The sequence below is a fragment of the Punica granatum genome, chromosome 7 (assembly GCF_007655135.1).
Source record: "Punica granatum isolate Tunisia-2019 chromosome 7, ASM765513v2, whole genome shotgun sequence".
Classification (NCBI taxonomy): Eukaryota; Viridiplantae; Streptophyta; class Magnoliopsida; order Myrtales; family Lythraceae; genus Punica; species Punica granatum.
In genome coordinates this window covers 26,806,818-26,868,516 of record NC_045133.1, presented here as the reverse complement: position 1 = coordinate 26,868,516, position 61,699 = coordinate 26,806,818, and the positions used below count along the sequence as shown (strand labels likewise).

Sequence of the window (61,699 nt, the reverse complement as noted above, 5' to 3'; positions counted from 1 at the left end):
GTATCAAATTTAACACAATTTTTTGTAGAGTTCCCAATCCTGACACGATCTTTCTGAAATAGTACAGAAATGCACGACCTTTCGTTTTAATATCAAATCTAACACGATAAGTGGACCTAAATAATTTTACTTAATTCCACATATTGCCACTTATGCCTAGTCAGTCGCTATCGTCAAAATTGACGAAAAATTTAATGCCGTAATGGACTTGAGACTAAAACGAAAGGTGATGATGCCTTTCTATACCATTTTCGAAAGATCATATTAGAATTGGAAATTCAAGTAAAGGTATAGCTTTTTTGCGTGATTAATCCCATTTTAATTTTTCAAAACATTTAGATATAGATTTAAGGGACATGTAATTAATTTTTAGATGTTTTGAATTTTTTTAAAAAATAATTTTATGAACTAAATAAAACGAATAATATGAGATCATATTTACTTTTTAAAAAACAAAGCAGATTATATCGTTCATAGATATGATATGTTATAATGTTATCTATATATACTATATGATACGTCAAAAATAGAGAAAGTATCACGCATAATTAAATTATGACTGTTTCGGTTTTGAAAAGATATTGCCACCTCTAAACGTGCGATTTTCAATTTTTTCATACTTATGTAAATTCTTCAAGTTTTTACTTTTATCACACATGACATTTTGTATTAATTATCCAATTATAAATAAGATCACCTTGTATCCCCTGCAATGCACGGACTCTGCGATTAATATATATATATATATATTAGATTATATTGATATTCAAAAGTCTAATATGTTTCGATTAATATAGTTTGAGTTGGATCAATCCATTAGAGTTAAAACTCTCTCTATTAAGATTTTTTTATTGACTATACTCGAATCGAGATATTATTAAGGAGAAATAAGTACCCAATCACTAAAACAACCATTAAAATATTTAGTCCGTCGTACTTGGACTTCAATATGTAGCCGTTTTGACGATTGACCCTTCGGAGCAACTCGATGAATTTCGTAGATCGAACTTTATCCAGGCCAATAATACGCCCGGCCCACTCGAGAGCAATGTGCGCATAATACACCGGCAGCGTATTTTAGCGTGGCGGGAATGATTCTGTCATCTGGAAATGGGTTTCTATGATTAGGGTTTCGTTTTAGCTTCGGCTTTCCCACCATTTACTCTTTCGGCCCTGCTCGGAGATAATTCGATCGTCTTCCTCCTTCCCTTGGTAAGATCTGGAAACCCTAATCTGAGTGATTTCACTTCAGCTGCTCGCTGGAATGCTTGCCGATTCGTGAGAACCGGCTGTGGAAGAAGAGAGTTAGTGAGTGCAACAAAACCCTAGGAGAGATAAAGATATGGATGACGGCGAGGGAGCGTACGGAGAGGTCGGTGATCAGGTGGATCACTTCCACCGGAACGAGGCCATCTCGGCCGTAGCTGACGAGGGGTTCTTGGGAGACGAGGACGACGACTACGAGGACCTCTATAATGATGTTAATGTCGGGGAGAATTTCCTGCAGTCGATGAGGAAGAATGAGGATGCGGGTCTCAGGATTGAGCCTGTGGAGGAGAGGAAGAATGAGCAGCCACTGCTGCCCCCTGCTGCGGATGCTCGGGCTCCTCCTCCCCGGAGCATCGCTGTGGGTGAGAGTAGTGTAGGTGGGGATTCTGGATATCCGATTGACGGGGTTAGAGGAGCTGCAGTGAAGGGACCGGGTGGATCAGGGCCAGTGATGGCAGGTGGTGGCGGAATGAGGGTCGAGTTAACTCAGCAGCGGCCGAATAAGGTTAATGAGATGGAGGAGCGGAGTGCAAATAATAGCATTCCCAGTGGCCTGCAGGGACTTGCACCTCAATCAAATGGCGTTGCTGGGGCGAACCCAGGAAATGTCGGGCCGGTTGGGGGCATGGGGAATGATGGTTTGCCCTCACAAAGTGGAATAAGGAACATGAATCCCGTAGGTGGAAATGGAGTGGTGAATGCCGGTGGCAGTAGTGGTGCTGTTGCTGTCTCCGGTTCTGGAGCTGGGGCTGGAGGAGGAGGTGGGACCATGTTGTTTGTTGGGGATTTACATTGGTGGACCACTGATGCCGAGCTGGAGGCTGAGCTCTGCAGGTATGGGCAGGTGAAGGAGGTGAAGTTTTTTGAAGAGAAAGCGAGTGGGAAATCAAAGGGTTACTGCCAGGTTGAGTTCTTCAATCCTGCAGCTGCAACCACCTGTAAAGAGGGAATGAATGGGCATGTGTTTAATGGAAAGCCATGTGTTGTGGCGTTCGCGTCCCCTTACAGCATCAAGAGGATGGGAGAAGCTCAAATGAATAGGAACCAGCAGATGTCTCAATCTGCGGTTGCTGGTCAGGGGAGGAGAGGGCCAAACGATGTGGGGCCCAAGACTGGTGGGAATAATATTACCACTGGTGGCAACTTTCAAGGGGGAGATAATAACCGAGGTTTTGGGAGAGGTAATTGGGGAAGAGGTAATGGACAAGGAATTGGGAATAGAGGTCCCATTGGTCCCATGAGGAACAGGGGCGCTGGCATGGGTGGAAGAGGTATAATGGGTAATGGTGGAAATGGATTTGGTCAAGGAATGGGCGGTGGCCCTCCTTTGATGCATCCCCAGATGATGGGTCAGGGATTCGACCCAGCTTTCGGTGGCCCTATGGGAAGGCTAGGTGGTTATGGGGGCTTCCCAGGTGCTCCCGGCCCTCCATTTTCTGGTTTATTGCCCTCGTTTCCACCTGTAGGGGGTGTTGGCTTGCCTGGGGTGGCTCCTCATGTGAATCCTGCGATCTTTGGGAGAGGGATGCCGATGAATGGAATGGGGATGATGCCCGGTTCTGGAGTTGAGGGCCCAAACATGGGGATGTGGTCTGATAATAGCATGGGTGGATGGGGAGGTGAGGATCACGCTCCTGGCAGAGCAGGGGAATCTAGTTATGGGGAGGAAGCGGTATCTGAGCATCCTTATGGTGAGGTCACTCATGATAGAGGAGGCTGGCCGAATTTGTCAAAAGAAAAGGAAAGAGGCTCAGAGAGAGACTGGTCGGGATCTTCTGATAGAAGGTACCACGATGACAGAGAAATGGCATATGACAGAAATGTCCCTAGAGAGAAAGAGATTAGTCATGATCGTGAGTGGTCTGAGAGGAGGCCTCGTGATGACAGGGATAGTGTTAGGGAAAGGGATAGGGATCATGATCGAGATAGGGAACGATCACGTGATCGGGATCGTGAGCGAGACAGGGACCGTGAACGGGACAGAGATAGGGACCGGGATCGACACAAGGAGGATAGGGACAGATACTCCGATCATTATCGATACAGGGACCATGACCAAGAGCCTGATGATGTCTATGAAAGGGGACGGTCATCGAGGACTCACAGCAAGTTGAAGTTGTCCCAAGAGGATGATCATCGCTCGAGATCGAGGGAGGCTGATTATGGGAAGAGGCGACGCCTTACTTCGGAGTGATCGAATCGTTACATCTTCATTTACTTTTGGGAACAAACTTGGGGAATGGGACTATCAAAGTTCAAACCAGATTCTCTAGCAGTGGTCTGATCGGATTTCTATCCATTGAACTGCACCTTTGTCTTCAGTTATTGAACATCTTGGCTGTCTTCTTTTGGCTCAGGAGCATAAGTTTTCTTCCTGAATCAGTAAGTGTCTGGAACCATGGCCTTGTTTTTTCACTTGCAATCTTGGTTTTCGCTTGTGTTATGAATAAGAGCTATAGGTTTGCTATTAAACAAAGGGATTGCTTCGACCTGCCGCTGTTTTATGACAGATTTTACATTTTAAGTTGGTTTTTCTTTTTTAGGTCCATCTCATGTGCATGTACATCTGCAAATCATTCTTGGAGTAGTATGTGGTTAATCAAATTATTAGATAATTTTTCGTGCACCATTTTATCATAAACTTGTAGCTAAAAGAAACCATGGACTGGAATATAAGGCCATGTGCAATCTCCGACATCTGAATTTGCTTGTTTTCTATTCTTAAACCTCGGCTGTAGATATTGCATTTCATTCGTCCGCCTATGTTAGCAACTGTCCTATTTTTCCATTATTTGGCTATATTATTTATTGCATTTAGTTAATAAGGACACATGTAGGACAATATTGGATGAGCAAAATAGGACAAATTCATTTTGGATTTTCAATTGAAATCGACCTTTGGTGCCCATTAGTTGCATTTCTGGTTTAATTTCAAGTAGATGTGTTTTGCAAATGCCAAGGAATTGTAGAGAAGAGAAGGTGCGCTTAAATAGTTGATGAATAGATGTGTTTTCCAAAGGCCAAGTAGATGTGTGTCCTGTGTGGAAGAACCTGTTAATCTTATTTCCTTATGTTGTTGTATGCCTGTGGATTGAGGTATACTATATGTCCTTCACTTGAAACTGCTTTCTTAGATAAAAACCCTATTTCCTATCATCCTCAATTTACCAACTATTTATGAAGTTTACGATTGCCCCAATCGGTCTCTCTTTCTGACTTCTTGTAGCTAGAGACAGCAGAGATGCGAACTGAAGCCATTATGTGATTCTTGGAGACAAAGACCACCGGCACTGCACTGGTGGAGAATGCGCGGCGTTCCCCCGACTAATCAGAACCATAACTTTTCCATTTCCGAGTTTTAAGACTTCCTTTTGAAACCGAACTGTTTCTAGATGATATAATGCTTGAGACTAGAGAAACGATGGTGGTGGTGATATTTGTAGTAGCTTGAAACTGCTAACTCATGGATGCGATTGTATTTGGGATTTTTCTCTTTTTTTCTTTTTCCATGTGTAACTCATCTTCCTGCCTGTGTAATAGGTCGTAGTGTGGGGAACGGGCAATAGCTTATGAGCCTTCCCTTTATTGCTATTCCTTGTATTCTATAACCGCTTTTGTTCATACCGCTGTTGTCGTCTCTGAGAATTCTTCCTAGGTCATATGTGCGGTGGGAAAGCCTACCCTTCTCGCATTAGTCGCTCGTGTTAATAGTTACTGTAAGTTTTGTATCTTCTTCTTGGGTTCTGTATATAATGTTATGGAGTCCGAGGAAATCTTGTATATGTATCTTCATTGTTGTTATCCGATTAATCCAATTACCAATTCTTTTTACTTACTGGTCCTGTGGCATTGAATTTTGGTGTTCCGACTTTGCTGTTCTGTTCTTCTTCCTGAAGGCCTTATTTAAAGCTTCTTGGATCAAATCGACGTTGGAACCTCTTTCTAATCTGTGCTCTCTTTGCTTGTTCCTAGTGTTTGTCGATCTTCCTGTGCTCTGTTCCTCCATCCTGGTAAGGTTTCAGCCTTAAAATCTGGCTTGTTTCTGGTGGAATGCGAACTGAGTCGATTAACTTGTACGTGGTATTAGTCTTGCTCTTGTTGCGAGTTATATTGCTGTGTTGGTTTTATGTACTCTACAATTTTGAGCTCTTTCGTCATTTTGATCTACCGTTTAGTGCTAAAGAGATGCATTGTACGATATTGGGTGTAGATCACTGAGTCACTACACAGGTGTACTCCACAAATATCGGATATAGGCCACTGAAACGTAGATCGTTGAATCGGGTCCGGATCAATGGGTGACCCTTGATAGCACCTTTGGCAGTGATCATAGAGGCCGAGACTGTGGGGGGGGGGTTGACCGGTGCACTGTTGATGGTGGTGGTAGCCAATCCTTTCAGCTACACTGTTGATTGATGGAGGAGTCAACAGCCAAAAACTCCTCATGGCCATATTCTTACATTCAATCATTCTACTGATTGAATCCATATACTAATGCATTCACACAAAAAGCTGCAGATCCAATGGCTTCTTCAGAGAAACGACATAGCCGGAAAATGCCTGCTCAAGCGGCATACGCTATAGTTCAACAAGTCATGTCGAAAATTGTTTGAATGAACTAATAATTTAGATATGACCGTTTGATTCTGTCCATCCACAACTTGTAATATTTTATCACGGCGTTAGAAAGTCGGAAACTCAAAAGGAGTTTGGGGTAATGAAGATTGCATCTCTAATAGTCCGTTTTCCGAATACATACATCAAGCTACACCGAAGAACCGAGAAAAGAAACTTAAAAGGCATTCTGATTAGATCTATGTACTGTCTTTTTACAACAACTAATAAAGCTTAAAGCATCCCACATGATCTAATTAATGAGCCGTAATGTCTCCATCTATTGGCCCAGTGGGGCCCAACATTCTGCTCCGTTACAGCTCAAGTGGGCCCGAAGAAAAGTCAGTTCTGGACCTACATGGAGGCCCATTAATTATCTGGGCCGGGTCAAGGCAGAGCCAGGCCCACCAAGACCCATCTGGTGATGGAAAACCCCCGAGCCGTACACGTGTCCCTGATGCTGCTGGGCCTGGCCCATCATCATCACCATCCCGTAACCCCCAGTGCCACTCCCGGCCACTCCGCCGACACTCTCCCCGTCCCCTCCGCCCCCGCCGCCGTCCCTGTCGCGGCCCGTCTTCTCCCCCTCGAGCTCCCTGAAGCGGTGGAGGTACACCTTCAGCGGCTCCACGTAGTCCTCGAACCCGAGCGTCGTCATGGCCCACAGCAGGTCGTCCCCGTTGATAGTCTTCCGCTTCTCCCGCTGGCACTTGTCGGAGGCCTCGCCGGTGACGAAGCTGATGAACTCCGACACGCACTCCTGGACCGTCTCCTTCGCGTCCTTGGAGATCTTCGCGTTCGCCGGCAGCGCCTTCTTCATGATCCTGCTCACGTTCGCTATCGGCAGGAACCGGTCCTGCTCCCTCGGCGACGACAGGTCCCCAGCCCCCCCAGAGTTCTCCCCGCCGCCTCGGCTTCCTTGCGGCGGCGACTCGGAGTCCGTGTCCACCATGCCAGTCACACCGTCGCACCGTACAGTTTATCAGGCTCGCAATGTCCGAATCCACGTCAACTCCTCTCCGCTCGGAGCTGTGAACGCCGGCGGAATATATGGACGTCTCCGGTACTATCGAAATCAAATTCCGATTGATTCGGAGTAAATATTGCTCGTACGTCAACGAGGTTCGGTCCGTTGACTCAAATGTCGAGGACGTATTGTTCCTGGCGGAAGTATCTATGAAGAGCGAGAGGGAAGTTTAGCTGAGGAGAGAGAATCGACAGAGACGGCGTCGAAGCTCGGCAGGCCGCCGCCGGCGGAGATGGCGGCGCCGGGAAGAGGAGGAGGGAGAAGGTGTACAGAGAGAGAGAGAGAGAGAGAGAGAGGGTGGAGTGGAGAGATTATGGGGGGAAGGAGAGTGAGTCGGGTCCGTCCGTCGGATCGTGAGAATAAATAACGACGAGAAAATGGACACGTGGCGAGATGTGGGTCGTTGCCTGTCGATAAGTTGTAATATTTGGCACAGGAAGAGTTTGAGCAAATCCGATTGGCTGGGAGGCGGAGTCATCCGTGCCGTTGATTCGGCATCTGCCACGTGGCCGGTTGGATTGAGCATTTTGTTCTTTGAATATGTGCGGCCCCCATTTTAGTATTTTCGAAGTATCCTATGCATCTTCACTGACCGGTTTGCCAATCAATGTAGACTGTTAAGGTGATGGCTCCCGAATCTCGCATCGAACCAAATCCACCTTCCTGGTCGGGTTACAGGCAAATTCATCACTTCTCGAGCCTCCGAGATCTTGATCGTCACGAGGTTCCAACCAATCGCCACGTGTCAGGCAAGCTCTTTTACAAACCAATAGAATGAGACTCGACGTTCTATCTCGGTTGAACGAGTTGATTCGTGATGAGCAACCAACTACGAATCGTATTGCGGGTCGAGAAAAGAAAAGGCCACCCAATGACTTGACGTGTCATTTCTAATTGGACATGGACGTAGTCAAAGCCAATTGGGGGTTCAATGAACATCACTTTCTAATGAGGAAAAGAAAATCACTCTTTAGTTCAATGATAGTGCGTTTGTTTATCTTTCGTGACTTTTTCTTTTAGTCCCAGTTGGAATCATGAAACATTGATCACGACAGGTTCATACGAGTAAACAATCACCGACACATTATTCTTCCCTGTCGTCAATCTATTAACTTAATCTCTGCATGATCCATTTACCAAATACTTAAATAGACTCAACCGGTTCAGATCAAATAGGCTGAAACAGTCGATCCAAAGGTATCGTGCTTCCTAGGGCACCCTTAATTCCCTGATATTCACGGATCTCGTTAACATAATAGGCTATATAGCAGATAGCAATCGTAGTCCATGGCCCGACCAAGCGTGAAGAGAGGAGCCCCACATCACCAACAACAATGGACTCGGTCGAGAAGCATTGATTTGAAATTGCGCCGGGGGCATTAATAAAAGGGATAATGTAAAAGCTCTGCACAGTTCATTCCACAAACTGCGACACTGTATATGCAGAGGAGTCCTGGCATACTAGTCCTAATTGAACATAACTAGCACGGTTATTAAATACATAATTCTCTCGCTATTCGACAATAAGAAGGAAAAAAGAAAAAAGAAAAAATAAGTTAGTTTTCCCAGCACATATAAGAGGCTTAACCGAGTATTAACAAGCGAGCGAGCTCTAGTAGAACAACAAGATGAAACAGGGAACAAGGAGCAGGACAGTGAAGAGGCGAAGAGGGGAGGAAGACGATGACCATTCACACGAGGTTCTTCCACAAGACTTATCTTCAAGCTTTCACCTCCGTGCCATCAACAGCCATCTCATCTTTCCCGGCACCGCCATCTGCCTCTTCCTCTTCATCATCGGCCTCGTCAGCAAGCTTTGTGAGCTCGTCCTGGATCATAAGCTTTATCGCCGACTTCCTCGGGGTGAGATCCGTGTCGAATTGTTTGGCTGCGAAGGGGAAATATAAATTGCATTAGGCACTCTTAAGGGAAACTTCTATTTTATATATCCAATCAGGACAAACAATTTCTCGCAGCATACATTCCATGAAGAATTAAAAACAAGCTGATGCATCGCATCCTAGATGGGAACAGAAGATGGGGACGGAGATGTGTTTTAACATGCAAGTCGCCGATGCAATAGAAGACTTCTTTCATCATACTAAATATACACATACCGAGTTGCTTCAGGATGTCAGTGAATGTAGCCTGCAAAATTGCACACCCCAGATCAAATTAGAACGGAAAATATGTGATCAACAAAAGAAACTTTAAATTTATAAAAAAAAAAATGAGAAAAGATAGGAACTGCACCGTATTAAAGTCGACCTCCTTAAGGATTTCACAGATTGCATCTCTTAGCTCATCATTGCTTGGGGCTTTCTTGTCCCTTCCTTTTGCAGCTTTCTTACCTGGGAAACACAAAGCAAAATTCAGCATCATGCATGCATTGAGGAGAGCTATACAAAAGCCAATTTACTTATGCTTGTAATTCATTGAGGGAAAGAACATAGTTTCTTATCATAACTCGTAAGAGTTGAACCTTAAAAGCTTTACATAGCTGCAGGAAAAGTCAGGATTTTAAAAGGAAAAGAAGTGTAGAAGCCACTCCAAACAATCACAATCACTTCAAAAAGTAGAGCTGAAGAAGTAATTTTACCAGTCTTCTCCTTGGAAGCAGATTTTGCTGGAGTTGGAAACTTGCTAACTGCTGAATCATTTTTCTTCCTTGGAGTTGGACTGGCATCACTATCATCATCAACCTTTGAACGTTTTGATGCTGACAATTTCTTTGTCATTTTACGTGGTGGACTAGACTTCTTCAATGCCTCGATATCCTTGCTTTTAGCCTTTCCAGCAGATTGCTTTTTGCCGGACAATTTCTGTTTCTTCTTTTTCCCTGCATCTTCATCTGATTCAGCTTCAGAACTACTTTTACTTTCTTCCTCGCTTTCAGATCGATCCTGCATCTCATGATCAGATTCTTCTGAAACACCATTTTCCGTTTTCTCATCATCGGTCTCATGCTCCTTTTCTTCTTTCTCATCTTCTGAATCATCATCAGAATCAGAACTAGCCTTCTTACTTCCTCTCTTGGAAGCATCCTCGCTCTTTGTTCGGCCCTGCATAGACTCGTGGCCATAAAGAAAATGAGAAGCAGAAAGCATTCAGTAGGAGGCCATTGACAGTAAGGAACCTCAAAATGGCCAAAATGGAGTTTATTGAAAGATTGTCTCCCAGCTTATTCCAATTTGAATCCATTTTATGGTTAGAATAGGCGACAACCTTCAGCGATGCCAATTCACAAGCCTCCGGCAAGACTAAATGACTTTTCAAACCTAAATAAATCCAATTAATACAAGAACCCTAAAAGCAATCAAGTTAAGTGAAGTTTCTGTTTTTAATTCTGTAAACCCAAAAGATGCCCTCCAAAAAATGTAAACAACCTAAAGAAGAAAGATAACGACAGATGGACCACCATAACTTCAAAATAAATAAATAAATAACACTACAGAACATATCAGTATCCCATAATTTATAGAGAGAAAAGATAGACAACAAGATCGAATTCTCTTTTTTTTGGGGGAAAAGTAAGATTAAATTCAGTTGTAAAAAGGATCCATTCACTGAATACACAGGCGTTTTGATTCTCTCTCACATTCTTGAAACACTTTTTTACATTTTGCTTATCCTTATGTATGCACGGAAGGTGTACCATTCCCTCAGTGCCCTTTTCGTTTTAAGGGTTTATCCAACAATCTTAAAAAAGATGTCGTCACAGACAGAGCTTCAAGAAATGCCATCAAACAACTGACCTTCCTTTCACCAGAAAAGTTTCAAAAGCTCAGATACTCTGTTTTCATCGACCAAATCCCATAAGAAACAAAACTAATGATACCTTTGCTGATCGACTTGAAGACCCACTCCTCGGTGTTGATGAACTCCGTTTAACACCCCTCTTTCGCTTCTGGCCCTTACCAGACTGATCCCCGAAACAAATCAGAACAGAAGGGGTGGAACGAATAAGTAAAGAACAAAATATTTCAGATACAGGAAAAATATACCTCTTTCTCAGCAAGCAGCACTGTAGTTGTAGCATGGGGAGCCACCAAAAAGTCTATAAGTTTCACGATAATATCTTCCTGAAAGCAGATCCAAAGATAACCCCATGAGCATTTACTAGAGAGAATTACATAAACGAGCTTTTTGCGACTCTGCAAAGAAGGCCATACTAGAATGTCACAGTAAACCCACCCCCCCTCCTCTCTTATCCTCTTCCCCTCTATTTAACTTAGAGTAAACCAAAAGTAGTTAAGAGATGCAAAAGGAGACTTCTGCTTAGGAATATAACACAGCACAACTAAATCAACAAGCCTTATTTGTCAAAATAAATACAAAGCAATGAGCCCTATGAGTCAACAAACCTTCCTAGTGGTAGCCTTGGCAATAGGTATGTCAAGTATATCACATACTTCCAGCAACTTTTCCTTGGTCCACTTGTCAAGCTTTTCCTTCACTTTATTCCTGTGCTTTTCCTACAAACGCCGAGCACATAGAGGTAATGACGCTGGCTCCTAGACTTTTATCGCAGTCCATTTTGCATCAGTGGGTTTCACAATTAATGATTATAAAAGTAGATGCACATGCATATATGATCAATCTTTCACAAACTGATCATAATGGAATGAGCAAGCTCATTTCATATGAAAACACACACTCTTCAAGGAACATCTAGTTACCTCATTATCATGCCACACAAAACCAGAAAACCTGGATAAGTTACCCTTGATCTGGAAGGCCTGCCAAAGCACAGAAGAATGTCAATTGAAATATAAGATCATATCATGGAATCCCTGGAAAGGACAATAAGCTTGAACCTTCACATTCTAACCTGAGCCAGACAGCAAGGAAGTTGGAAAAAATTCAATGTAATGAATTCACTCTCGAGATATGATGATTTTTACCTTTCCTCTCCTCCCAAACAGAACAGTATGGAGCAATTTGCAGGTGTCATCAGGCTTCCTCCTTGCCAGTTTATATGCCACTGGAGAAAAAAATACATGAAGTTCACTAACTGCAATTCATATCTTGCATGTAAAGAGGGGATGATTTATACAATTCAGTGGGCACTAGACAAAATCTGCAATAAAAAAGAGTATAACGCTGGGAGGCAAGACCACAGCATCAGATAAAATCACATCATTTTTTAACCAAGATTCACAGATCACAAAAAGTTGAAAACTACAGCATCTGCACTATGAAGAAAGAGTGGTAAACATTGGAATTTATGATATTTTGCGAAAAAGTACTTCAATACTTCAATCCCATATAAGCTGCAGTCCCCATACTAAGCATTGCAGATTGCTACTAACTTCAATTAGAAATGACTGCTAAGATTACAGAAGCAAAAGCAGAAAGAAAAGAAACATACTTCCTAATGTTGATCCCATGCTTTAAAAATGGCAATTAGCACAAAGATCAACACAAACAAAGGAATAGCAGGATGCAGTCTTTCTAATCGTCCCATAAATTCTCCACAAAATGATAGTTGATCCACTATCTCATTACTGATCAGTATGAAGTCGTCACGCAAGCTTCTATAAAGGCAAACCAGAATGCACTGCTGAACTTAGCAAATGAAGGTAAAGAGAACAACAATACCATTAGGTATATCCTTCAGTGGTGTGCCACGGCCCTACCATACAAAGAAAAGTAAATCGGAAGCCAGTTAGATCCACTTTCCTATTGCACTATTAACAGAATACAGCATGAGTTATATAGTGCACTCAAGGATGATAAGCACCTTTTCAATATGAATCTCCTTGTTGGCGTCCTTGTCAATGGTCGCCACTAGTCTTTCTACTGATTTTCGCTCGCGTACAGGACGGTCAGTGAGAGGAGTCCTCTGCTCCACCTCCTGCTTTGCTTGCTTCTTCACTTGAACTTTCTTTGATCTGCTTCTCTTTGGCCCTTTCTCCTCTTTATGTTCTTCAGACTTCTCTTCTTTAATCTCTTCTCCCTTCTCTACACCCCCCTTATCTTCTTCTTTCTCTTCGGCCTTCTGCTTTTCATCCTTTTTCTCATTACTCTCTTCAGCCATCTCCTCATCATCATTCCCTTTTTCCTGTTCAGCCTTCTCTTCTTCGTTATTCTCTTTGCTCGCTTCTGCCTTTTCTAATTCTGCATCCGTCTTGTCAACCTCCTCCGAAGTTTCGTTAGTTTGTTCAGCTTCATTGTTCTCTTCATTGTTATCCTCTTCCACTTCCAAAACAGGCTTCTCTTCAGCTGCTTCCCTTCTAGGTTCTTCCTGTCTTTTGACTTCCTTACTATCCTTGTCTAAATCCGTAGGTGCACATTTAGATGCATCCTCTTCTTTTTCTTCTTGGTCACCCTTATCATCTTCTTGTTCAGCTGCATCCATAGATTCCTCCTCCTCTTTTTCTTCCTTGTTATCCTTGTCTACCTTTGCCTCTGCATCAACGTTCTCAGGATCAGCCTTCTCTTCATCCTTACTATCTACTTCCATTTTATCGACTCCATTGATCCCATTGTCTTTCTTCTCAATCACAGGCTCGCTGCTTTTATGAGGAACATCCCCATTAGCAACCGGCGCCTCTTTCTCGGCAACTTCACTCGCCGAAGTCTCCTCGGGCATTTTTATTGAAATTTAGAAAATATTTATGGAAAAAGTTCTCTTTCTCACAGGAGAAAATTATCCTGAAAGGAAAGGACAAATATTATAAGCATCAAATTAAGTTTCAGCTGTATTCAAGTATGCGAGAAAACATGCAAGCAGCACTCTTCAGCTTATCAAATTCAGGGAAAAAAGCTCGAGAATTCAGACTCTACACAATTGCCACAGCATGAGCTTCTGCATACTAAAAAAAAAAAAAAAAAACAAGATCACATTGTAACGGCTCATCCGCCTGGGAAGACCACAAAAGAGTCCAGAATAGCTTCATACAGGAGAAAGAACGAAACTTTCCGACATGAGGCTTCTTGGTTGCAACGCAAGCAACAGCTACAACACTCGAGAAAAGGCTCGAGCGGCGCTGCAGCTCCATTCCGCAAAAAGAAGCTCATTTCTGGGTTCGCTCGAAAACTCCTGACAGCCCAATAGAAAGTAACAAATTTTTTGAAATGCAAAACTCGGGGTTTCCATATCCCAACAAGAATTCATCGTCAACCACACGCCAAGCAGCGGTTACCAGCAGGGCCCGAAATTCGAGTGCTCGAGCAAAATTCACAGCCTTTTTGCACAACCGAAACTAAAACCCTAGCCGAACGAAGCTAGCAGGAGAGCTGCAAATTGCCATGCGAGCCTGAAGCAGACAAATTGAGGGTAGAGATAAGGCGAGGAGACGAGGACTTACGCAGTGGTTATTCGAGGAATTAGGGCACGGGCGGGGGTGGGAGAAGTCCTCAGCTTCCACTCTCACACTCCATTTCTCAGCTTCCCTCTCTCTCTCTCTCTCTCTCTTCTGCGAATTTGGCATCCGAACGAACGACTGAGCGGAGCTATTGAATAAGTCGGATTTCAAATCCGGATTTTAAATGCAAGATTAAATCCGCGATGGGGACGGGCGGTCCAGATCTGTTGCCTGAGGGATACCTTTGGAATTCCGACGGCTGGGATTCGTTATTCCCGTCCTCGTGTTATTTACGTGGGGAGCGGTATTGGGCTGCGTGGGCTTCCCAACGGGTCGTGGGTGGGCCCACTCAGCAATTCTTTATTTCATTATTTGGGAATAGGTTCTCCCTCTCTCTTTTCTTTTTAATAATTAATAATTTATTTTTGTAAGAAAATTGTCATATAAATATAATATATTAATTCAATATTAGTAATTTATTTTTGGCAATCCAATCCTATAGCAATCATAGTAAAGTGATTATTTATATTCATAAAAAGAAAAAAAAAAAAAAAGTGATCTGCTTATCGTATATCGTGACAGCAATCCCGCAACCGTGAAACATATGGCTACAACAATAATAGCCACGACGACGACGACAATAATAATGATGAGCTCGCAAACATGAATAAAATCACTTGAATTGGCTCACCTAATACATCGGTTTGAATAGACTCACCTAATACATTTCCGATGTACATTGGAAGTTTACCGCTGCATGAGTTATTGATGCCTGTACTATCGGATTATATTTTTGCGCCCCGTCGAAGATATATTGAAAGTGGTCGGACCAGAGGAGACCGAAACAGCTTCTTTGCTAGGCTGCTTGGTAAAGAGATGCAGTTTCACGATATTATATCAATGCATACTTATTGTACTACTGCTATCATTTTATTGTGTGAACAGATCACCGAAACTGAGTAGATTCGTGTATTTAAGAGGAAATACACCAGTAAATGGGAAATTTCCAGCCCCAACGAACGGAGCTAACATAGCTTAGTATGTCGTTTATGAAGGTCTAAATCCCGAAAGGACCCCAAATAACCAAATACAGAGCTCAATGTATACGATGAGATTCGCCTGCACAGTCGACTCCCTCGATAAAAGATTTCATAAGATATCAAGGATCATAATGATATGAGCAATGCCTCACTGAGGATGCCACTTCTTCTCAAACTGAGATTCCTGACAATGCGAGTCGAGCCAGTCCCGGGAAGAGCCCTTCGACATGTTAGGATTCAATCTCGGTCCACTTCCCACAAGCTCTCTCAGACTCTCCACCTTGTTCTCTCGCCTCGACCCTTTGATCCTCCCATCTGCTTCCTTCAGTTTCTGCTTGAACCGCTGCTTTCGGTTATTTGATGAGTTCGCAACTTGCTGCTTTGACTGTGAAGGAGGCGCCCCATGGGGTCCCAGGTATATGTTCTCTTCTTTCTTTGCCTGCTGAAAATCCAATAAACGCCATAAACAAAAATTCAGAGTTTCCTTGGGATAGATATTCGCTAGCCTCTGCCTCCAAGAAAATTTTGTCTTCCCAGTTTTCGATTTTATAAAAACCATCCACAGACCTCAATAAGTCAGTATTAGTAAACAGGACATCCGTGTTAAAACGAACGACGTGAACCCATTAAAACTCTCTAAAATTCTATATGAGACTTCAGTTTCTCCTATCGGTTGGTAAATAGCACTCCCCATCTCTCACTGACATTTCCTTTATCGGCTAGAAATAAAACCTGCACACTGATATTATTCCTTGCAACCAACCCGAAGCATTTCCACTACGCAGTCAATGCTTAAAGGGGCTCTAGAAACTGACCTTTGGAGAAGTGGCTGTCGAGGTTTCTAAATGGGGATCATCGCGTTCCTCCGGAACCGTCTCGCCTATTTCCAAACTCGGAATCACGAACCCATCATTGTCTGTGAAGAATGCAGAAACCAATCAGCTCCTTGCAAACAAGGTAAATAATATAATCTACTGCTTCGAGTTTTGGAAAAGTCTCAATCTCCTAGTTGAAAGGATACATGGATAAGAAAAATCACAAACCCGAACATCAATTAGCCTGGAAATCTTCAACTACAAGAGAATTTCCGCTACATTAGACAAGAATCAACCTCAGTCCCGCAATGCAGGCAGATACAATTCAAACCTAAGTAATCTGAACAGTTAATCTCTCTACAAAAATCAGCCATGGATAAGAATTCCTACATTATCACATAAACACACAATCAAGATTTTCACCACCAACAATCCACGGGAAAGCAAGAGCGGCAAAAATAAAAATTTGGGTAATTTATACAATTTTGATGCCGGGTTTCCAGTAAAGACTTCATTGATACGTCCCAATGCCAGATTAACTAAGCACTGCAAACAAGAATTCAACAACCCAGCACACTCCCAATCATTCTAGGCCCGCCGCAACCTCCAAAATTTAAGCTTTTCGGTCGCAACCAATCAAATTCCCGATAATCAAACAAGCCACAAGAGTGAAGGAGCTGAATTACGGAGAGAAAGAACAGTACCCCACTCATCCTCTTCATGGTCTGGGGTAGTGTGAGCTGGAGAAGGGTCCATGGAGCAGCAGCGCAGACGATCATGGATTTGTACGGCCACAGGGCAATGAAGCCCAGATAGAGAGAGAGAGAGGGACGGAGAGAGAATCACGCGGCGACAGTGCGAGAAAATTTCTCGATCGTCGTGATCGAACGATACAATCCTTTCCCACTGTATTTATACTCCGAGCGGAGGAGAATCGATTCCCTTTGAGGAAAAAAATTATTACTTTGCCTTTTTGATTTGGAATCAGAAATCAGAAACCACCAGACCTCCCTAACCCTAATAAAACCCTAACAGCCGCGACGAACAGAGCGAGGAAGATGACGGAGACCGTCCGTTGATCCTTTTTCTGCCCAACATGTCCTCCATTTCCGTGATTGGGCGGGTACGAGGTAGGGGTGAAATTGTCATTTTAACTTTCCATGCCTTTAACAGATGTGCGGCTGAGGTTTAAAGTCGTACACGGGAAGTGTCATAGTCCGAAAGTTCAGCTCAGCTCACGGTCAGGCCCATTGATAAATGGCCTACCTCTGGCCCTAAAAAATTTTCAGAATTTTATTCGAGGAAGTCTTATGCCGTGATTGCGATTTAATTCGACCATCCAATGCTTAAATCGGATGCAGAGAACTAAGATAAGAGAGAGGAACCAATATCCGAAAATGATGAGGTGAATGTAGGTTGATCGGGGTCCTTGCATTCTTGCACGTGCGATTGAGCTCGCATCACCAGGTCTAGCGCGTTTGTTAAGGGAATTAACTTGGATTGTTGGTGCCTTCGATCGTGTGTCAGACAGTCCATAAAAGCGAGCACGTTGAAGTATGAATTAAAGCGAGCATGCTAAAGTATGATCGGAGAAAGACATTCATCTCGAATATTTATTAGACGATACTAGATGATACAAAATTCGAAAATTAGAGTTCAAAATTTGAAAGATTAGTAGATATCTAGTCATTTTTCATTAGAGATCTTGGTTGTCCTCATACGAAAACTAATTATGATTACTGTCTAACCACGATAACGCTAATCATGACTAGGCCACGGCCCATGCACGCACCTTTCCTCCCAGCATGCATTAGGCAAAAAGGTCTGGCAGACATTCATCATTGGAGACACCATGATGCCTTCCATGAAAAACTCGGATTTTCCGATATCCATAATCATCCGCATCCTCCATCACGTTTCCTTATCGATAATCCTCTCCGTCCTCGGTATCACGGGTCGAGACACTCGGACCCCGTATCAAACTACTTCTTCAACCGCTAGCCGCTAGGCTTCGACCATTCACGCATATCAAAACCGAAGCGCGAGCAGTGGAAATTACTTTTCCATTTCCGGAAAAAAAGAAAGAAATTTAAAAATTGTTCGGTTCCCATTTTGCCATACCCGTTTCAGACACTGGGACCTCTGATCATCATCATTATGCAGCCTGCCTGACATACAGAGCCGCTTTAATGTTGCCCACCGATCCATTCAAACCTCTCCACAAGATACATATATGTTTACATTAACATGTTTGTAGGTATATATATTGGTGGTAGTGATTATGTCTGTAAACGGTCTGCAAGTTTCAGCAATGGCGTTTGGTTTGGTTGATGAGGAGATGAAGAATGGTAACGGGAGAGAGAGAGGGAGCAAGCAGCTGTGAAATTAGAGGGGTGGTTTCCTGATGATGGTAGGGTGGGTGGGTTGAATTTCTGTCAGGGGAGGCAACCTCGTGCCACGTGGAGGCCGACAAGACATTTGATGCTCGGCACGTGGTCTTCAGCAACTCCAATAATCTCTGCTCTGAACGGCACCAGAGAGAGAGGGAAAGCCTTTCATCTTTAATCTAATTCTCTGTTTGGTTCTTTCAAGGAGTGGAGAATCCCAATCCATCGGCCCGCTCACCCGCCATTTCTGCAGAATAACGACAAGAACGTACTGTTCACTGTTAGAACACAACCAAGAGCTGCCATTTTTGGCAGTTTTTGATCGGTGTAGGCTGAAAGTTCAAAGCTTTCATGCTTTTGCTTCCATTTCTTCACGACCCTTTGAGCCTCCTCCTGTTCTTCCTCTTGCGAAGTCTTCTGTTCAAACTATCTCTCCGCCCAGAAAAGTGATAAAAAGACCACTTTGCTGCGACAAAGGTTCCTTTTTTGCTTTTGTTGCGTTCTTGATCTGTTCAGCTCTCTCGAGGATGAGGAAGCCATCACTCACGCTCCTCAGCTTCGCAGTCCTTGTCCCTCCACTGCTCTTGACATGTTTTTCGAGTTTCGGGTCGCCATCTCTCCTAGTTGCGGTTCTGGTTTTGGTTGCATCGACTGCATTCCTGGTTGTGTTCGCAAAGGAGGAGGAGACGGCGAAGGAAGGATTGGACCCGGATGCCGTCGAAGACGAAGGCCCAGCAAGTGAGGTTGAGCCCGAAGGTGCAGCGGCATGCGATTTCGAGTTCATGAGTTCAAGCAGTGCGAGTCAGAGTCAAGTGGGTTCTGATGGTTCGCTCACTGATGATGAAGATGATGGCCTAATCGAGATTGCCTTCCAAGAGGGTGAGCCCATTTCTCTGATCTGCGAGGAGAAGAGTCAGAAACCAGTGGAGGTATCGAAGCCTCCCGATGTTCTCTCCGACAATGGAGTTTTGACAGAAGATGAAATGGATGAAGAAGACAACCTCATCGAGCTGGACATCTCTATGGGGTCGATCAAGCTTCCGAAGTTCGGGAACCAAGCATGAGCAATTATAAGAGATCTGAGCAAAACTTCAGAAGCTCCAGTGTTTAACGATAACATAGATTTTGCTTTAGATTTTCCATGATGAACTGTGCTTGTTTTTGAAGGTTCATCTTCTTAAAATTCGGACATCCGTTCGTATGCAACATGCAGTTCATTAGAAGATTACAATCGAACTAATATGCTACAAGAAGAAAGATTATAAATCGAACTCCATGAACTACTTAGGACCAAACTCGGTCTGGTTTTTTAATGTTACTTTCTCTATGATCAAACAAACATCTGAGTTCAATGAACAGGGCGTCTATACATTAATCAGTGTAACTCCCAATCTAAATAATGGGATTCTCAAAAAATTCCCTCCCCCTATAACCTGCTGAAAGAATTTGAATGTCAAAAAAATGTAATAGCTGGCTCTGCTCCATATAGATCGGCAATCGTTCATTCTGAATCCAAATATACTTGGATGATATTCACTGGCATGAAGGACTTCACACTCATAATTATAAGCGGACCTGAAGATTGGTGCAGACCCTCTTCTTATTTGATGCCGAGAAACTCTAACCCAACTGCACTTGGTTTCAAATTGAACCTCGATAAGTATTCATCATTGTAGAACTTGCTCAGATGCCTCATTCCGTTGTCACACAGAATGGTAACAATCGTATGGCCTGGGCCCAGCAACTGTGCCATCCTCACAGCTCCAACACAGTTCATTGCTGAAGAACTCCCGAGGAAGAGTCCATCATTCTTCAACAGATACCTGCGACAAAATAGCAGCAGATGTCGGCATTAAACCTCCAAACAAGTTAACATACTGTGCATATCAAAGGATATTTTGGGAGTAGAAAGAAGGGATCAATTCTCCTTAAAAGCTTCGAGTAAATTCACCTCCTCAAAAGTCGCATAAAATGAATGACTCCTACGATTTCTTGCGTGACAGGCACATTGACTCCCATTTATCTTCATTAAGAGAACAAAAATTCTTCTACGCTTACATAGAAATCATATAATTTAAAGTGTCACTCAACACACGCTCCCATTACAAAACAAGACGGACTACCACTGACCTCGACATCTCAACAGCCTCCATGTCCGTCCCACGAAAAGCCCCATCAAGTGTCGCCATTGAGAAGTTCTCCGTGAGCCTGTTAATTCCTATTCCTTCAGTCACGGTATCAAAAGGGTTCTTGAGCCTTTTTCCCTCTGCCTCCTCTTTAGTGTACATCACTCCCCTTGTCACCTTGTTAAAGAGACTAGAACCTGGCGGATCTACAAGGTAGCACTTGATGTTTGGGTTTTTATCCTGTACAAAACAAGACGGAGAGATCATTTTTATAAAATTCTAGCTTTCCTCTAACAAGCTTAAGACTTCAATTAGTTGGCAAATTAAAAACTTATAGAGCTTTGACATTTTTATAGCTTGCACGAGGGGGAGCGCTAGATTATAAATATATAACCGCAACTTCTCCTAGACTCCTACAACATTTGGTACTACCTCACCAAAGTTGTAGGAGGGGAAGATATTAACCTGCAGAAATCTCGAAACACCTGCAACAGTCCCACCAGTGCCTGCAGCAGCCACAAATGCATCTAGACTACCATCTGTCTGTTCCCATATCTCAGGCCCGGTGCCTTCGTAGTGGGCCCTGAAGTTCGCTAGGTTTTCAAATTGATCGGCAAATAATCCACCTTTACAATCATTCAAGATGACAGCAGCCGGCCTTCCTTCATCAGGATGAAACCCATTGACCTCCTCTGACATTTCACCATTCCCCTGATTGATTTTTGGATGCTTTGCTGCCAGTTCATTAGCTTCCGCTGCCCATCTCCTTGCAATGTTGACATAGTGATCTCTATGTGTGATTGAGACCGGCCTTACCTTTTCGACTGTAGCTCCGAGGGCTTCGAGAATTTGAGACTGGAAAACAAAGAAGACCATTTAATCAGTGAAAACCGCATGCACCATCCTAAGGGAATAAGATTGCCAATAAAAATAACAATGCAAACCTTTTCAATGGCAGCATCATCTGGAATAACCACATGGCATTTGCACCCGTAGGCAGGAGCCACTGTTGCGAGGCTAATAGCTGTGCTTCCAGCACTTCCTTCAGTGACCACTCCCCCTCTAACTAGCTTCCCCGATTCCAAAGCCTGCACAACCAACTAGATAGGAAAGTCTACAACTTGAAAAAGAAACCGATGCACAAACCTGGATAGAGTTGAAGCAGAATTCAGAATCTACACCATTCAACATATGACATGTATAAACAAAGGCCGAAGCCATGAATTGCTGCCAAAAACAAAATTTTTGAAATTCATCTATAATGTCGGCTGACCCCAAGAATAATTGGAAGAATTTAGCATGAATACCGGGCATCACGCAATTAGCTTCTGCAGATTAAACATTGCAATTTCAACCCAATTAGCGGCTATTGACGAAGTTACAGCAACTTTACCTCTTCAATAATCTTCACAGCAACTCTATCTTTCACACTGCCCCCTGGGTTCAAGAACTCGCACTTCCCAAGAATCTAATGATAAGCATTGAGTATCCATCGTGATATCAATGTATTGCACGGAGAGAGCAGTCAAATGCACGGAATGGATCAACAAAGACATAAGCTCGCTGATGATTCCGAAGAAATCTATGAAAACTGAGCTATCCATGTAAAGACTGTCAGGAAAGAGAGAATTTGCAGAACAGAAATACCCCATAACCAAGAAGAGGTAACGCTGCCGGTGGCGTACCTCGCAGCCGGTGGCGTCGGAGAGGCTGTTGATGCGAATCAACGGAGTGTTCCCAATGGCGCCAATGACCCCACTTCTGGTGCCGAGCTGCCTCTTCTTCTTCTTCTTTGTCGATCGTGGCAGCTGGGTCTTCTGGGAGAGGAAGTCGCAGAGGAAGTACGAGAGAGCAGCCACGGAGACGGTGGCCACGACGGCGACCGTGGCTCTGGCCGCCGCCATCCGTGGCAGTTCCGACTTCCCACCTGGAAAAACCAGTTTCGCGAGAAATAGTATTCGGTCCGGGCGGCTTCCGTTTTGATTACGGCACCGTGTTTTATCTTATGTCATCATCAGTGGGCCAAAGGAAAAAAGCCCAAAAGATAAACATAAGGCCGAAATTGCAAGGCCAATTATAGATTCACATATGGGTGCACGAAGATTCGCACTTGTTACTAATCGTGATGAGTTAGCTAGAGTCTACTCGATAAAAGCTCGAATTCGATTTTGTCATTCTGTGATCGAAACGCGCCTGTATAAGTTTTCTAGTTTAATCGAGATTCTTCGTTCTCGCTAAAGCTATAATTACATACCAAAATAAAAATCATGGCATGGTAAATTTTTTTTTAAAAAAATTGATAAATAATAATTAATAATTAATGGGGGTATTCTTAAATTTGGACTATGGAGAAGGTTTATGGATATAGAAAGAGATAAAAAATAAAAAAGAGGTTAAATATAGGAATATGAAAATCTTTTAGTCCGTCTCACTATGCTAAATCTCTTTTTCTAATTTTATTTTATCGACTAAGACTAATCCTGACTCACACAACGTCGTTAAAAATGATCACGGAATACTTGTCGTGAATTTCAAATCTTGTATTACAATAAAGTCGATGCATATAAAACAAAATATGCCAATTCCACCGCAACTCGAGATTTAAAACTTTTTGTCATTGACAAATGACAAGATAAACCTACAATTATTATTCTTCAAAACGTTACAGTCCTCACTCCACCCCCAAAAGAAAGACCGGCCATTTCACAGAGAATCTCTGCACAGAAGCAGAGTGCGAGTGAGTGAGTGAGAGAGAGAAGATCAAAACGTTTCCATCTCTCTCTAGAAAACCTCGCCGGAGCTCTTTCACCGAGAACACCTCCCATGGCGATCCCGGCGGCCATCCTCAAGTACAGGCTCCACATCCTCGTCGCGGTCATCCTCTCCCTCTCGCTCCTCGGCCTCGTCCTCCTGGCCCCCAGATTCGTCACCCTCCTCGCCTACTTCTGGCCCCTCTTCCTCTCCACCGCCCTCTTCCTCGTCGCCGTCGTCTTCTTCGGCAAGACCTCGCCCCCGACTCCCGACAAGGCCGGCGAGGGCCTCCTCGACTACGTCGCCGGGGATCCCGACCCCGTAGTCGCCGAACCAATAGTACACAACCTCAAGCCCGACGACCTGGGCCAACACCAACAAGACGAAGCCGCCGCCGTCCCCGCCGAGGATAATTATTAGGTGTTCCCGAATATCCAAATCGGTATCCAAGTAATTGACAATTTTTTTTCCGAGGAATCCGAGGTTAGAAGTGAACTTGTGTACTCTGTAACCATGTCTCTCTCTCTCTTTTTTTTTTTTTTGCTGTTTCTTTAATTTTGTAGCTGACAGAAATTGAAATGTAATAAAAGTGGGCAAGGAATAAAAATCATTTGATGGCATGCTTAGGTCATCTCATGGTCAAGATCCGTCCCTTTTTCTTTTCCCCTTAATTTAGTTTTTTTAATGAATTTATAAATATTATTATGTTAATTTCTTGATTTTCTGTAGCTGTTGGAAATAATTTCTTTTATTCTTTTTTTTTGATGAATTAATGAGGTGATAATGATAATGTAAATTCATCAATTCAATGCTGATAGCAGGTGAAGTCGGATGGGACATTGACGGTTTGCCTAAAATACGCCTGATGCATAATGCGCACACCTTCATCTTTTGGAAGCTTACGGCACATCCAGAGAATCTATTGGGGGAAAAAAAGAAAAATCATTTTGTTTCTTTATCGATTAATCCACATATATATATATATATTTATATAAGTAAAATTATATTCTATTGTAATAAATACTCTCGTATTCATAGGAAAAAGTTATTAAAATAATATATTAAAAATTAAGAGAATTAATTTAATCAAGTCAAGTTCAATTATGAAAATTCAATACCTTCTCGACTTATTAGAAAAGATTCAATTTAAAAAACAAGTGACAATATTTTAGAAAACATATAAAAGAAAAAGATTATAACAAAACGCTATTAGCTTATAAAAATAAAAAGTAGAATTTAAAGATAAAAATGTTATAAACAATATTTAGAAAACAAGTTTATATTCTAATTACAAAACTCAATATATATGATAAGATTATATTAATAGTTAACTTAAAATATATATGATGCATATTAATTGAAATAGAAATTATTATTGTTATTATTATTTGAATATTAAATTTTTGAAATTAAAAATGGTTATAATTTTGTATAAGAAAATTTCAGTTTAAAAATTTAAATAATTACTATAAAAATAATATGGAGATGTATAAATATAAACCCGCGCAATTCACGGATCATTAATTACCTAGTCTACTGTATAATTTAAGTCTGAAATATTATATACACTAATTTGCCTTAACCCAACAAGGACTATCACCCAGGCACTGCACTAGCCGATCTACTAACAGCACGGCATGCCAAGACTTGGCCAAGATACTGTAATTCGGTGTCGAAACCCTGCCGTGCTATCTCTGTTTTTTTTTTTACCAACTCGGAGTGTCTGGATTTCGTCCGATTAATTCCCGGGACTCCGTGAATCCCCGGCGGCACATGAAACGGATAATTACACCAAAAGTGCTCCGATGATCCCAAAAAGATTCAAACTCGAATCTCGGTGCAAACTTGAATACACATTAATCATTAGGTCGAACCCATTTGAATTACCTGCCGTGTTAGGCCAAAAACTTTACTTGGGCTAGTAAATTGGAAATGGAATTCCACGTAAGCGTTGAAATGCTGTCTTCCCGCAAAATTTTTATCTTATCTTATCTTTTTATTATTTTTATCTTTATTAATTTTTTTTTAAATTGGCAGTTTCGTACAAAGATTCCTGACTGAGAATTCGCGACAAGGCCCACCCACCGACCAGTTTTTTAACCTTTCACAGTCCATCGCACTAATTTGGTGATTAGTAATGTTTTGACGAGAGAAAAGGCCAATTGATTGGAGCCGTTATAGGCTCGTAGCCTCTTATTCGAGGACACGAAATCGACAAATAATACACGAATGATAAATTCGTGGATTCAAGTGCTCTTCTCGTTTATTCTACTAAACACGGGATAACAGCGTCCATCTCGATGGCTCGAAATCGACCGAACTATCCCTGGGGTATTGAATGACCCGATACGTACGCATGTGGCATCGATTCGGGAAAAAGTTGGGCCGGGGGCCCACAGACTCGTGGAGTTTACGCGTAGTCAAGGGATTTTGCCGTTGAGCTTACGTTTGTGGAGCCCGCGAGCAAAGATTCCTCGATCATGATTTGATTGACAGAAACATTACTCTTGGGCCTCTAAGAGGCCCGTAATTTTGGGCTGGACCTAATTCTACTCGCTGGGCTTCTTTGGGCCCAGTTGAAGCCTTCAGCTTCAACTGATGGCTCCCGTTGTGGTGGGCTTGTTGCATGGGCTCTCCTCTGTGGTCTGAAACCGAGCCGAGACTTGGAATTATTTTGAGATCGTCCTAGGAAGCGGATTCTGTACGGTAATACTTGTCCTCAACAAGAACCATAGACCATGTGACCATCTAGCGGGTAATTGAAGTAACGTAAAGTCCGTAGGGATGAAGGAGGAAGAAATCAGGAGCCTTGATCGAGAATGACTCGGACTCGACACGTTTGAACGGATCCTGAATAGGATTACTGAATTTGAATCCTAATACTTGCTTGCTCCAATATCATATTAAGCTTCTGGCCGTATGTTTAAAGGAAAGGCTTATGCAAAACCGTCTAGCTAGCGAGATATGCTACCAATACACAGAAATTGACATAACTTGACATGCCGATTGTTCATGCCTATGCAAGATGAGGCCCGCGAATATTAACTGATGATGCCGATGTGTTAATATAACAACTCCATCTTACTAAACAGGGCAACGGTACTTAGAAATTTTTCTGTGGTTGTCTATATATATCTATATGTCTAATCTCACATCAGTTAATTCAGTCCCCAAGATTTTTTTTTTGGAAGATATTCAATCCACAATAAGGATATATATATATATATATACACGTACATATTCATATATATAAGATGTTTTCTGTTTTTGATAAATAATATACATACATACATATATATATATATAGTCAATTTTATGGATATGGCACCTTATCTCGTCTCATGATCATGCAGCATCATCAATTAAAATTAGAGGTCCATATGATACGAGGCCTTATTTAAATGGTAGATTATCGGGTTGTTTTCGGAATAACTGATGAACACGTACGCCCGACTGAATTATCAATTAAATACTCTGTACCAAACTCAAGTCCATTCATCGACTATCAAATCCGAGAAGTTGTGCATTGTTATTTATGGAAGTCTAGCCCCCCTAAACATAATGTTGTTTCGCACTTTGTCTAGACCTTTCACTCATGTGAACACACACATATCATAGTCCCCATATCAACTGCCACCTAATCGACGACAAATTAACCCATGTTTCCATATGTGTTATCCTAATCAAATTAAATAGCTAGTCAGTTATTTGAGAATTTTCTTTTCTATTTTGTTGTTCCTTTACAAAGCTCATGAATCTCTCATCTCACCGATAAATAAAATGATTTTCCTTTTTTTTTTTTGCCCCCTATGCTCCTAGGTACGACATGAAGATATTTTCTCAAGAACTTTCCATGTGGGAGGCGATCGACACATAAATTCCTTTGGCGTTTGGATTTTCACGGTAGTATGTGGTCCAATCCCACATATATTTGATTTTCTATATAAGACAAAAATTGGGAAAGCAAAGCATAAACGAAAGCTATGTAGATAAGCTACCAATAAAATATTGATTCAGTGATGAAAGGAAGAATTCAAATTTGAATCTCGAAAACGTATTAATTGAAAGAAAAAAGGATAATTTTTAATATTTAATCTCTTAATATTATGATAGCAATATCTTTTGTAAATTTTATTTATCACAAAAAAGGCATGCCGATGGCTTTCATTCCTTCCTTCCACCCCAAGGGAAAAATAACCCAATAAAGTTATTCTTCTTTTTGGAGTTCTACTGCACGACAGATTCATCCATTCACATGTAACATTTTCATCATGGATTGAAGCATAGAATAATTGGCGCTTTTTCTTTAGCTTTGGAGAAAAAGGAGAAACCACTCAACTCGACGAACTTGTTCTCTGTCTGGTACATCTGTTTGGAGGGATTCGAAGGAAAAAAATGGAGTCAGATTTCTGGAAATAAGGAGTATTATTTTCTCCAATTAAAGGGAGTTATTGTCTGCTTGAATCCTAATAAAAGGGATGGCGAAATTTCCGATATAAATGGATGCCGGATTTGAAGGAATAACGTTTTCTCCCGCGAGTCGTCTCGGTCCCCTTCTTCTTCTTAAAATCCCCTCATCTAGAAAAACAAGGAAAATGTATGTGTGTGACACGTTATAGCTGTCCATGAAATTTGGATATGATATATATGAAACTGAAATCTACTAGGTTATAAGCCATATGGGGTGTCAAGGGGAGTTTGACTTTTGGGTCACCGGTACGGGGGTATATATCAGTTCAGGTGGCCGATTCAGTCGCTTTCAATAACCAAAAACCACAGTTCCTCAATTTTTCTTCATGTGTGTATATCTATGTGCGTGTGCGCCCTTACTGATAGAGCTTTTTGATGTAGCGTACACGTAAGTAACCCGTCAAAGACCCGTTAATTCGCGCATGAATACTGGAACTACGACCTTCTAGTTTTACGAATACCAGGAAATATGCATCAAACTCGAATCGACTCCAAAATTGGACAAAGAGCACGAAAGCTCTGAACTTTATTCACTGATCGAAAGACAACTCCCTTAATCCTAGGGTTTTACAATGCTTAAATAGAATTAAAAACGCCTAAATTGCACGAAAGACGTAAACTTTTCCTAAAATTGTAAAAAAATGCTTAAATAACATAAAAATGCCCGTTTGAGGCCATAAATGATGGAATTCGGCCAAAATCTCGTATTTTTATAGTAATAGGCTGTGAGTTTTGCTCTGGAGGCCGTTTTCCTCAAAACAAGGTCATCATAACCTATTTTTCTCGAAATACCAATTTGCCACCTCTTTTGCCGCATCATTCTTCCCAGAGTAGAGAGAATTCATCCTCGAATTCGCCTTAGGAGTTCAGAGATAAAATTATCCACACAAACATACACATCTTCCATACTTGATCGAAAACCGATGTCAGCCCATGCTTCAGAACGGATGATTGGAAAAAATCCCGACTCAAAATACTCTGCCGCAGTGATTGGTTCGATAGAGACATCTGACATCCTCGTGCTCATCTGTTGATTCGGGGCATGGTACTTCTCAATTTCCTGCTCCAGCCTTGCCTCCCTCCTATCTTTTCTTCGCGAGTCCATCCTCTGGTCGATGGCCTCCCAGACTGCATCAGCCTCCTTGTCGTCCTCATCATACTCTGCAGAAGCAAAAAACCCCACATCATTCCCCTCAAATTCATCGAATTTTCAGTTCTCGTCATAACCCATGTCATCTCCCTCATCATCCTTGTCGAAATTGAGCTCTCCATTGCCTCCCGCTAAAAAAAATGCGTCATCAGACGAATTCTCTTTGATAAATATATTCGCGTCCCATTCAAAATAGATATCATACTTGACATCCTCCAAATCGACAGTCGGATTAGGGATTTGGTTACGCCTCTGGTTGACCTCATGCCAGGCCTCCAACAGCGTTCCCATCCTCTTATTTAGGCGATCCACTACCTCATCAAACCTACGATCCAACTCGACCCCCAATCGGGTATTCATGGCCTAATCGATCCTTCGATCCAACTCGTCCTCCTCTGCAGCATGACGTTGATTAACTGCTCTTCGGGGCGACATCGTTGATCCAAGAACGAACGCAGCTCTAATACCAACTGACGCAGCGTACACACAAGTAACCCGTCACCGACCCGTTGATTTGCGCATGAATACCGGAACTACGACCTTCTACTACATGTTGATTCTACGAATATCAGAAAATATGCATCAAACTAGAATCGACTCCGAGATTGAACAAAGAGCACGAAAGCTCTGAACTTTATACACTGATCGAAAGACAACCCCTCTAACCCTAGGGTTTTACAATGCTTAAATAGAATTAAAAACACATAAATTGCATGAAAAACAAACTTTTCCTAAAATTGTAAAAAATGCCCAAATAACATAAAAATGCCCGTTTGAAATCATAAACGATGGAATTCGGTCAAAATCTTGTCTTTTCATAGCCAAAGGCTGTGAGTTTTGCTTAGGAAGCCGTTTTCCTCGAGACATGGTCGTCATAACATATTTTTCTCAAAATACCGATTTGTCACCTCTTCTGCCGCATCACTTTTCCTAATCATTTAAAACTGATTCCCGATGGATCGGCGTATTAGATCTGATTACTATCGCCAATAATCATATACGCGCATGGTTTACGCTTTAAATCGAGCACTTTACTGAATATGCCATGTAAGTTAATGGTAGGAACAATTAAGCATGCCTCGATCATGAGCTTTGTTTTAAAGTTTTGATTAAGCAGATGATGTTGAGGGTATATATATTGAAATATGTGTGGATTTATGCATTTCTTCTACGTACCTTTCTGCCATGGCGGGGAACAAACTCGTAACCTTAATTAATTGGACTAGATATTTTGGTGAATGTATTATTTCTGTGTGGAGATTTGAATTCATAAATTAAATTTCTTTGCGTGAAAATTGAATTCATAATTAGAGTCCAATTATAAGTTTGAGCCGCTTTTGCTCATACTCCCGATGTGTTCATGCACACGAACCACATGTTAGCTAAGATTCGTGATTCTCTCTCGCACGGCCTAAAATTAATATTCTCGATGTCTTCTTTTGACTTTATTATTTCAATGGATGAAATTTAAAGGGGAATGATTCGGGAGGACAATGGTATTATATATATTGCTCCATTTGGATTGAGAAATTCTGGTCCAACGTAACGAGGAATCATTTTTGATCGATTTAGACGAAGCATAAACTACGTATTAATTGGATTTATTCAACCTCTCCCTCTGTATCTTTTTCTCCCCAAAATATATGTCCTTCAGGCATATTACGTACCCATTAACCAGAAGAAATTCAAAGATTTATTATTCCGACCAAGTACACATTTTCATTGTATATCAATGGTATAGATATCATCAGATAGATATTAGCTAAATTAAGGGTCTCCTATTATTAATGTACGTGTTTTAGTGGATAAAACATGGGAAAACTTATATATTACTATTCACATAGAACGAAGACGAGAAATTATTAAGGAACATAATAATCTGAATGAACTCGCGAAATATTTTAAGGGACGTAACATATATAATCCACATGCAAACTGAGGATATATATGTTCAAAATATAATATATAACTCTATATATGTATTTGTATTAAACATGTGTACGTTGGTAGACTAGACCGCGGCGAGTTGCTGCTGGTCCTCGATCTTAATTTCTTCCTTCATCCTTCTTATGAACTCTTCGAACTTCTTGTTCAATTCTTCCATACTCAAATTCGTCGTCTTATTTCCAAATACGTCGTCTTCTTCTTCTTCTCCTTGCTCTTCCATCTGATCATCATCACGATGATCATCTCCGATTTGGTCATCAAATCCGTAGTCTTCCTCTATTGACACTGCACAATTTTCATGTTCTTCGATCGAATGATGCTCTTCTCCACTGGCCACTACAGCACTTGCCTCTTCTTCTGCTTTCGATACTTCGGAAGCTTCATCCAAGTCGTCCTCATTTTCTCTTTTCACTTCTTTGACCGAATACCTGTCTGTATTTACTGGTACCAAATCATCCGAACCTCTCAGACCACCTGACAAATGTTCATCCGTGTATTCGAATGCTTGTGCAGCTTTCATGTCAAAAGATAGTGATTCGGCTTGCTTTCTACCCTTTCTGAACGTCCTGCTGCCCTTGATGAGGCCCGAGCTCTTGGCGAGGAAGACGAGGATCCCATTGCAGATGAGGAATATGCAGTTCTTGTCGACCGCGTGCGTGAAGAGCCTGAATGGGAAGGTTGAGATGTCGAAATTGAACGCTTTGAGGAAGGAGGGGCAGTTAGAGCTGGAGAACACAAGGGAGAAGAGAGAAACAGACAGCAACATGAACAGTTGTTTGATGCTCACTTTCCTTAGGATCTGATGCTTTGCTGTCTGAATGAGTTTGAGGCTGCTGAATACATTGGTCTGCTCCATGTTTTATGTCTCTTCTTCTTCCTTGGTGGAATTTGGAGAGGTTGATGATGCTGCTGTGTACTAATAATGGAGGCTATAGTTGCAGAAGTTTGGGATCTCAGAGTGGTGAAAATTGAAAATTGAGAGGAAATTGAATGGAGAGGGTCCAAAGTGCAAAAGGGTTTAGTGCATGAACAAAAGCCTATGGAGGGCTCCTTATATAGGAGTTGGGAGGTTGGATATAGTCAGTTTAATTTGCAAAATTGCTCATGTTGAGTAGAGGATGAGATACCAATATAGTGACGTTACGATCGATGTCTCTTTCAGGTTCCAGATGGATCTGGCCGAATTAACGTTACGTGAATCTCCTTGTCACGATGCGTAAATTCATCAGAAAAAGAAGTGGTTTCCTGATGCATTGATGCCGGTGGGCCTTATCTATTTATTCGATCAGTACGTAGTGCATTATCCCTGGCTCCACGTAATCCAGGAGCATCTCATGGACTAGCCATCAGATTTATACTGGCAATTGGGCATTGATTAATCGACTCATGAAACTGCTTGTATGGACCCAAATATGTCTCTAGTTTGGATCTTAATATATTGCCAATCCATGAAAATTAATGCAGATGCCTGATTATTTTGATTCATGGAAGAATCAAACTGGCGAGAAAACTCGAAACACGGTGATCTTATATACCAAATGAGATAATAAAAAGAAGAAAGCCATTTGGTGGGAGTTTTGCCTATTTTCATTTACCCTCACAAGTTCCCATTTATATTTGTGTACATTCCATTAGGTAGGAGTTTATCTTCACATTGGATGGAATGTTTCTTATGGCTCCATGATTGAGTGAAAAGAAGTTAGCTATAGATCCAATTATGACGACATGCTAATAATAGGAAAATAACTAACTAAAACATTCAATTGCTTGGTTTGAATATGTTTGCCTTAAGCTTGAGAGATAAGATTTATCGATTTTTACGTTTGTCTATCTTCTTCCCTTATTCATGATGGAAACTTTAGATCTACTACACATGAGATATTTTATGGCAAAGTATTCTATATATTTTCTTGTGGTGATGCCACATAATGTTATAATCATATTTGAACCTACGGATCGACAACTAATTATGTAATTTGTCAACTGCATCATATCTCGCAAAAATATATATGCATTATATCACAAACTAATGGTTATGGAATATTTTCCATGTATAAAAGGGAAGGCAAAAGCACTTGACAAATACTCGTCTTGGTTATACATTTTATTTTATTTATTCTATTTTACTTCTTTGCTTGGAACTTTTATTGACCCCCCATTTTGTCGCTTCCTAAACTTTATGGTACTAATTAGATTCTTCTTTTGGATGGTAGCATTTGAAAGCAATGTTGCCTGCCTAACAACAAACTTTTGGAAAAACAAAAATAAAGAGAATAATTAAACTATTAAGATGAAATACCTTTATATAAAGGCATATTGCACACGTACTACTTAATCCCATGTATTTGCAAGATATACAGTAAACGCGCGTATGTGATGCCGTCATATTTCGATACGAATGCCACTTGCATACCCTTGTGAGCAATACCGATGTCACATACATGTATACATTATAGAATTTTCCTATGTATAATCTATATACAATGATAAAAGCTAAAACAATTCACCGGATCATGACACATAGGGTGTAGATAGCTCATACTTAAATGACTTTTGAGATTTCCACTAATCATAACGCAACAATTAGCATATTATAATCTCACCACATCACTCATACAACTTCTAAAGTTTTTCTGTTACAAAAGTCGAAGAATCTTTTATATATATATATATATTTATATAAAAGAAAAACTCGTTGATTGTAGCTATATGCTCTCATTATCTTCACAATACTAGTATAGAACCTATTCTATCGTATGAACAAGGTGATCTCCCATAATTGTAAAAGTACAAAAATAGATATCCAACACAAATTGCAAATGAAAAAAAGAACATAAAACTATCTTCCTCTTGGACAAATTAGTCACCGATAAACTTTTGTGTTATGGCCTTTTTTTTTTTTTGGTTATGTCAAAGAATTCCATGCGCTGGCCTGTCGTTGTCTGGTCATACGTTTATGTCCGAGCGAAGCATTTGTCTCCTCGTCGACTTCTCGCCGAATTTGATGGGCTTGGGCCCAAAATTTTCATTTCGCTCAAATTAATTTTTGTTGGGACGTTTGGTTCCTCTCAAATGCCTTTGATGGGCTTTAGAGTTGACCTTTGAAGTCCGTTAAGTCGGTGACCAAACAGTTTCCTTTCTGGTTCCTTGTAGAACCAGGGCGGGCTTAGCCTACACCGACATCCAAACAGCCCCCATTTTGACTCCGGGTAGTTAATCCAAACGCGGTATAGCATATCCAAGCTCCCAAACGCTCTCACTCTCTCTTCCCCGGTCTTCTGTTCTCTGCAAAACCCTACTTCAACCCATTCCAGTCAGACCTGCACAGGTCAGAACGAGAACCATGTCGTCGATGATCGCTCGATCTCGCGTTAGCTCATTGCTGGCGAAGCACAATCGGCGGTTCCTGAGTTCGGACGTTTCAATCAACTCACACAAGGAGTCCATCATCGCGTCGCAGTCTCTCATTTCCGAACAGGCGCCGCCACCGCCGCCGGAAGAGCCGGCTCCTCCTGCCCAGGGGAAGAGATCGTGGAACTTTCTCAAGTACAGCCTAGTCGCCGCTTTCACTGGCGTTGCTGCCACCGCCGTTTACGCCACCTGCGGTACTTCTTTGCTTCCAATTCCGTCTGCCATTCTCTCAATGAAATGATGTTTCATGGTTGCCATGCTATTTGAAGAACACTGTGATAGCACTTTTGCTCGAAATGGTATTTCCATGGTGACAGCCGGGAAATGCCATGAAAGGATTTTCAGGTTATTGCTGAAATGAGCTTAAGAATACGGCCAATGCTAATTGACTAGCTCGTACACGGTAAATGTCGGTAATTCGGGAATAAGTGCAGCGCCTTGTAGCTTTTTTATTAGCTATCGACGATTGGATCAGGGTATGGACTTCTTTCTGAGTGTTTGCTATTGATCGCAGCGTATTCTGCGGATGAAATAGATGACAAAACAAAGGCTTTTCGAGCATCTGTCAGCAACACTGCGGCGGACACTGACTCTGCAGTAGAAGTGAGTATAAGGCACTTTTTTGTTTCTTCTTCCTATGTTTGGTGGGCATCAACTTAATGGATACTTGTTGAAGTTGCCAGAATGTAATGTGTTTTTCTGTTTGAAGGTGAGCCATGCTAAGCAGGTTCCAAGTCGACGTTAATGTAGTTCCCAAATAGTTAGTCGAGTGCATCGTTCAGTATTTCAAAGTCTTACCTTATGATTGGCTATTTCTTTTAGTCATTGGACTGGCAATTAGAAGTTTATGTGGTCGTTATGTGATTTGACATTTGTTTGTTTGTTTCTTGTGTAGAAATTTCAAACTGCTCTCTATTCTGCTGCCATGACAGGTTTGTTCCTGCGAACTGATATTATCTTGTTTTTTACTTAAATAATTACGGCCTTCCTATCGAATGCCTTCCTCTTCTATGCTTATTTGGAAGATGCGATTATCTTGTTTCTTTAATGTTTGAAGTGCTTAACGTATTTACTGGATTCAGATAATTTATTTTGGCCTGTGATCATTGAACATGATGCATTTAATTTGTGTTCATTTTGTTTTGAGATAATGCATTTATCTTCATTTGATTGATTGGTACTTCATGTATCAGTACCTGCAAAAGCTATTGATCTGTATCTGGATTTGAGGAGGCAAATTGAAGAACAAGTTCAAGTAAGCCCTCTGCCGGTCTGCCATTTCTTCAATTTCCATCTACAAATAGCTTTGGTGTTATTTTTCTCTGCTGTGGTTTACTCTTTTGTTTTCATCAGGGTTTTACTGAGCCAACCTCCGATAAGCTCCTTCCTGATTTGCATCCAATGGAGCAGCATGTTTTTACGCTTGTTCTAGATTTGAATGAGACATTAGTTTACTCTGATTGGAAGGTGAGCTGTAAGGATTCAGCCTTTACAGACTTATTTACTATCTCAGGAACAAAAGGAACTTCAGCCTGTAGAGAAGAAGATTAGCAGTTTCCTTGACTGTTCAAAAAGATTTTAAAGTCCTCCCTATATACAACATGGACAATATCCTGAAACAACATTATGGCCGGCATGGTTTGCTAGTTTACTTTTGTTTGTAATGCTACAAGCTCAGACTAAACTTCCCTTTTGAAATCCTTATTTTGACAATTATGTTGTTGATTGTAATTTCATAGTAGATGAATAGCTTCTTCTTGATGATTTCCTTTTGATATTGCAGCGTGAGAGAGGCTGGCGAACATTCAAACGACCTGGAGTTGATGCATTCTTGGAGCAGCTTGCTAAATATTATGAAATTGTCATCTACTCTGACCAGCTTAGTATGGTAAAACTGGGTTCTTATGTTTCATTGAATAGATTAGCCTGATGAACCAACCGTATCAATCCATTGATTTCAATTTATATGTCTTGCTTGCTCTGTGGCTCTTGCAGTACGTTGATCCTGTGGTTGAAAGGCTTGATGGTAAGCAATGTATACGATACAAGCTTAACAGGAGTGCGACCAAATATCAGGACGGAAAACATTATAGGGTATGTTATACTGGCCAATCCATCTCATTCCACTTTATGTCTTATCTGCTTAAACTCTTGCCATCAATTCTTAGAAGGCTGTTGGGTAGAATTTGAATAAGTTTACATTGTGTTAATGATTGGGGCAACCATATAATTTGGAATGCTTTTTAGGGTGGCTACCTCATGCTCGGGCTTTTCAATATTGCAATCCACATATGCAGCTGCATTCTTAAACGTTGTAAACCTGCAGTTTTTGTTTAGCACATCTGTTCTTATGTGGGCCTCTGTTGGGGTGTTTGCTGATTGAATATTTGTTTTCGAGCACCTCATGGGAAACGGTTGAAGTTCTGAGATGATCTTTCTCAACTTTGTTTGCTTTTTATAATTTAATAATTCTTTGATAAAGACATATGGATCCTTTAGAACTCAATTTTTTATTGCAGGATCTCTCCAAGCTCAATAGGAATCCTGGAAAGGTCATATACATCAGTGGCCATGCTTCAGAGTCATGTCTTCAGCAGGAAAACTGTGTCCAGATTAAGCCTTGGAAGCTTGAGGCAGATGATACAGCACTTCTAGATCTTATCCCGTTTCTCGAGTGTGAGGACTTTGCACTTTTCCCAAAATTTGATTCAATACAAATCAAAATTTACCATCAGTTTGCATTTACAACTTGTGTTGCTTTGTGTAGTTGTTGCGACTAGACCTCCACAGGATATTAGACCAGTGCTAGCATCTTATGAAGGAAAAGACATTCCAAAAGAGTTCATCAAACGTTCCCAGGATTATCAGAGGTACAAAATTATCTTCCTCGCCAGTTGCTTAATCATTTTAGTTGCTCGCGACACTTCCTTTTGATATTAACGATTGAATGCTCACTTTATAATCCAAAAAATTTTATCGTCCTTCTTTTATTCACTTTAGAGTTCATTCGTGCTGAATATTTTAGATTGATGCAGTTTTGTCTCTGGGTCTTCCTTCTGTTCATTTTATGCTGATATATTGATTGCCGGCAGAGAGGCCTCCTATCTGAATTAAGGTTATGCTTTAAGAACATAGCATTGTAAACTTAATTGGAAAAAGAAAAGAACCTGTTTAGGAAATGGGTCTCCATCTAGTTCTTAGTCATTTAAGATGCCCACATATTCATTTTTTTTTCCTGATATTATCATCCGTTGTTTGTTCACTTCAAAATTTGTTTCATAGTGTCTTTCTCTGAACATCTTGTTGCTCATTCGGTGCTGATATTTTGGTTTTGTCATTTATCCCAAAAGAAAAAGAAAATTTTTTTTGATTGAAGGGCAGAATGCTATCTGAATCGAGCTTGTGCTTTAACAACATAGATACTCCTGTTTTTCACTGGAAAACAGTTTGGGAATCCCGTGTACCATCTCCTGTGACTTAACCTGGAGTTTCCTTTATCAATTACTAGAGTATGACCCTCTGTACACCAGCGATTAAAAGTGACTTTAGAAGTGAAAATTTAAACCCTTTGTTTACCGTAATTTAAAAAAAAAGAGTGGGATGTTCTATAAATTATTTTCCATGTTTTGAATTGATAATTTACGCACCTGCAGGTCCTACACTTTGCACAGATACAATAAAATAACCTCAACAAAACTAAAATGTATTGTAATTTCATACGATTATGTTAATATTTGGATGCACAATCTATTTTTTATTCATAAAACAACTCTACAGTAAGGTGATTATAGTTGTACTACTTGCTAAAAAAAATCATTATTTCATTATCAATATATGTGTATATATGTGTGTGTGTGTGTGTGTGTGTGTATAAGAAAAATTCAAATAAGCTGGTGGCATCATATGTTAATTTTTACTATTCCAAAATTTTCTAAGTGGCAATTTTCACGAAAATCATGAGAAATTAGTGAAAAATAAACAGAAGTGATTTAGTGTGAGGAGTTAACGTGGCAGAGAAAGAGAGGAGAGGAAGAGAGACATTTGAGAAGGAGAGAGAAAGTTATGTATGATTACAAAAAAATCCAAAGTTTTTTTTTAATTTGTTGGTTACTTTTTCAAATGGGTAATTATGTCATTTCACAACATTATTTTTTTGATTTTCAAGAATTAAAATTTAGGAATGGCTCTCTCTTTTAATAGTAAGTATCAATCATGAGACGGATATCATTGTGTGGCCTTTCCAAAACTGAGATTGAACCAAAAATTAAGCTTTCTGCATCTTTATTCTACTTCTTATAGGCAGTAAGAGAGAATCTTTTTTTTTTTTGCTCGACTTCTAATCATTTTGATCTGGAAAATTGTTACTACATGAAAAATATTTGGGGTTCATTTCATGCCTGCCATGAAAATTTATCCAGTTTTCGGACTTTAGTAATTACTTGAAGTAAAATGAATAGGAAAGAAGGGTTTGGATTGTGCTTTAGGAGAGACTTATTGTTATCCCAAAAAAACACATTGCAGCAGTAGAGCCCGGCACGTTTCTTCCCTCATTTTTTTTTTTAAATTTCCAGAAAGAAAAAAAAGCATAGCTTGTAAATATCTTAGGAATGTGAGAAAATCTTCGTTGGTGACCTTTCGAGTTAAATGATGGTGCAGGCGAATGCAGGAACAGAGGCAGGGCAGGAGTTTGTGGCGACACTGAAGGAATCCGTAGCTTATGACTGTTGAAGGAATCCATAGGACAATGTGGCTCCTATCCTTGTTCAATGAAAAAGAACAGTTTGATCAGTAAAGTGGCGTCATTTCATTCATAGAGAGCGATTCTCAGCTCGAAATTTTGGGATATGAAGCGTGTGTAATTATGAGTCTTGATTGACTCGCCAAACTCGTAATGTTTGGTTTCCATTTGTTGAGCTGTTGGATTAGTGCTGCAATCTCTAGCCTCAATTCTTTTACAGTGGCGAGTAAGCACAGTTTTGACTATAAATAACATTAGGCACGAGTCTTTGTCGTGTCGATACATGAGAATCTTCAGTTTCATAGATTCGGTTCCTCTAATTTGATGAAGTAGACAGATGCTTCAGATTTTATTGATCTCATTCAGACGCATCATTTCACTATGGAGAAACAGGACAAGTGATTACCGTCATTCCACTCGAAAACGGAAACCGGAAAAGAGAAAAAAAAAAGAAAAAAAGAAGAAGATGTTCATGGATTAAAAGTTGTGGAGCTTTCCACTTTTATCATTGATAAATTGCCTCCGGGTCCGATGTCTCTTGGCGGGCTCCCATCTTATTATTGGCCTCTGGTGCTCATCCTGATTAATTTGTATATTTTTGCGGGGGGGAATATGTTAAGATTAGAAGAGTAAGTAGGACGCACTTTTTATATGCGCAAAATCTTTCAGGGATAAGTATGTCGCGTGATTTCTGAGTCGTGTTTTTATTTGGGCTGTTTTGTCTTTTTGCCACTCTTCTTCTCAACCATCCTCACCGGCCATCTCGGCCTTCCCGTTTCCAGCATAATGTACCCTGCTGATATCCCGAGTGCAATTCCGCATCCATAGCCCATTGCTACTGTCCTCCATTCAATCCAGTGCACCTAATGTGATTGAATTATTTTTGACATTTGCCTCGGGGAGTTTGAGTCGATGTCATTAATAACTTTATCGGAAGAAACTTTCCACTCTCTCGGGAATGTGAGAGAATCTTGGTCATGCGACCTCTCATCTTAAAAATGTTGCTGCAGACGAATGCGGGGACAGAGGCCTGTCATTGGAGTCATGTCTGGATCTCATCCCATTTGTCGAGTGTAAGGATTTTGCGCTTTTCTCAAAATTTGAGAACCACAGGATAAAGCCCATTTACAGTTGTGATGCTTTGTGTAGTTTTTGTCAGTAGACAACCACAGGATATTAGACCAGTGCTAGCATCTTACAAGGAAAAGACATTCCGACGGAGTACATCAAACGTTTCCTGGCGCATCAGAGGTACAACATTGTCTTCCTCGTCAGATTCTTAATCATTTAGGATGCATGCGACACTATCTTTTGATATTAATGATTTAATGAGCTTTATCATCCTTCTTTTATTCAATTTGAAATTTGTTCATGCTGATTTTTATTTATTTAATGCCTGCGACACTATCTCTCTCTCTTTTTGAATTGTTACGATTGTGTTCTCTAAACTGTTGGTCTTCCTTCTGTTCATTTGATGCTGATATATGGATTGCTGGGTAGAAAGACCTGCTATCTGAATGAAGCTTATGCCTTAAGAGCATAGCATTGTACGCTTATCTGGAGAAATAAAGGAAACTGTTAGGAGTGGGTCTCGATCTAGTTCTTTAGTCATTTAAGATGCTTGCATATTCACTTTCTTCTGATATTATCATCCGTCTTTTGTGCACTTCTAAATTTGTTTCATAGTGTATTTCTCTGAACTGCTGTTTGCTAATTTGCTACTGATATTTCGGTTGAGTTGTTTATGAAAAGAAAGAAGATATTTTGATTGAAGGACATAATGCTCTCTGAATCAAGCTTATGCCTTAAGAATAGTAAATACTCCCATTTTAACCAGAATATAGAACAAACTGTTTGGAAATCCTGTGTAATCTCGTTTTGATATGGAAATTGTTCCTAGCTAGATGAAAAATATTTGGGGTTCCCTCTCATGTCTGCCATGAAAATGACTTTTCCTGTACATCCTCTTTCTCTTTAGTATTAATTGAAGCAAAATGAAAGGAAAGAAGGGATTGGATTGCTTTACGGGAGATTTATTTTTTCCAAAAAAATTAAAATTAAAATTAAAATTGTGGCGGTAGAGGCAGTTGTGTTTCATTTCTCATCTTTTATTTCCAAAAAACAAATAAAATCATAGTTTGTAAATCTCTTCGAAATGTGAGAAGATCTTCATTTGGTGACCTCTCGAGTTATATGATGGTGCAGGTGAATGCAGGAACGGAAGCAAGGCAGAAGCTTGCGGTGACGCTGGAGGGATCCATAGCTCGTGACTGTTGAAGGACAATGTTGCTCCAGTTCTCGTTCAATGAAAGAGCAAGATTGACCAGTAAGAGGTTCATTGAATTCCGGAAGAGCAATCTCAGCTCGAAATTTTGGGATATGAAGAGTGCTGCCTAATGTGAGTCTGATTGGCACACCAAACTTATAATCTTTCGTTTCCATTTGCTGAGTTGTTCGAAAAGTACGTCAATCTTTGGCCCCAATTCTTTTACGGTGGTGAGAGAGCACAGTTTTGGCTATAAGTAATGAACGTTAGACATGTCAAGAGTCTTTATCATGTTGATGCATAAGAATCTTCATTCTCGTAGGTTTGGTTCCTCAATTCGATAAGTACCACTCTACTCAAAACAGACGCTTCAAGTAGTATTGATCTCATTCATATGTTTCATCATTTTACTACGGAGAAATAAAATACACGATTGTTGTCATTTCACTTAAAACCCAAAAAAATAAAATAAAAATGAAGATGCTTATGGATTGAAGAAGGTGAGCTTTCCACTTGATCATTGATATATTGCCATAACCCTTGGTTGACGGAGGCCTCCACACGCACTGTTTTTTGCTGCTCTTCTTTCAATCTTATTGGCCTCCGGTGCTCCTCCTGATTAATTTGTGTTTGTTTTTGGAAATGAGAAAAAAAATGTTTAAAGTAAATACTATACGCACTTTTTCATTCTTATAAAATCACATGTTAATGTGCAAAATCGGTCATGAATAAGTGCCTCGCGTGATTTCTTCGAGCCGCATTTTTTCTTCGGCCTATTTGTCTTTCTGTCTCTTCCCACCAGCCATCGCTCAACTGTTCTCACCAGCCATTTCGACCTCCTGGTTTCCAGCATAACGTACCCTGCTGATATCCCGAATGAAATTCCGCATCCATAGCCCATTGCCACTGCCTTCCACTTGATCCAGTTCCCACCTTGCGCCTTCTTTTCTCCATCTTCTGGGGATGTCGGAGGTGGTGATTGCGGGTTGTCGACCCCACATGCTTTTGGCAGGGGATGCCCACACAGTCCAGGATTCCCGTCAAAGGAGTGGTCGAATGTGTCAAATTGCGTGCTTTGAGGAATTGGTCCCACGAACTGGTTATCTGAGAGATTCAACCAGCAGAGCCACGACAGATCCGCCAATCCTCTAGGGATCTCCCCGTTGAGCTTGTTCGAGGAGAGGTCCAGCCACTCAAGATTCGTCAAGTTCCCCACAGAAGAAGGGATTTTTCCGGTCAAATTGTTGTGAGAAAAGTTGAGTCCCTTGAGTGCCTTCAGATCTCCTATTAACTCTGGGATATCTCCTCCGAAGAAGTTCCTTGAGAAGTCGATGGTCGTAAACACAGTCAGAATTCTCACCAACTTAATGGCGAACCCTTTCATGACCACCGTGACTGAATCTTGATAGGGTGGCCAGGTTGCGTGAGTATCATTTGCCCCCATGTATTGTAAACTGCTTCTTGATTCATCTTTGATGGCTATGAAGTTGGCAATGTACTTAGCCGGAAGATGACCACAAAAGCTGTTGTCAGAGAGGTCAAAAATATGCAACTTTGGGAAGGGATGATTATTCTTCCTGGAGCTGTTAATCAGACCACGAAGCTTGTTGGATCTCAGGTTGAGCACCTGCAAATTCGGAAGAGTGCCCAACCGATTAGGGAAGCGACCCTCCAACTCATTGTCACTGAGATCCAAAACTTCCAAATTCTTACAATTCGCCAAAGATCGCGGCAGAGTACCTTCAAGTTGATTTTGACTCAATTGAATCGTCCTCAAGTTGTTCCACGAGAAAAATATATCTGGTATATGACCAACAAGCTTATTTGCTCGGAGGTCCAACACCGATGCACTTAAATTTATGAAACAGTGAGGAATGGAGCCATTCAAGCTATTATTGGAGAGGATCACCACACGTAGCAGAGTGGCGTTGCAGAGTTGATGAGGAATATCTCCACTAAACTTATTGTTTGCAGCGGAATAGAACCAAACATTGGGCGATGGAATCGGAAGTGGGCCGTCAAAATTGTTATTGGCTAAGTCAACCAACTCAACATTTGAATTTCGGAAGAAGACTATCGGCAACTGTCCAGAAAATTGGTTGTTGGAGAGGGATAAGACTTTAAGCCGCGGAGGGAGGGGAATTTCATTAATGACCCCACGAAACATGCACAAATCAGGAGGCAGAGTGCCCGTCAATTTGTTCGAAGACAGGTCGAGGAATTGAAGCTTCCCATTCTCTCCCAACCCAACAGGGATGCTACCCGTGAAGTTATTTTCCCACAACTGCAAGACCTCAAGCTGGGGCAGGTCTCCGATGAAGTCGGGGATCGAGCCATGAAGCTTGTTGCGGAACATGCAGAGTAAAGTCAGGTTCTTTAGCTGCGAGAACGATTCCGGTATCTCCCCGGAGAGCATGTTTTCGGAGAGGTCCATCGATTTGAGGCTGCTCAGTTGGCCGAGTTCACGGGTCAGTGGACCGGAGAGGGAATTCATGTGGAGGAACAGAGTGTCCAGCTTCTGAAGCTTCCCGATCTCAATGGGGATCTCGCCTGAGAGCCCGCAGCTGGCTGCGTCGAGTCGGACCAGCTCCAACAAGTTCCCAATCTGCAGCGGCAGGCCACCTTCGTAGATGTTGTTGTAACTGTTCCACAAAACAGAGCATGAAAATCTTACAAACTCTTAAGCCCGGCGGGACTGCTACCGACATAGAATGCATGCTATGGAGACTCTTGAATTCATGTTGAAAGCCAGAAAAGAAGAAGAAAAATTACCCATTTATTCACACTACCATGAATGTCTTGAACAAAATCGAAAACCCAAATCAAGACAACATTCTATCGAAGCAATGGGTTCTGTTTGAGAGTGTTACCCAACATAGAGCTCCTTCAGTTTCGTCAAGTTCCCGATCTCGGGGGGAATGGCCCCGCTGAGCTCGTTCCCCTGCACGCCGAGGTACTCCAGGAACTCCCACTGGCCGTACTCCGGCGGGATGCTGCCGTTGAAGAAGTTCCCGCCGAGGTGGAGGTGGCGCAAGGCCGACATTTGGGTCACGATGAAGGGGAGTGGTCCCGACATATTGTTGTTGTAGAGGTCGAGGACCTGGAGGTTCTTGAGGACGGCGAGCTGAGCGGGGAAGGACTCGTTGAAGAAGTTGTCGGAGAGGTTGAGGTAGCTGAGGGCGGTGAGGGAGGAGATCTGGGGCGGGACAGGGCAGGAGATGTTAAGGCCGGAGAGGTCGAGGGCGGTCACGTGGCCGGTGCGGGGGCTGCAGGTGACGCCGGACCAGAGGCAGTGGGAGACGGAGGAGTTCCACCAGCCGAGGGGAGGCTGCTCCGAGACGGGGTCGAAGACGAGGGAGGACTTGATCGAGAGGAGTCCCCGGAGCTCCGGGAGGTGGCCGGCGGCGGCGGCGGAGGAGAGGTGGATGTGGAGGTGGAGGAGGAGGAAGAGGAGGACGAGAAGGCGCATTTTCGCCCTTCTTCCCGGATATGGAATAGCGGGTGAGCTTCCAGTAAAGGGCTCAGTCTCCTTCTTTCCTTCTTCTTCTCCCTTCGTGGAGACCTCTGCAAATCAATGGAGGTTTAGAGAGAGAAACAGAAGGGGGGGGGGGGGGGGGGGGGGGGGGGGGGGGGGGGGCTGTTTGGGATGGGGGAGCAGAGTAGAGGGAGAGAGTGAGCGAGGTGCGTCCGCGGGAGGAGACCGGGTGAGATTATATTGTCATTTTCTGCCTATATTAGAATTTAGAAGCGTACAGAAAAATAGGAAAAAAAAAAGGGGTGTTTTAATTTTGAGGCGTCTTAAAAAACTTCAGAAATAATATATATTGGAATTTTTGCATTATAACCGGTAATCTCTTCTTACAAATTGTTTAAAAAATTATTGATCGAGATTTATCCGGTACATGTGAAAATTACTTTGCATCCGCCCTTGGTTGAACACACTTTTGAAATTTCACTAGTGTGATCTTCTGTTGTTCATCCATTTATTTCGTGTGATATGGTTCGATATTGTTCACATAGAATATAATCTTTCGAACTATTACATGTCTTTTTTTTTTTGATAAATTTTTACATGTCTTATTAAGTAAAAGAAATTCCTAACTTAGAAAAATTAGGTCATAACCACCGTTATCTTTAGTAACAAAAGAAGTGCTTAGCTACTCTTCCCGTGCCAATATAACAAGAAGTACTTCCGGCAAAACACGAATAAGATACAATGGACAAGTTTCCAAAGCTCCATCAGGCGAATGAAGTAAACATTAATCCGAATTTTTCTTACAATCTTAAATGAACCACAATTTAGATTTTCCCGTACATAAAATCGAATCCTAGAAGTACAGGAATACTTCTTGACACAAGTAAAAAACATTTGACGGATGTGGGTCAGTATAAGCAATTTGATGTTTGCTCCCATTGAGGAAAGTATTGGGTTCGAGTCTTGTGAATGGAGAAAATTTACGCTATGAGAGATTTACTTCTCAGTGGACCGACTAGTTTCGACTGAGTTAGTCGGGAACCCATTGAATTTCCAAGTATCAGACTGCCTCCAATGCCTGGATCGCATTCAACAACCAGTGTGGGAAAGTGTCATGTATTACATTGTAACTAACGCTTAAACCCTCCAAGCTCGTACAGTTTGCTAAAGATCGCGGCAGTGGACCTTGTAATTTGATTGTCATCCAAAACCAACTCTGAGAGATTGCTTAAATTTCCCAAGCATCTCGGGATGGTGTTGTTGAGTCGGTTATTTGAGCGGGATAGAAATTCTATTGAACTCGGTCGACAGATTGAGGATGGGATCTCTTTGGTGAAATTATTAAAAGAGAGATGCAAATTGGAGAGATTGCTTAAATTTCTCAAGCATCTCGGAATGGCACCGTTAAGTCGGTTATCTGAGAATAATAGATATTTTAGTGAAGTCAGTTTGCAGATTGAGAATGGGATCTCTCCCATGAATTAAAAGAGTGATCCAAGTTTCTCATTGTGTTGCTCCACACTCTCCCAAATCATTCAAGAATTGGACCATTGATCTTGTCTCTAGAAATGTCCAGCCATTCCAGCTCTTCCAAAGAACTCAATGAATATGGGAACTCGGTCAAGTTGAAGCCATGCAGTGACAACTCTTTCAGCCTCGGGAAGGAACAGTTCCCATTGTTTGGAAGCATTACGTTAAGGTTCCTCCGAAGCCAAAGGAACTCAAGATTCTTTAGCCTAGCAAACATTTCAAATTTCCTTCGAAATTTTCTTATAATTTAATATTTTTGAGATAAGATATATATTCAAACAAATTAGAAATCTACAAAATTGCTTCATAATTTTTATATATATCTGATGTAGTCAACCATGGTCCACGCAGATTTTTGTCCATTGGAAAGCTACAGGCGGGTGAAAATTAGAAAAAAAGAAGAAGAAGAAAAAGACGACTAAATGAGGATGAGAAAAATGAGGTAACTGAGCGAGATGATAAGTCGAAGCTCAGGTGGGATACTTGTAATTTTGAGAGGATGATGAGAAAGAATGGAAGTTTGTCTTAAAAATTTGAGTAATTTGAGGTTGGACGAAAATTTGCACGTTATACTTAGGAAATATTTATAATTTTCTTTATAATATCTAATCACTATGCATGGATTTTTTTTTTTGTGAATCCTGTATCGGGAAGTCCAATTAAACCTTGTATGCAATGGACTACTTTAAGTCAGAGAACTAAAAATTACCAAATCAGTTTTCAGATTCATTCTATTTCCTATGGTTTAATTCTCCTTTATATGGATGAAAATCATGAAGACAAGTAAAACTCTGGAGATGAATTCCTCCAATATTCCATATACCAGTCAAGAAGCCATTTAATTTTGAACTAGATGAATATCCGCGTGTTCCACTGGTGCTCCTGTATATTAAATTTTTAATTATATTTACTACATATAATATTATGAAAAATAAGTAGATTATTTAGAAATATACTTTACCAGAATTTTTATTAGATCAAAAACTACATGCTATGGGAGGGAGCCCAGTCAGCCACTCAAACTCATTAGCTTTCCTCTTCCTCAAGTGGCCGCTCCAGGAAAAAAAAAAAGAGTTGGAGTTTAATTTATTTATCATAATTATTGTGTTGGAAAAAGGGGAAAAAAGGTTTCAAACATGTACTTGAAACATATGGTATAATAGAGATAATTTCATGTAGGATTCGGTCTAGGTTATATTGGAGTAGGGTCCGATCCCCAAACTTTGGAATTGAACCTATATAGGGTAAAGTTCGAGTATCATTAAAAAAAAAAATGTCCCGATCCACTCAACCCTAATTGTTGGTACTTAAAAAGTGTTAAATTTCAAAAATTTAGTTTTTTGTTTAGGCTTTTAGTATTTTGGAAGTACTAAACTTAATAACTAAGAGTATTAAAAATTTTCAAATATTTGGTTTTTAAAATGACAGGTAGCTTATCACCATTTTTATTTTTTAAATAAGAATGAAAAAAAAAAAGAAGAAAGAAGACATAAACAACAATCAAGGGAGAGAGTGGGGATGGGGTCGTCGTCGGTGCCAACCACCCACTTGATCGAGGTCGTCAGCGGCCTTGGATTGGTGATAATGGCCGCCTGTGATAGCCCCACCCACTATATTGGTCGACATCTCCATATTTGATATGCCAAACCATTTAAGGGGTGGGGATGTTGTCGGCAACCATGAACCCTGTCTGGAGTTGCTGATGCCATCTAAGGCTGCTGGAGACATTTGACCGGTTGGTGGTGGCACCGACGATGACACTATACCCCATAAAACACCTTGTAAGCTCCTTCCTCTGCCGTTGTGATTCTTTTAAAAAAAACTTATTTTGTATTTTTTAGAAAAAAACTTATTTTTATTTTTTTTCCGAAAAATACTTTTTTAATAATGTAGTTTTAAAGGTAAATGAGCATTTTTTTATTTTCAAATAGAAAAAAAATCAAAATTTAAGAAATACCAAAAACTTGTTCTTAAAATACGAAAAATTGCAAATGATTATTGCTTTAATTAAAATGTTCAATACTTGAAGTACTAATGCTTACAAATATTAAATACTTCGGTTCAAGCGCGCAGTTTCGAGTAAGTAAAAAAAATTATTTGAAACTAATAGCTTTCATAATTGAAAGTACTAGATCGGTATAATTTAGTACTTTGTTGATACTTGAAGTAAAAATATTCATATATTCAGTATTTTAGTTCTCACATTTAGTACAAAGATATTCATATATTCAGTATTTTAGTTCTCACATTTAGTATTTTACAAGTATTTGTAATTTCTAACCTTAATGCTAAAAGTACTAAATTTAATGTAATGTTAGTACTTCATTAATACTTGCAGTATTTTAACTTCCATATATGCTTAGTATTTCGTAGTTGCAACCAAATACTAACCTTAATCACTAAAAGTATTAAAGTGGATCTAATTTCACTGCTTCATTAGCACTAAAAGTATTTCGTATTCTGATTCAAGCATTCAATATTTTGTAAGTACATGCATATATTAAGTTTAATAACTAAAAGTACTTTTATCTAATTTTGGTACTTCATTGCTTTATATAAATAATTTTTTTCTTAGTATTTTGGTTAATCCGTTTAGCATATTGCAAGTATAAGTAAATACTAATATTAATCATTAAAGTTGATCTAATTTCAGTACTTCATTAGTACGGTGATTTCTAAATATTTAGTATTCTAGTTTAAGCATTTAGTATTTTGTAAGTATATGCATAGTAATATTAATAATTGAATGTGCAAAACTTTATCTAATTATAGTCCTTCACTAGTACTTGAATTACTGCAGTTTCAAGTATTTGGTATTTAAATTCAAACATTATTTTTTTCCATAAAATTTATTTGTTGAGGTGTACTTTCATAATAAGAATTAAAAATTCAAATAAAAGTTAAAAAAAGAGTAAGTCAAGCGTAGAGGCCAACTAGGGAAGGAGAGAGAGGGTGGGGCCCACCACTCTCCTCTTCTTCTTTCCCTTAGAAATGGGAGAATTTATTAATTAAAAAAAAGTTAGAAGGAAGACCGGTTTCTTTTACAGCAGGTCTCCTCTCTCAGCTGTTGGACCTTCTAATGAGGAGATCCAATGGCTTCAAATTGCGTGTCAGTATAACATAGAGTCATGCAAGAAATTACCATATGTATATATATATAAATATAAAATCTATATCTATATATCTATATCTATAAGAAAGTAAGAAGGAGGTGTGCTTGTCCAGTTAGTCTCGGAACGCTCGATTTTCGAATAAAATTTTCTTGATTTTTGTGTTTTTCTTAATAAAATATTTTTAATTTTTAAAATATATGGATACAAATTTTGTGGGGCCGTTCATTATTTTCTTGATTTTAGAATTTTGTTTAAAAAGGAAATTTAAAATTTTTTAAGTTTTTTAAAGATATTAATATAGATTTGTGGGAACAATCGTTATTTTCTTCGTTTCTCTATTTTTCTTTTAGAAAAGGAAATTTAATTATCATTTTTAAATTTAATTTTTATTTTTTGAGAGAAAAATTATGTATTAAACTTTTGTTTCATATTTTCACTTCCTAAGCTTTTGATGGGTATAAGATACAACATTAATGTACGATTTAATAAATAAAGATCATATTCTAACATTGATAATAAGATAATGAATTTGTGAGTATATTTTATGGATATATGGATCATATTTATCTATAAAACAAATCAAAAAATATTTTTTTAGATTTTGTATGATACGTTATAAATATATAAGAAGTATGATTCACATAAACAATGGCTTCTCAAAGAACACTGCTACCCCACACGTGCTGTTAAAAAGTGTGTCTATCACTAAATGCAAAGGTGAGTTATTCAATTGTTATTGTTTCACTGCAAATTTTTTCTTGCATGCGATAAAATTTATACAAGTAGATATTGTACATTGATTTTTTTTTTCTTTCATTCTTATGGATTTATGGAAGTCTTTTCATCTAAAAACGATCAAGTGGGCGACCATCATGGAATTGCTCCATCATTCTATTCAGGTGGGTCCAGTAATCAAGGGATTCTTTTCGGTCACTAATAAGGGATATTAATTTATCTTTATGATGTTGAATTGTAGAAAGATAAACAATAACCTACAGTTAAGCTAACCTCCCACCGCCACCTTCTTCCATGGGAGAAGAATCATTGTTCTTAATTTTTGCTTTTCTTTTATCTCATAATCGTTTTTTTTAGATTGATTATGTGAGTTGATGTGCTTTTTGCTTTTCCAGCAATTTTTTATTTATGTATCAATTTGTAATTTTTATTTTTTAGGATGACATATAATGTACTGAGAGAACTAGCTCCTTTAAAAGGATTCATGAAAAATAAAAATTGGAGCAGTCAAATTATGGGACGCTACGAACACAAATAACATCGAATTAATCAGCATGGATATGATTCTTTTAGATGAAGAGGTAAAAGATTTCTTATTTGTTTTTATATCTATAATGAATACAGAAAAACAAAATTGTATATTAAATTTTATTTTTGATAGAATAATTCAGTTCATGCAACTGAGCGAAAAAATCAATGAGTCCATGTGTGTAATTTTTTTTCATTCTAATGAAAAATTCCTTTTTATTAAATTTAATCTAAAATTCTTGTCCGCATATGATTAATTTTTTATAGACAACATCTTTCATTCTAAATAAACATCCACATTTTATCCCGTTCGACGCACGAACTACACAACTAGTATAACATAAAGTAGAGCTGCGATAGGACCAGTCAAATGGTATTAGAATGCTCGGATTACTGAATAAAATTTTCTCTGATTTTTGAGTTTTTCTTTTAAAAACACGGGTTTCAATTTCTTTAAATATATGGATGTGCATTTGTGCGACCGTTCATTATTTTTTTCAATTTTATAGCTTTCTTTGAAAATATTTTTCAAATTTTAAATTTTTAAAAAATATAAATATAGATTTATGGAATTAGTCATTATTCTCGATTTTTTAGCATCTTTTGTAAAACGAATTTTTCAATTTTTATTTTTTAAAACATATAAATATATATTTGTGAGACTGTCGTTATTTTCTCGATATTTTGAAATTCTTTTAGAAGATAAAACTTTTAAAACTTTATATTTGTCAGAACAATCATTATTGTTTCAAATTTTTTATTTTTAAAATTTTTTATGAAAAGATCTCGATAAAACAAATGATGTAAGATTATATTTGCTTTCCAAAAAGAAAATTAGATTAGATATAGATATAGATATAATGTGTTCTATATAGATAAATAGCGGACGTACCGACGTGGCTCTAAAAAAATATTGCCACCACTAGATGCGAGTTCTTTAATTTTTCGTACGCACACAACCTTATTTTGGTACATCTACAATTAGACATGAAAGTGAGTTCTTCAATTTTTTGATTTTCTATCATGTAAACTTTTGTAAAATTTTTATGATTTTCCAATTTATGTATGTAGTTAATATAAGACACGATGTATTACCACGATGTGAAGGGGTAAAGCTCTCATAGCATAATTTTTTTTCGCAAGACTTGAACCCGAGACCTTACTTAAGGAAAACAAGCGTTGAATCCCTTGAACCAACCCATGTTGGTTATAACACTATTTTTTATATATAATAAAAATATAAAAGAATCATGTTCATCTCGTGCAACACACGAATTCTACAATTAGTTATCTATATGCTTCTATGCATAAGACTCTCAGAGCTGGCTCTGTCATATTTTACAGGAATATAATATATTAAAGACTCCATCGAATGATCTTTAGAAATCTATAACTATATCTATATCTATATATGAAAACAAAGTTTCGATTCGAATTTTCAAGCCACCACATCATCAAAAAATAAAATGGAGCTCGGCACGAATCCTCATGCCGCCATATCATCAAAAACATAAAATAGAGCTCCCGTAATGCCACATCATCATTTATACTAAGGAAATTTTTATATTCTTATTAAGGAAGTTTTATTAATTAATTATGTAGTAAATATATAAATTTTATACATAAGGCACAATGAAATATCTATAAGAGAATGAAATATGGCATAAGGCACAACATAATATATACAAGAGAACCAACTATGCGATAGAATATATAGATTATAAATTTGTCTCCCGGTATCTAGATTTAGACTATATATAATAGAATATAGCTCAATAAGTGCATTACAATATTTGCATTGCTATATATATAAATAATACAAAATATATAGTTGTCGCGCAAAAATATATATAGATGGCATATCTATATATATATAATTTTCGCTTCAATTAAATATATATAGAATATTATAATGGTTAGTATATATAGATTAAGTACATAAAGATTATATATATTAAATATATCATTGTTATTTCTAACAATTAACTTTTTTGTATATATATAGTCCTCAACCTAGACGAGTATCGGTTAAAGAAGAACAATATTATATATATAATTCTAAATCTCTTTTTTCCTTTCTTTTCCAAAATTTTCTTTTTCTTGGTTGAGTTTTGATTCTTAGAATAAATTTTTTAATACAAATCTCAAACTAATAATTGCTTTGATATTTTGGTCGTTTTTATGATCTTCTTTGAATTTTTCTTTTTCTTAATTGAACTTTGATTTCTTAAATGAACTTTATTCGAGATTGACTATTTTGACATTGATTGTTTTGACATGATTTTTATTGCAATTCCTTTATGGATGTCTCTTCAGTAACGATAAGACTTTTATGATTTATATACCTTGAATATTTCTTTTTTATTCTTATTTCATAATTTAATAGAAATAAGATCTTCATAAACTTCGAATTCGGTAGTTTTATCTATTTATTCTTATTCTTTGGTTGAATTTTTGTAGAATGATTTTTTAAACTAATTTCTTTTTCAAACTAATTTTTTCGATGTTCATTGTTTTAATAAAATCTTTATTCCAGTTTTACTATAGTTGTTGCTTTAGTAATTAAAAATCCTTTAGTCACACACACACTCACATATATATAGTAACATCAAAATTTACATTAATTAAGATATAAATAAGTTTGATATAATTCAAGATTTCTAACGTTAAGTTCCTCTGTGGCCTTTTCATCGTCTTCAGAAAAGGATCTTTTTTTAACCTTAATAATCCTTCCCCTGCTACAGTTCTCTCTTTATCAACGTAGAATTTACGTACTCCTCTCATCTCCATCAGATTGTCCAGCTCATGATGCATAGGAACTGATGGATCAATGCAAACTCGACCACAGCTTAATATATTCTACATTACTGACTTAAGACTAATCACAGTGAAGGACCAATCCAAGTCTACCCTCAAGTCCTCTCTTAAGAACCTTCCATATTGCATCTCTTTCAATTTGGCTTCCTTAGGGCTTTTTTTTTTCTCTATTGTCTTTTACGGAAAACTACGCCAGTCTACGTACGGGGCCCGAAGTAAATTATTTAGTCATATATATATATATATATATATATTAACATCAAAATTTACATTAATTAACAATACAAATAAGTTTTGATATAATTCAAGATTTCTAACTTTAAGTTACTCAGTAATCGTCTGTATAACGCGCGGTGTTTTCATCTAGTTTTCTCATGGAAAATAGCGACTCTTTGGTATTCCTATCGGATGTTTCGTCCGAGTTCAGTTGAGAGGGTCACATATATATCGTTTCATTGCAAACAAATATCTTGTCCGTGGCCTTTTTTCATCGTCTTCAGAAGTGATTTTTTTTTTTAACCTTAATAATCCTTCCCCTACTATAGTTCTCTCTTTATCGACGAAGAATTTACGTACTCCTATCATCTCCATCAGATTGTCCAGCTCATGATGCATAGGAACTGATGGATCGATGCAACCTCGACCACCGCTTAATATATTCTATATTACTGACTTAAGACTAATCACAGTGAAGGACCAATCCAAGTAAACCCTCAAGTCCTCTCTTAAGAACCTTCCATATTGCGTCTCTTTCAATTTGGCTTCCTTAGGGCTTTTTTTCTCTATCGTCTTTTTTTTATGGAGTTTGCTCCATTGCTAAACGGAAAACTATAACAGTCTACGTACGGGGCCCGAAGTAAATTATTCGTGCTTGCGAGGAGTTTCCTAGGGCTGTACATTCCCAGCGTTGCCCTGTCCATGCTGGATGGTAGATTTTTGTTTCCAATGTTCAGAAGCAGAAATGTATTACAAAGCACGTCTATTAGTTTATCTAGTTCTCCAAAGTTCCCTGGAAAAAGGAAAATGTATTCCCGACTATTTTATTGGCTTCCACGCACTCGAGATAAGATGAATGTGTGAGAGTTGAGAAATATGCAATGATGCAAAACAAAGTTTAATTATAAATTGACTGCTCATATGTATTCCTATACTCTCGATTGCATGCACTCTATGACAGAAAGTTTCAAAGATTTCACCTTCTGTCCAGTTTGGAAGGAACATTTTTAACTATTCTCGCTACTGCTAACAACTGGGATGAGAACACATTCGAGGAATATGTACTTTCTTGACTTCCCTCAAGATAAGATGAATCTATTAGAGTTTATATATGTGTGTATATATAATTTAAATCAATTCTATTAATTCGTAATCTATTCGGAAAATTGCGCATAATACTTTACCAAGCCAGAAATTTCAGAGACTAAGGCAATTGACTAATAAATTCGTCCTCTTTCTATATGTGATGATATATAGTGTTGGCCCAGATCTAACAGATGTTTTTGTCTAGACTGCAATTATGAATGACTCGAAGACAAGCAGCATCTCATTCGTTCCTCTTTCACCGAGTTCGATGCTTCCATGAGTTCACAAAGAGATATATAGATATCCATCTGGTTAATAAAGAGGATATCATCTTAAAATATCAGTGGAAGTCGGAAATGATTACCCACTTAAAGAGACAACATGCCTTTCCTGCACTTCAAATTACCTTGAAAAATTTAATTTCGAACTTTGCGTTGCGTTCCTTAATAAGAAGTTACTACGCACCCTTTGCGCATAAGCATCCAAATTCTTGAAGATATAATTGAGCATTCATATTATTTGGAATATGTTTTGGGTGGCTATTAGTTCATACCATTTGTCTTAGACGCTTGCAGTAACGTAATTCATATGTAGCTGCATCTGATCATGTTTGAGTCTCTTGAGGTTAATTTCTTCGAGAGATCGGTGAGGGATAATATTGTTTTGGTATAGTCAGGATTACACATGGGGGCCTATACGTGTTTCTGGATGAGATAGATTTCATGTCATGCTCACAATAGCCTTTTGTACAATAATTCTGGCCCTCCTTTTTTATATGCTCTGTTCTGCACCTCTTGTTGACTTTTAGTGAAATACTTATATTTGTTATTAAAAGAAATAACAAGAAAAAAAAATCTAGGCAGTCTCACTCTGGAGTTTTTACTGATCGGTCTTAATTTTGATCACCTCATTGGATATGAAGCGCCATGGTAGTAGTTGATAGAGATGTCACTTGTGGTGATAAATGAGTTGCTGAACTAGAGCAAGGCATTTTTCTTAAACCGATATGGCTCAAATGACGTAGGGACAAATAATGGGTGAGATGATGGGAGAAGCAACGGTTATGGAGTATAACAGCAAAGAGAGGAAGAGGAAGGGCAAGAGCCAATTATTTCATCCTCATCTTCTATTCTTTAATGCAAAAAGTTTCACAGAGTCGCCAATCATGCGAAGAATGGAAAACCTTTTTTCTCATCTGCATCATAAAAGTCATCAAAACTAATATTTAATTCCTTGTCTTCTATTTTACTAGAAAAGCTGATGATGATGGATTAATACCCTTTTCCATGTCTATTTTCTTCTCTCTTATAATTTCTCCATCATTTCCTCACTTTTTCTTTCACATGCACCTTTTCTAATTAATGACCATAATCAAAGTCCAACCTGGAGTATGTATATGAAACATCCTGTTTTTCCCTCGGTTCTGTTGTGGCAACGTGAAGTCTAGAGACTTTGAATGATTTAATATGATGGGATTAACATTTTGTTAGAATCAGTAGATTAAGAACAAGGTAGACGCGTTAGCTGATTAGAAAGGCGCTTAGTTACACTTGGATCACCATGTACCATTGTTGGCAGTTTTGCCCGAGAAGAGGCTTTTCGATCGAATGAGCTGTATTATAATTCTGCTAGCATAACTGGAGGGCCGAGATTAATGCTATCATGACAATACTATGACACACTAGTGGAGCCTGACCTAGTTACATGTAGGTCGGGATTTGGCATGCTTCCTTTTCAAGAAAATGCACAGTTTTGGAACAGAAGAAATTATTGGTAATAGCCTATAGTAAAAGAGTAAAGACAGACATAACATTACGATTAAGGGTGTCGTACTGACAAAACAGAAAAATTCTTTTATTTTAACAGTAATTTTTTGGGATGGAACACTCGTATAGTTGAGGGGATTACAGTTACTATAACATCTATTTAAACGTATACTAGAGAACAACGTGGCCACACTACACGCAGACAATACCATTAAATAAGATGATCGGTAAAATATTCATATTCATGTTTTGAAAGAATAATTAGACTATAAGAATTAGGTTAAAGCAAATTATTATGACATAGCAAATAGATACGGTACCCGTGCTACGCACGGTATTTGTTATATTAGTTTAATTGAAATGCGTTAGGATCTCGGTTTTCGGACCTTGATCACGTGCAGACCACGAGTCTCGAGTGATCTGTAAAAAGGGGAAGAACGGGAGGGAATCTCGATTTCCCTCTTCGATGATTAAATGAGAATGTATTGAAGAGTGGTAGAAGAATTGAACTTAAGATTTAAGAGTACTTGGATGGGTATTTATAGAAGTTCTGAGATATCTGTATCGAGATATCATAATTTATATAGAATATTTGATAACAAATAACAAGTAGATGTACTTTCCATATATATGATTAGAGATAGGAAATATCTCATAAAAATAATATATACATATATATCATGAGAATATTCTAGAGATAATATGAAAGATATTGAGAGATATAAGTAAAGAAATATGCTCAATAGGATTTAGTTACCCAATTTAGAGTATCAATGTGGGCTTAGGATGATAAGTTGGGCCTCACAACTCGGGCCAATTTACACCTGCGAGGGTGTAATCATAAGACTCTTCTTAAGCCCCCCTTTCCTCAGGCCTCTTTGGAAGGCAAACATTGCTTCACGAGCGGTCAAGCTCTCTATCTCAGTGGCGACCTTGAAGAAGCACTCGTACCATGTTCGAAGCACCTCTCCCTCTTTTTGCCCCATGATGAATAGTTCATTGAGGTCGCATTTCACTCGCTTGGTCACTGCGAACCTTTGGATAAACAACTCTTGTAGTTGCTTGAAGTTGGTAATAGAGTCAGGATCCAGGTATTGAAACCAATTATAGGTAATCTTGGTGAGAGTTCTAGGAAACAACAAGCATTGGAGGTTCTTGGAAGCACCTCTTTCGAGAAGCGATGTGATGTGGCGATGCACATGGTTGAGTGGATATGTTTTTCCATCAAAAGGGGTTATTTGAGGAAAATTAAATTTAGAGATATCTTGATGTTGAGGATATCCTGTGACAAAGGGGATTGAAGGTTCTCGCTAGGAGATGGAAGGCCCATGTCCAGCTGCTTTCGATCAGTAGCTTGAATAGCTTTTGCAACCTTCTCCTCGATGAGGCATTGGACTCAGGAGAGAGAGAACCACAATTGATCTAGGAGGGAGTGTAATCAGCAAAGGCATGTTGCTGGGCAGCTTCTCAAAGTTCCCATTGCGGCGAGGCTTTGGTCGTCGCTTAGAGGAGGCAACATCATCTTTTGCTTGGTTTAGCCTTTGGTTTGCCACCGCATGATTGTCCAAGTTAGCCTGAGCCTCCTGCGAGGTTATGATGATTGCCTCCATCGCCGTTCGAACATCAGATGCTAGTTGATCCAGTCAAATCTCGTTCGAATCGTGTTGGGTTGTTCGATGCAGTGGCGGATCTTGACTAGCAGACTATGCCGGGTTGTTGGATGCAGCCTGTCGTGGAGGGTTTGGAGCCCCCCCAGAGACCTGTTATTCCCGGCTTGAGAGGTGGCCGCACTCCTAGTTAGAACCATCGTTTCTTCTCAGTGGTGGAAAACAACCGATGTGTTGAATTTTTGTGCCATTTCCTACAGACGGCGCCAATGTTGGGATCTCGGTTTTCGGACATTGATCACGTGCAGATAATGAGTCTCGAGTGACCTGCAAAAAGGGAAAGAATGTGAGAGAATCCCGATTTTCGTCTCCAATGCTTAAATGAGAATGTCTCGAAGAAAAGTAGAAAAATTGAATTTAGGGTTAAGGAGTACCTGGATGGGTATCTATAGAAGTCTCGAGATATCTGTGTCAAGATATGTAATCTGTATAAAATATTTAATAACAAATACTTTCCATATATGTAGTTAGAGATATGAAATATCTCATAAAGATTTAACATATATATTAGGAGAATATTCTAGAGATAATATGAGAGATATTAAGATATATCGATAGAGAAATATGCTCAATAGGATTTTGCTATCCAATATAGAGTATCAATGTGGGTCCAAGACGGTAAGTCGAGCCTGATGAGTCAGGTCAATTTTCTTGTTCCTAACAAAATGAGATTAGAAATATCATACATGAATTGAGAATAAAAAAATGTAGATTATTTGACTCAGAAGCTTTACATAAATTTATCCCGGAATTTTAGGTATAATGCTCGATCATGAACGAACGGTCCAATTAAAGAAAAATGAAATCTGAAAATTTTTTGGCTGAAAATAGAAGAAAAAAGAAAAGAAAAGGGAGAGACATGGGGGAAAATGAAACGGAGAGAGAGCGAGTAGATGAAGTGGAAATCAGACATGTGGAAAGGGGAGATTTGTTTTCTGAGATGATTTTATAAATTTGCCCCTTCATTTAATATGTTATTTATTTATTGTGATTAGAATTTATGAGGGTAATTAGGTAAAATTAAATTAAAAGAACTGTAAGAGAGACGATAGTATAGATACTAGGCATCGAGCCCTCCCATCCTGCAAGGGAGCCCCATAGTTAGGCTGCCCCTGACATCGATTTTATTTTTATTTTTTAAGTTTTCAAATTTTTTTAATTTTTTAAATAGAAAAAATATTATTTTAATGCGCTACATCAGCCGCCTCTACATGTGGATGTCCAGTCAGGTCAGGAGTCAAGGTAGTAAGTGTCTAATTTTAAAAAGTAGGGAATGGAATCTAATCAAATATGAATTAGATTAAACAGCTACGTCCTTATTTTTCTCAAGTAAATTCTCAAGTAAATACTGAAGTTCAAATCTTGTAATTGGAGAAAATTCATGATTGAAAGAGTTTTATCCGTTGATAGGTCAAACCGGTTTAAGCTAAATTAGTCGATGACTTACAAATATTAAGATGCACACCGAAAAAAAGAAAGGGGCATAATTGAGTCAACCCCAAGTCCACCCTTTATTTCCTACCTTGTTACTCTTTCAGTAATTAAGATTGACATATTGATCTCTGATTAAGCGAGAAATGTCTAAATTATTTCATGAGATTGATTTCAGATTAGAAATGGTCGATTCTCAGCATTACTTTCAAAAATTCAATACTAACTCTTAAAAACTTACAATTTTTTTATGAAGTTTAATAAATTATACATTAGTGATATTATTCAAAAGAATACATTAAATTTGGGAGAGGCAATTGGGAACTATAACGAGCGGTGACTATGGACTTGTGGAGATGGACCAATGTGGAGTCAAAGAAGCATTTCTTAGGGGGTAAAAAGGAAGTGACGATTGTAGTGTAGACTAAAACAACGATTAACCAAAACCCTCCTCTCAAGTCACATATGTATATCTATATTATATATATATGTAGGCCCAGTTTAACGGATGTAATGTAATTTCACGGACTCGTTGGTCAAAAGTGTTAACTCTTTTCTTTTTGAGTAAATTGCACCGGTGGTCCAAAATATTTTACAAATGTTTCATGATGATCCAAAAAGTTTTTTTCGCTACATGATGGTACAAAATGTTTCAAAGTTGTTTCATGATGGTACAAACCGTCAACTCGAGCTTGACGCCGTCAAGCCGACGCTGACGTGACTACTACGTGTCACCTTCTTGCTGACGTGGCCGAAAATTTTTAAATAATTCTAAAATTTTTAAAATTTTAAAACTTTTAAAAATAATTAAAAGGGGAAAAACTTTTAAAAATAAGGGGAAACGGGGAATTTAAAATTTAAATTTAAAATTTAAAATAATTTTAAAAATTTAAAATTTTTATAAAATTATTTAAAATTAAAAAGAAAAAAATTATTTAAAAAATTATTTAAAAAATTTTAAAAAATTAAATTTTTTAAAAATAATTTTCAAATTTTCAAATTTTAAAATATATTATTTTCCTAAATTTTTACTCTTTTTTATTTTTTGTATTTTTTATATTTTTGAAAAAAATTTTAAAAATTTTAATTTTTTTAAAAATAATTTTAAAATTTTCATATTTTTAAAATATATTTTTTTTTTTTCAAAAATTTTTATTTTTTTTTGTATTTTTTCAATTATTTTTTTGTATTTTTTGGACTTTTTAAAATTTTATTTTGTCTGAAATGACGTGACGCACTATGATTGGTTCCACGTAACAAAAGTGACACATAGAACGCACTACGTCAGCAAAATGTTAACGGCGTCAGCTCGAGTTGACGGTTTGTACCATCATGAAACAACTTTGAAACATTTTGTACCATCATGTAGCGAAACAAACTTTTTGGATCATCATGAAATATTTGTAAAATATTTTGAACCACCGGTGCAATTTACCCATTCTTTTTTAATCTTTAGGAGCTTTTCATCTTCTTCTTCACAATGATCTTTTTCAATCTATTAATCCTCCCCCAGCTACAGCTTTAGAAATTCCACATTACTGACTCATCACTAATTAATCGAGTGAAGGGCCCATCAGTCCAAGTCAACCCCCAAGTCCTCTCTTAAGAAATTTCCAAGTTGGGATTCTCTTTCACTTTAGCTTTCCTTAATTTGGGATTAGAAATTAAGTTATAATATCTGATAGCTACGCCCGACCTTTTTCTTCTATTGTCTTTCTATGGAGTTGCTTGGATGCTAGATGGGAAACCACTCCAATTCCTACACGGCCCGGAGTCAATTATTCGTGCTTGCGAGGAGTTTCGTAGCGCCGCCCAAGTTTTGATGAATGAGTTGAGGAGTCTGAAATCATCGTACCTCCGGCAATTAACTCTAACATATTATAGTTGCACACTCAATAAACCATGCATACTCATTTGTTGTAGGTAGAGTTCCCTGACATAAATAAGAGCAGATATATTCTAGGAAGGATGTCTTATCCCAAATTCCACCTGAGATAACATGAATAAACAGTTT

The 61,699-nt window shown here is 39.1% G+C and overlaps 9 protein-coding genes across 11 annotated transcripts; 3 read left to right on the top strand and 6 right to left on the bottom strand.

The window, feature by feature from the left end:
• The first annotated feature begins 1,006 nt into the window (after positions 1-1,006).
• On the top strand, positions 1,007-5,104 carry LOC116213951 (uncharacterized PE-PGRS family protein PE_PGRS46-like). The gene is made up of 2 exons (XM_031549116.1): positions 1,007-3,651; positions 4,496-5,104. The coding sequence occupies exon 1, from the start codon at positions 1,343-1,345 to the stop codon at positions 3,461-3,463; it is 2,121 nt and encodes a 706-aa protein (XP_031404976.1). The 5' UTR covers positions 1,007-1,342; the 3' UTR covers positions 3,464-3,651; positions 4,496-5,104.
• An 873-nt stretch (positions 5,105-5,977) lies between these two features.
• On the bottom strand, positions 5,978-7,260 carry LOC116213953 (nuclear transcription factor Y subunit B-3-like). Its single transcript, XM_031549118.1, has one exon. The coding sequence runs from the start codon at positions 6,833-6,835 to the stop codon at positions 6,257-6,259; it is 579 nt and encodes a 192-aa protein (XP_031404978.1). The 5' UTR covers positions 6,836-7,260; the 3' UTR covers positions 5,978-6,256.
• A 1,004-nt stretch (positions 7,261-8,264) lies between these two features.
• LOC116213952 (cylicin-2-like) lies at positions 8,265-14,376 on the bottom strand. The gene is made up of 12 exons (XM_031549117.1): positions 14,224-14,376; positions 12,654-13,567; positions 12,512-12,545; positions 11,815-11,894; positions 11,590-11,649; positions 11,275-11,385; positions 10,915-10,992; positions 10,749-10,832; positions 9,510-9,972; positions 9,164-9,261; positions 9,028-9,058; positions 8,265-8,798 (listed from the first exon to the last, which is right to left on the bottom strand). Exons 2-12 carry the CDS (start codon positions 13,503-13,505, stop codon positions 8,632-8,634), a joined length of 2,058 nt encoding a protein of 685 aa, XP_031404977.1. The 5' UTR covers positions 13,506-13,567; positions 14,224-14,376; the 3' UTR covers positions 8,265-8,631.
• Positions 14,377-15,153: 777 nt separating this feature from the next.
• LOC116215642 lies at positions 15,154-17,153 on the bottom strand. 2 transcript variants are annotated; one of them, XM_031551432.1, is made up of 3 exons: positions 16,780-17,153; positions 16,076-16,176; positions 15,154-15,699 (listed from the first exon to the last, which is right to left on the bottom strand). In XM_031551432.1, the coding sequence occupies exons 1-3, from the start codon at positions 16,829-16,831 to the stop codon at positions 15,409-15,411; spliced, it is 444 nt and encodes a 147-aa protein (XP_031407292.1). In that variant the 5' UTR covers positions 16,832-17,153; the 3' UTR covers positions 15,154-15,408. The 2 variants fall into 2 exon arrangements, with proteins under 2 accessions (XP_031407292.1, XP_031407291.1); XM_031551431.1 differs by having other exon boundaries at positions 15,154-15,702; positions 16,780-17,149.
• Positions 17,154-19,704: 2,551 nt separating this feature from the next.
• LOC116213665 (cysteine synthase 2) lies at positions 19,705-22,576 on the bottom strand. 2 transcript variants are annotated; one of them, XM_031548689.1, is made up of 6 exons: positions 22,274-22,576; positions 21,982-22,056; positions 21,533-21,688; positions 21,054-21,443; positions 20,593-20,828; positions 19,705-20,285 (listed from the first exon to the last, which is right to left on the bottom strand). In XM_031548689.1, the coding sequence occupies exons 1-6, from the start codon at positions 22,490-22,492 to the stop codon at positions 20,063-20,065; spliced, it is 1,299 nt and encodes a 432-aa protein (XP_031404549.1). In that variant the 5' UTR covers positions 22,493-22,576; the 3' UTR covers positions 19,705-20,062. The 2 variants fall into 2 exon arrangements, with proteins under 2 accessions (XP_031404549.1, XP_031404550.1); XM_031548690.1 differs by having other exon boundaries at positions 21,533-21,676; positions 22,274-22,575.
• Positions 22,577-23,189: 613 nt separating this feature from the next.
• On the top strand, positions 23,190-24,002 carry LOC116213666. Its single transcript, XM_031548691.1, has one exon. It carries the CDS (start codon positions 23,412-23,414, stop codon positions 23,757-23,759), a length of 348 nt encoding a protein of 115 aa, XP_031404551.1. The 5' UTR covers positions 23,190-23,411; the 3' UTR covers positions 23,760-24,002.
• Positions 24,003-30,772: 6,770 nt separating this feature from the next.
• Positions 30,773-31,943, bottom strand: LOC116215745 (nonsense-mediated mRNA decay protein 2). Its single transcript, XM_031551585.1, has one exon. The coding sequence runs from the start codon at positions 31,760-31,762 to the stop codon at positions 30,971-30,973; it is 792 nt and encodes a 263-aa protein (XP_031407445.1). The 5' UTR covers positions 31,763-31,943; the 3' UTR covers positions 30,773-30,970.
• A 2,208-nt stretch (positions 31,944-34,151) lies between these two features.
• Positions 34,152-39,361, top strand: LOC116214328 (mitochondrial import inner membrane translocase subunit TIM50). The gene is made up of 10 exons (XM_031549741.1): positions 34,152-34,511; positions 34,832-34,920; positions 35,213-35,249; positions 35,511-35,572; positions 35,671-35,784; positions 36,101-36,205; positions 36,313-36,411; positions 36,837-36,993; positions 37,085-37,187; positions 38,974-39,361. Exons 1-10 carry the CDS (start codon positions 34,250-34,252, stop codon positions 39,017-39,019), a joined length of 1,074 nt encoding a protein of 357 aa, XP_031405601.1. The 5' UTR covers positions 34,152-34,249; the 3' UTR covers positions 39,020-39,361.
• A 2,324-nt stretch (positions 39,362-41,685) lies between these two features.
• Positions 41,686-44,925, bottom strand: LOC116214327 (leucine-rich repeat receptor-like serine/threonine-protein kinase BAM2). The gene is made up of 2 exons (XM_031549739.1): positions 44,192-44,925; positions 41,686-43,963 (listed from the first exon to the last, which is right to left on the bottom strand). Exons 1-2 carry the CDS (start codon positions 44,788-44,790, stop codon positions 41,992-41,994), a joined length of 2,571 nt encoding a protein of 856 aa, XP_031405599.1. The 5' UTR covers positions 44,791-44,925; the 3' UTR covers positions 41,686-41,991.
• Positions 44,926-61,699: the final 16,774 nt, after the last annotated feature.

Bases quoted from the DNA above. Each gene is read 5' to 3' on its own strand.
- LOC116213951 (XM_031549116.1), top strand. From the start codon at position 1,343: ATGGATGACGGCGAGGGAGCGTACGGAGAGGTCGGTGATCAGGTGGAT.
- LOC116213953 (XM_031549118.1), bottom strand. From the start codon at position 6,835: ATGGTGGACACGGACTCCGAGTCGCCGCCGCAAGGAAGCCGAGGCGGC.
- LOC116213952 (XM_031549117.1), bottom strand. From the start codon at position 13,505: ATGCCCGAGGAGACTTCGGCGAGTGAAGTTGCCGAGAAAGAGGCGCCG. The intron at 12,546-12,653 runs GTGCTTATCATC...TTTGTATGGTAG, and splicing joins AGGAGATTCATATTGAAAAG to GGCCGTGGCACACCACTGAA. The intron at 10,833-10,914 runs GTATATTTTTCC...TTCGGGGATCAG, and splicing joins TGCTGCTTGCTGAGAAAGAG to TCTGGTAAGGGCCAGAAGCG.
- LOC116215642 (XM_031551431.1), bottom strand. From the start codon at position 16,831: ATGGACCCTTCTCCAGCTCACACTACCCCAGACCATGAAGAGGATGAG. The intron at 16,177-16,779 runs GTACTGTTCTTT...CATTCTTCACAG, and splicing joins CCATGAAGAGGATGAGTGGG to ACAATGATGGGTTCGTGATT. The intron at 15,703-16,075 runs GTCAGTTTCTAG...TTGGATTTTCAG, and splicing joins CGACAGCCACTTCTCCAAAG to CAGGCAAAGAAAGAAGAGAA.
- LOC116213665 (XM_031548689.1), bottom strand. From the start codon at position 22,492: ATGGCGGCGGCCAGAGCCACGGTCGCCGTCGTGGCCACCGTCTCCGTG. The intron at 22,057-22,273 runs GTACGCCACCGG...GCTTATCATTAG, and splicing joins CCGACGCCACCGGCTGCGAG to ATTCTTGGGAAGTGCGAGTT. The intron at 21,444-21,532 runs GTTTGCATTGTT...TTTGTTTTCCAG, and splicing joins ATGATGCTGCCATTGAAAAG to TCTCAAATTCTCGAAGCCCT.
- LOC116213666 (XM_031548691.1), top strand. From the start codon at position 23,412: ATGGCGATCCCGGCGGCCATCCTCAAGTACAGGCTCCACATCCTCGTC.
- LOC116215745 (XM_031551585.1), bottom strand. From the start codon at position 31,762: ATGGAGCAGACCAATGTATTCAGCAGCCTCAAACTCATTCAGACAGCA.
- LOC116214328 (XM_031549741.1), top strand. From the start codon at position 34,250: ATGTCGTCGATGATCGCTCGATCTCGCGTTAGCTCATTGCTGGCGAAG. The intron at 35,250-35,510 runs GTTTGTTCCTGC...TTCATGTATCAG, and splicing joins CTATTCTGCTGCCATGACAG to TACCTGCAAAAGCTATTGAT. The intron at 36,994-37,084 runs GTGAGGACTTTG...TGCTTTGTGTAG, and splicing joins TCTTATCCCGTTTCTCGAGT to TTGTTGCGACTAGACCTCCA.
- LOC116214327 (XM_031549739.1), bottom strand. From the start codon at position 44,790: ATGCGCCTTCTCGTCCTCCTCTTCCTCCTCCTCCACCTCCACATCCAC. The intron at 43,964-44,191 runs GTAACACTCTCA...TTTGTGGAACAG, and splicing joins CTGAAGGAGCTCTATGTTGG to TTACAACAACATCTACGAAG.